Source organism: Lathamus discolor, chromosome 13 (genome assembly GCF_037157495.1).
Source record: "Lathamus discolor isolate bLatDis1 chromosome 13, bLatDis1.hap1, whole genome shotgun sequence".
NCBI lineage: Eukaryota > Metazoa > Chordata > Aves > Psittaciformes > Psittacidae > Lathamus > Lathamus discolor.
In genome coordinates, this window is record NC_088896.1 from 2,376,102 (window position 1) to 2,446,752 (window position 70,651).

The 70,651-nt window shown below is 43.6% G+C and overlaps 2 protein-coding genes and 1 pseudogene across 3 annotated transcripts; all 3 read left to right on the plus strand.

Annotated features, from left to right (window-relative positions):
* LOC136021500 (myosin-3-like) overlaps positions 1–3,102 on the plus strand; it is a 23,251-nt pseudogene extending 20,149 nt beyond the window's left edge.
* Positions 3,103–20,536: 17,434 nt separating this feature from the next.
* On the plus strand, positions 20,537–36,940 carry LOC136021491 (myosin heavy chain, skeletal muscle, adult-like). The gene is made up of 38 exons (XM_065693778.1): positions 20,537–20,743; positions 20,829–20,972; positions 21,066–21,222; positions 21,755–21,782; positions 21,881–21,992; positions 22,089–22,181; positions 22,308–22,371; positions 22,462–22,560; positions 22,647–22,750; positions 22,832–22,970; positions 23,953–24,071; positions 24,183–24,332; positions 24,881–25,051; positions 25,832–26,141; positions 26,242–26,312; positions 26,889–26,976; positions 27,071–27,188; positions 27,436–27,559; positions 28,005–28,141; positions 28,232–28,487; positions 29,885–30,127; positions 30,233–30,409; positions 30,496–30,641; positions 30,734–30,824; positions 30,912–31,301; positions 31,543–31,669; positions 32,087–32,205; positions 32,478–32,674; positions 33,088–33,271; positions 33,358–33,523; positions 33,693–33,817; positions 33,959–34,267; positions 34,368–34,571; positions 34,833–34,958; positions 35,054–35,224; positions 35,311–35,415; positions 35,551–35,646; positions 36,660–36,940. The coding sequence occupies exons 1-38, from the start codon at positions 20,537–20,539 to the stop codon at positions 36,810–36,812; spliced, it is 5,820 nt and encodes a 1,939-aa protein (XP_065549850.1). The 3' UTR covers positions 36,813–36,940.
* A 15,211-nt stretch (positions 36,941–52,151) lies between these two features.
* On the plus strand, positions 52,152–69,748 carry LOC136021494 (myosin heavy chain, skeletal muscle, adult-like). 2 transcript variants are annotated; one of them, XM_065693784.1, is made up of 38 exons: positions 52,152–52,358; positions 52,445–52,588; positions 52,682–52,838; positions 54,080–54,107; positions 54,199–54,310; positions 54,396–54,488; positions 54,614–54,677; positions 54,769–54,867; positions 54,963–55,066; positions 55,146–55,284; positions 56,142–56,260; positions 56,364–56,513; positions 56,898–57,068; positions 57,548–57,857; positions 57,953–58,026; positions 58,686–58,773; positions 58,865–58,982; positions 59,155–59,278; positions 59,364–59,500; positions 59,602–59,857; positions 62,066–62,308; positions 62,389–62,565; positions 62,648–62,793; positions 62,880–62,970; positions 63,631–64,020; positions 64,188–64,314; positions 64,487–64,605; positions 65,187–65,383; positions 65,679–65,862; positions 65,949–66,114; positions 66,284–66,408; positions 66,589–66,897; positions 66,996–67,199; positions 67,478–67,603; positions 67,700–67,870; positions 67,957–68,061; positions 68,166–68,261; positions 69,463–69,748. In XM_065693784.1, the coding sequence occupies exons 1-38, from the start codon at positions 52,152–52,154 to the stop codon at positions 69,619–69,621; spliced, it is 5,829 nt and encodes a 1,942-aa protein (XP_065549856.1). In that variant the 3' UTR covers positions 69,622–69,748. The 2 variants fall into 2 exon arrangements, with proteins under 2 accessions (XP_065549856.1, XP_065549857.1); XM_065693785.1 differs by having other exon boundaries at positions 57,548–57,853; positions 57,955–58,026.
* Positions 69,749–70,651: the final 903 nt, after the last annotated feature.

Below are 70,651 nucleotides of genomic sequence, written 5' to 3' on the forward strand. Positions count from 1 at the left end.
TCTCTTTCCTGGGCAGTGGCTATGTGCAAGGTTGACTGCCACAAACTAGGAGTTTGTGTAAGTCACTGAGTACCATCACAATGATGGTGTTCTCTGAACTGTTTATTTTGTGTTTGGTTTTCACCATTTAAAGGCAACTCTTGAGCATGAAGAGGTGAAAATTCTTGGCATCAACCAAGAACTGACTCAGATTAAATTAGAAATCAACAGAAAGATTGCCGAGAAAGATGAGGAGATCAGCCAGTTAAAAAAGAACAATCAAAGGACTGTGGAGACAATGCAGGGTGTTTTGGATGCTGAGATCAGGAGCAGAAGTGAATCCTTAAGGCTGAAGAAGAAGATGGAGGGAGACCTGAATGAAATGGAGATCCAGCTGAGCCATGCCAACCGCCAGGCTGCTGAGGCACAGAAACACCTACAAAGCATCCAAGGAGTTCTCAAGGTCCTGGTTTACCTTTCAGGTTGATTTATTTGGAAGCACAGTGTCCAAGAAATTCATTAGGACAAAACTGGCTCTTCATATTTAGGACACGCAGCGGCAGTTGGACGATGCTCTGAGGACACAGGAGGACCTGAAGGAGCAGGTGGCCATGGTGGAGCGCAGAGCAGACCTGTTGCAGGCTGAAGTTGAGGAGCTACGGGCAGCCCTGGAGCAGATGGAGCGGTCCAGGAAAGTGGCTGAGCAGGAACTGATGGATGCCACTGAACGTGTGCAGCTCCTCCATACCCAGGTGTTTACTTTGCTAAGGAAGACATATTTTGGGGGTCTAGAGATTCATAAAGTAATAGTAATTCATGGTCGCACTGTGTAAGAGAGCAAATACAAACACTTAAAGCCTCCCTTTTTGTCCCTTATAGAATACCAGCCTTCATAATACAAAGAAGAAGCTTGAAGCTGATATGGCACAAATCCAAACTGAGGTGGAAAATATTACTGATGAAGCAAAAAATGCTGAAGAAAGAGCAAAGAAGGCAATTACAGATGTGAGGATGTTACTGTGCTTTTCTCTTTGAATTTTTGGCATTGCTGCAGGGAGGTAATGTTAATGCTCTTGTCACAAGTTGGACAGAGAAAAACCAGTCTGTGGGCCCGGTTGAAGAGGCCCTCAGAGGAGGATTAGAACAACAGGGAACTTGTCCTGCTGACAGATGAGTTCTTGGGGCTGTTGTCATCATAATGAACTAAACCCACATTTAGTCAGTCTAAACCAGATTTGTCCGGTGCTGCAGGAGAATGTCAACCACAAAATAACCTTGCAGTATTGAAACCAGTCAAGTAGGTAATGAATTTAAAGATTTATCTTTTCCAAATCCTATTGAAGAACTTTTCAACTGAAAATTGTGAATTTCCATTCAAAACTGGTGCTATATGTTCCTTTGACAGGCCAGTGAATTCCAGCCAGGAAACAGAGCTGGTACACAACCTGCTGATGTCTTTTGATGCATAGGATCAAACCAAACTCTTAACACTTAAAAACATTTGGAGTTAAAATAGAAGGAAAACTTCTCCATTTGCTAATTAAAAAAAAATCATTTTTATTCTCTTCTAATTAAACAGAAATAGAACATTATAATGAATTAGACACATACATGTACATATCAAATTTAAATGCCATTATTTACTCTCACAGTTTTCAATTTAGACTTTTTAATGTATTTTGCTGCCAAAATTTGCTGAATTTTACATTATTTGTAAGCAACATTACTCAGTATTTCACTAAAACACTTCATTTGATCCTGTGGAATCAAATGTTTGAGAGCAAAATATGTCGTAGTTTTGTCTTAAATAACATAGCTGGTTTTAAACTGTTTTCTGCACTGTAACACTGTCATCCAGGCCATTGTGGCAATAACAGGGCATGCACTAAGGCACAACACAGAGACTCCATCACACTGCATGTGTGTTATGCAGAGAAGCCCTCAGCTGTGCCATGTACTGCTCCCAAGCTTTGCTGTGGCTGTTGCTCTACCACAGGGCACCTGTGTGTCAGTGAAGGTCACAGTAATGACCCTAGGCTGGGATGGAGCATTTACCCTGTCCTTGTTCCAAGGTCTGCTTGTGCAGTGAGGCAGATTTTTTCCTATCCTTTTTCCTGCTATTTCTGCCACTGTCATGTCACAAAGCAGGAAATGCGGTGGCAGGATCATTAGGAACTGGTAGCACATCCTCAGATAGTTCACAGCGTGCTTTGTTTCACATGCTTCCAGTTTCTGGTGTCATTTTCCTTTCCAGGCAGCCATGATGGCAGAACAGCTGAAGAAGGAGCAGGACACCAGCGCCCACCTGGAAAGGATGAAGAGGAACCTGGACCAGATGGTGAAGAACCTGCAGCACCGTCTGGATGAGGCTGAGCAGTTGGCACTGAAGGGAGGAAAGAAACAGCTCTTGAAGACGGAGGCCAGGGTGGGTACCAGTGCTGAACAGTGGTGTCAAAGATGCCTTTCTTCTCTAAGTCTTATGTGAGGGCTTAAGCCAACTGTTGGTTAATTCACCAGATCCGGGAGCTAGAAGCTGAGCTGGAAGAAGAACATAAACGATCTGCAGAGGCTGTGAAAAACATCCGCAAATACGAACGGCGTGTCAAAGAGCTGACTTTTCAGGTGGGTGTAAAGAGAAAGCAATTCTCCTGATCTTTTATGTCCCAAGTATGCATAACTGCACGTTCCCTTTCTACAGAGTGAAGAACACAGGAAGAACATGATGAGGTTACAAGATCTGGTAGACAAACTGCAGATGAAAATCAAATCCTACAAAAGTCAAGCTGAGGAAGCTGTGAGTTACTATACTGAAGCAAAAACTTATTCAGTGTTTTCTAGGACTGTCAGTTTAAAAGTTATCTCTGTGTGCCAGCATGTTGTCAGGGGGATTTTTAATTCCTTTTGTTTTGCCATTTCAGGATGAACAAGCCAATACCAATCTCTCCAAATTCAGAAAAGCACAGCACAAACTGGAAGAGGCTGAGGAAAGGGCAGATATTGCTGAAAGCCAAGTAAACAAGCTCAGAGCTAAAACCCAAGCAGTCCCTTCTGCAAAGGTAAGCCTTTATTGCAGGAGGCAGGTTGTGCAGTCTGTACTGTTTGCTCAAGCAAGTCAAGCAGTAGATTTGTGCCTTGCTGGTGGACATAGCCGTCACTCAGAAAGGGGTGTTCTGGAAGGAAGGGGCTTTGAAGAAAGGCTGAGAGAACTGAAGTTGTTCAGCCTGGTGAAGAGGAGGCTCTGAGAAGACCTTATTCTGGCCTTTCAGTATATAAAGGGGGCTTATACGAAAGACGAAGAAAGACTTTTTACCAGAGCCTCCAATGACAGGAGGCAATGGTTGTAAACTGAAAGAGAGGAGATTTAGTTTGGACATAAGAAAGAAACATTTTACAATGAGAGTGGTGGGACACTGAACAGGTTGCCCAGAGAAATTGTGGGTACTTCATCATTGGAAGCGTTCAAGCTCAGGTTGGATGGGGCTTTGGGCACCCCGATCTGTTGAAAGATGTCCCTGTCCATGGTAGGAGTTTTGAACTAGATGATGCTTGAAGGTCCCTTCCAACCCAAACGATTCTGAGCTACTATGATTCTGTGAGTAGCATTTCAGGTTCTGGTGCCTGAAGGCTTATGAGCCTTCTGGCTAGTTTCATTCCATTTGTTTCAGATTTAAGAAGCAGCCTCATAAAGTGACAGTAATGAGAGCCAACCTAACTCTGAGCATCCCTAAAACAACTTTCCTGTGGGCCTTAGGCAGAATTAATGTTCTGATTAAGTAATATGAAGCAGCACTGTGTCTTTAGCTGAACTTCCTGGGCAGTTGTCTATCTCCAGCCCAAGACTGGTTGGTACAAAATCCAGAGCCTGTTTTTCCTAGTGTGATCTGCACAGGTGTAACACCTTTTGACTGCACATATCTAGGAAATGGATAACCTTGGCTCCAGGCTGCCTTCTGCTTCCCCACAGCATCGTCTTAATCATACAGCATTTTAACTCTAGAGAGATGCTATGGAAGACATACTTTCTCCTGAAGGATCTGTCCTGACACACGATAGACAATGTTGGTTCTACCAGAGGATGGTGTGCACCTTTCAGTGAGTCCCTTAATGTGATGCTGCAGTAAAAGGCTTTGATGACTCAGTGCTTATAAGGTTATCTCACCAAGACCCCAGGGGAAGCACTTGGAAAGCTGAGTCCAGTCCTGAACAAAGTTTACAGACATGAGATTACCTTATAGAGGGAATGCTGAATCTCTAGTTGGATTGAAAGCCTGACAGGGGCAAGATTTCAGATATCTCCTGTTGGGTATCCCCAGGTAAAGGCAGGTTGAACCTAGTGAGTATGGGTGACTCTCTCTGCAATATGCTATAGTTTTATATCCTGCTTTGATACTGTGCAGTATACAGGGACCCTGGGCACTTGGCAAAAGTTTTGGATTCTGCTATGGGACGCCTAAAAATTAAGGATTGTAATGCCTAAATCTTTTAATAGATCCAGTGGATCAATACCTCCTTTTGCTGCCTTCTATCCTTTGCATTCACTTTTGGAAATGCTGGGATACATCTTGTCCCAGAGGATAGGGGTGCAGTGTTGGAGCACTGCAACAGTAAAGTCACACTTCAGAAAAGCCAATGTTTCTCCATTTCAACCCACTAGTCTGCCAGCATGACATCAGGTGATGTGTGGTCTTCAGGGTTACACCACTACATGGATCTGGGTGCTGGTTGCACATCCTAGCTGGATAGTGCATTGAGACAGATAATTTTGGAGACTAAAAGACTCATCTTAATGCGTGGACTAAACAAAGTTTCTCCTTTCCAGGTAGTGTTCAGAAGTGAAAAATGAGCTTCCTGTGGGAGAACCAGAACTTACACAAAGCATCTTCCCAGCTGTGGATTTGCAGTAGCTAGAACTACGCTGGTAGGAGGAAATCTTCCACTTGCTTATGTACACAAACATTTTCTGCCACTCTGCTGTTATACCAGTGTTAATAAAGTAGATACCTGCAACTTCAGATGCTCCAAATGTTGATGTTCAGATGAGAGTATTTTCTTTCGAAGCTAAGGGTTCAAGTCCCAGTGCTTCTCTAACCATGTTTGAGCAATTTTGTCCTGACCTTTAAATCTAAGTATTTGACAGGCTCCCTCCATACCTTCTGCTTGAGAGCAGATATCCCGACCTTGTCAAATGAAGCTGAGAATGAACAACTGTCAGAGCAGATGTGGTATGTCAAACGTGCAGTGTGAACAGTTACAGCATTCCTGCTTAGCTTCACTGCTGTATCTGTTCATGGGAGAACGACTGGTCCAGCCTGTGAACCAACAGCCATCTGTGTGCATTACAAATTAAGTATTTCTGCTCTCCTTGTAGTCAACCTGCATTTCAGAAAGCTGCCCTGCTTCTGAGCTATCCAGTGTTGCAGGTCTAAGCAGATGAGTGTCTCACGTATTTGTTCAGCTGTAAATAGTTATCAACTGGTCTATAACAATAGCAGCAAAATCTGAGTAGATGCTTGAAGTTTATCCCCCCAGTCTCTGAACTAGTTACACATGTAGGTTTTCACATTTCCTTTAGGAGCATTTGGTAATGATTGTTATGCAGTGGCCAAAGGTCTGCTGTCACTCTGCCTAAAAAGTAACCTCATGAAGTACTGAGTTGATGAGCTGCAAGATCTTCAGCTTGTTTGAGAAACCTGGAACTCTGATAAACCTTCTCAGTCAGTCTAGCCATTAGTTTCCCCAGAAGCTGTCTTCACAGCATGATCTTCTCAAGAGGGGCATCCATCCACTGTTACAGTCCTGTGATTTGTGGGAATTGGAATCGAATGTTAGTTTTTCACACCAACTGGGACAGATGTGGTTGTGTTGCTCTTTTGCTCTCCCAAGGGATGGCTCCTGTTCAGCTCCTCATTTGGAGTTGAGGAGCTGAGAGCACAAGTGCAGGAGGCTCAGGGCTTGCTGGTAGCAATGCAGCTCTGTGGAGAGCCTGTGGCCCACTTTGTGCACTGCCAATTTCATGCTGTAAGAATAAAACAGATTGAAAGAAATGCATGGCCGTGGTCACAAAGCTTCACGGCTTGGGTTGCAGCAAGGAAGCTCAGCCCATGCTGAGCCGTGGTGGTTCAGTACAACACAAACAGAAGCACTCTGCTGCTAGAGAGTCTCAGAGGTGCACACAGCCCTGTCTGCATGCCCATCACACAGCCTGCCATACCAGGGAAAGGGTTTTAAGATCCTGTTTGAGTCTCCACCTGGAAAGGCTTCTTTGTAGGAACCTGAGCCTGATCACATGGCACCACGATGGGGTAAAGCCTTTCTCTGTATCATCTGCCTGTCTTTATGTGAGCAGTTGTACTGTCCTATGGTAAACGCAGGGAGATGCCCAACTAGTGCAGAGGTTCCTGGCAAGGCCAGACTGCTGGGGGCTGTAGGAGTCAGTTTCACTTATTAGGGTGCTGGAATGAACAGTTGTGCCTCTGGTCTGCTGAACCAACCAAGTCTTCATCTGCAGGAGTGCTGCACATGACTGGGACTGGCTCAGAAGACTGGGTCTCTGCCAAGGGGCCTTGTTCCAAGAGCCAGCATGAGATCCATCCCCTAAGGGTGTGGGGCAGCATTTAGTGGCAGCACTTTGTAAGCTACCTGGTACATATTGAATTCCATGAGCACTTGTTCTTGCCTGCTAGTGCTGCTGCTGTGCATCTGCCCAGCTGAATGTGGGATCCCAAAGGAGATTGACTTGGCCAGCTGATCCAGCTGGAAAACTTCTGGGAGAATGTTTTTTACCCCTGCTGAGAGCTTAATGTGCAGATCCAGCTTTGACAAGGCAACAAAATGAAACAAAAAATGAGACAAAAATAAATTGGAATGAAAGAAATCCATACCACAAGAAAGGTGCTGTTAAATGGATTGAAATAAGTCGGGGAGAGAATTTTGATGGCTGGGAAGAGAAAAAGGAGCCTCTCAAACATCCATGGTACCAAAGATGACTCAAAAATAGTGAGCTTCAGGAAGTAATAGGTGGATACACTTCTGGCTGCAGAGGATTTCTTTCACTTGCATGCAGGTACACAGCCTCTGGTTTTGTGTAGCTTTCATGGATGCGGTTGAAAATGAAGCAGGCTGCTACATGCCCTAAGCTCAGGGACAGGTACACATCTTCAGGCAGGACTTGCCATAAGCAATGGGCAGTGCTGATGGGCTAAGGCTTGGCCTTGTATCCCCAGCAAATTCCCAGCTCCCTCCTCAACCCCTCCTCCTGAGCCGGGAAGACCAGCCTGTCATGTGTGTCCCTTCATCCTCAGTGTCAGGGGCTCAGAATAGCCCTGCTCTCGCAAGACTCCTGCACAGGGTCATGCCTGTTTGCAGAGATGATCCGTTTCCACTAATAGCGCTCGAAGACATTCCTTGGCGGGTAGGTTGCCTTCTATATCTCAGCACAACGTGCTGCCATGCAGGAGCTGGACAACTGTGTTGTGTCCTAAGATGGCAGATGCTATTCTTACCCCAGAGAGACTTGCTCTGGCACAGCTCCTTCCTCATCTGAAAGGTTAAAAACACGCTGTCCCATGGGGAACACGGCAGCTGCCCAGGTACTTCCAGCAGTCACCCAGGCCTCACCTCGGGGTAGATGGAGGCATCCCTTCTCTTGTAAAACAATGAATTAGATCAATCCCTGGAGATCCCAGGCCAGGCTGGATGTGGTTCTGGGCAACATGATTTAGTTGAAGATGTCCCTGCTCATTGCAGGAGGGTTGGAAAAGATGAGCTTTGAAGGTCACTTCCAACCCAAACTATTCTATGATTCAGTGACCTGAAAGCCCATTTTTTTGCTCATCAGCAAGAGACCCCAATCCATGAATCCTTTCCCCTGTGAGGAAGGCAAGTCTTGCTCCAACCTTGCTCCAGGACTGGCAGCATTGCAGAAAACCATGGAGCAGCAGCAGCCCATGAGCATGTTCAGATCCAGCATGGAGCTGGGGCCCCACTGCATTAAATATGATGCCAGCAGCTGAACTTGCCCTCATGCCACTCTCACTGCAGAAAAAGTTAATAAGCTTGTGGTTGAGAGATGGAGGAGGTCAGAGTGAGCACAGTGGTGAGGTAGGGTTGGTATTGGGTGGGGGAGTGCAGGGAGGGGTTTGGGAGGTGGGGAGTGAGATGGGTGTGTGTGAGGAAACCAGATAATTGATGATAGAGGATGTGGGAGTAGAAGGAATGACAACTCAGCATCAGGTCTGGGGAAAAAAGAATATGAGAACTGCTGGGAAACACTACATTGATAACCCACAAATGCCAGTCTAGCTTGTAGGCCACCTCAAGAGAGCTTTGTAAAGCTTAGCTTTAGCTTTGAAAAAGTAATTGACTGCATTGAATCTGTGAAGTAAAGCTGTGTGTTGTTTCACTGCTCCTGCTCATGGCTTGTCACTCGTGACTGCACACAGTGCTGTGGGGAGCTGGCTGCGTGCGGAGAAGGAAGCGTCCCTAAGCCAGGAGCACAAGCTGTACTGGGAGGAGGCAGTGAACAGCCGTGCCTTCATGGAGGGTTGAAGACTTCAGGGGTACTGGCAGACCCCAGCTGGAGTCTGGAAGCCCCAAACATGGCCAGATCTCGGCTCCCCAGGAAGGGAAGGCAGCCCGAGATGGGTCCACAGGAGCAACTGCTCTCTCTGGCAGGGGGTAAGTGGATGGGGATGGTGCAGAGTGGCCCAAGGTTTGAACTGCTGCTGTGGTCTGCCCCATGGGGACCCAGCTTGTCACTCTGTGTGAGCCCAGCCTGGGGCTACTGCCCGTGCATGTGTGTTTTGAAGAATCTTACAAGAAAATAAACAGCCTAGAAGTGGGAGAGGAGGTGGGAGCAGAAGCTGGGTGTCTGACTGGTGCCGGCTGGTCCTGCCCATCCTGGGAGGAGCGTGTAGCTAGATCATGGAAACATGGAATCATAGCATAGTTTGGATTGGAAAGAACCTTAAGATCATCCAGTTCCAACCCCCTGTCATGGGCAGGGAGACCTTCCACTAGACCATATAAAGGGGAGAGGAACAAATTAATGGTTCTGAGCCAGGGGAGGCTTCAGGAGGAGCAGAGGCTGGGAAAAAATCCCCACCAGCAGCCACTGCTATAAAACCTGCTGGATTATCAGGATCAAAGTGGAACACTAGTGTGAGGAAGATGAATGCTTTATGGAGAAGGAGAGTCATTTTGCACTGACACTGTATCTGTGGAGTGAGGCTGCCTGACACCTGATAGGGGCTTGATGCAAAGGTCTTGAGGAAAACATCAGTCCCTAGCAGCCATAAACGAGCATCTCTGAGAGAAAGTTTAAAATAGATGCAGCTGATGGGCTCGTATAGAGCTGCTGTCCCATATGGATGGCCAGGGATCTCCTGAGCTCAAATGCAGCATTATGGTAATAGTAGAGCAAATGGTTGAAAATACCCTACAGAAAGTCTTTGTCGGTAAATTCAAATTCAACTGTTCACACTGTGAGCTCCTGTCGGGAGCCCCAGGAGAGGAGGACTCATCTAAGCCTTGCTGTTAGCATCTCATGACTGGTCTTATAGGGCCTGCCTCCCCCTAGCCCTTGCCAGCAGCACAGACCTGGTGTCAGCACAGTACTGTTGAGAGAAACACAGCTCGGCACAGGAAGGCTTTGGGATCAGAGGTAAAGTCCAAGTTTAGCTATTGTAAGAGGCAGGCAGCAGTGTGGGGTCGGGGGATGAATTTGCTGTCAGACCCTATGAAGAACCCTGCAAGATACTGTCCCCCTGGAGGCACTTCTCAGGGAGCAGCAGGCACTTTGAGGGACCTGAGGGACTGGTTTGGAGGGAAAGCAACATAGGCCTGTGTTGCTCAGGAGAGCAGTGACGGAGTTGGCACTGCATCTTGAGCTGCAGCAGACTTAGCATATATCTTCACAGGCCATGGTTGTGATTGAGCTGTAAAACACCCTGGCTGCTGCTACCTGGTGGCATGTCATCATCATTGTCCCCACTGGAGCTGTTCTGCTTTACACAACTCATTTGCTCTTCAGGAGGAGCAGGGCTTATGTCCTTCCCTTGGCATCTCAGGGGGATGCAGAGAGAAATCAAGAAAACAGGCTGACACCAAGGAAATCCATTTGCCAACATGAAATAAGGAGGCTGTTAAAAAATTTCCTGAGGATGAAAAAGGAACTTTTCTGCATCATAAAAAAGTTAGTTCAGGACATGTCACTGGAAAACTCTGCTACGTACACTGTTGATAACTTCACTGCAGTGACTCAAAATCCTATGGTAATCTAGTGGGCTGTCTTAACCTTGAAAAGTCTAATGCTTAAAGTGAACAGGTTTATACAAATTCCATACCAGGATAATTCACAGCACTGAAATCTGCCCAGAAGTGGGATTTGTGCATCTGTCACAGATGAGTGTCAGCCTAGGAAGATATCACTTCATTGCTCTCTTTTTTAGGATACAGTTGTTGCTAGTGCTAATATTATGCACCTAATCCTGACTTTCCTTCCCTCCCCCTTTTGCCATTTGCTCTCTTTTTTCTTTGTCTTACCCTGAGGCATCTTAGCCTGCCCACCCCACTCCCCTGCTCTGTAACAGGAGCTTCTCAGCTGCTTTGGTGGGTGATAGAAAGGCCATCCTGAATGTCACCTCCTCGGACAGTTCTTCCGTTGATGCTTGTTGTGAACACGAGTGGTGTGAGTAAATGGCACAACTCTGATACTCAGTGAAGAGCTGCTCACGTCCACATAACTTTGCTGCTTTACCTGTGTTTCCACTGCTCTTTTGGCTGGGCTGTGCTACTTTTGAGTTTAGCTATCATTTAGCTGAGAGCCACTAAGAAAGATGTTGTCCTGTTAAGGCAGACTGGATAATCATCAGTCATAAAAACCCCTTATGCAGATGAAAGAGAACATCAGCTTCTGTCTGTATGATGACTCTGAGCCATGTATAGACCAAAACCTATAGAAATTCAGTCTCTGCAAGGATAACAAGGATTAAGAGATAGGAGGGCCTCTAGAATAGTGAATAATTACATTCGGACATTAAATCAGTGCTTACAGGTGACCACAAAAGGCAGAGTATCAGGAATTATTGAGATCAACTGAAAACAAAACAGAAATAATTGTGTCAGGCCCACAAACCACCTGCTCTCTGCAGTTTTGGCTTGTGCAATTTGGAAGGACACAGAGAAAGATGACAGGATTGATGGGAGCACTGAAGACACAGCTGTGTGGACGATGATCTTTCACTTTGGGAAAGGAACAACCAGGTGGGAAGATGATATGCTTATACAATATTACAAATAGTATGGAAAAAGTGAAATTGGATTTTCAACAAGCATCCAGCATACTCATGCACAAAATACCAGCTGGACCTTCATTCTGTCTGCTGATTCTCAAATCTATGAGACTGTTTCTGCTTGATGCTTTTTTTCTGTTCCCTCTTGCTGACAGCTGAGCAAGCCTTACAGATCCTCCCTGTTTTCAGCTGGGAGATGGATGCACAGCTGCTGTTTCATATTCACTCAAATGGCCTGAGGTTAAGTTTCATATAGCAGCTGGAAAAGCAAATTATTTGGGAGTAAAATTCTCTAAAAACCTGGAGAAAGGGAAAAAAGGGAGTAAACCAAAACCATGGTGCTTAAGAAAAGCCTGCTGTAATCAGTAGTGTTGGGAAGCAGGGAATAATAATCACACAGAGATCACAGCAAAAGCTTTGCCTATGCCAGAGCTCTGCAAAGCCGGATCACACTGTGGGAAGGCACATGGAGAGAGGGTAGTGTTAAAATAGCCACTCCCAGAAAATACAGCCTCTGCTTTTCCCATCTATCCCAGCAGCTGCAAGCCTGGAAACTCAGGCTTTGTAAACTACATTTATCTGTTCAAGCTCAGCCACTTCCACCTCCCTTTGCAGGAGCAAGCCAGTCCCAGTTCTTCTTTGCTAACCCCCCCTTTCCTCAAGTGCTGTTTATCAGATAACTGGTAGGAACACAAGGGAGAAGATAGCTTGAAACAGCATCAAACTAATTAGGAAGCATTCTAGTGCTATAGTACCTCAGGGAGTTTTGGCAAACAAAAGAAAGCAAAACTGGTGCTTGTTCCTAATGGGTTTGCTGTTCAATCTCTCTCTTTAGCACTAATGACTGGGCAGGATGTGCTTCCTCTGGGAATTTTGAGGGAATATATGCTAATTCCTCTGAAAGTAAGTAAGGCATGCACAGGATGGACAAACATCTCTGAATTTCTCAACACCAGGTCATATTTGGTTTTTATAAAAGAGAGGAACCTAACTTCAGAAGCACATCCAAGCAAAGCTGCTTGTCACCAAGTCTGTCAGCTCTGCAACACAGTGCTTAGAGACAGTTGGTAAAACAGCAGATGTTGATGTGTATATAAACACTGAACAGAGGTATTATACAAAATCTATGTTATGGAGTATTTACAGCGTTTTATCAGGGACCTCAGGATGAGCAGCTGAAGTGACCTGTACCCAGGCACAGGAGACGCTGCTGTCTGCGTAGGCATCTCAGGCCGGAATGCCCTACAGGCCATCAGCCCACAGGAGGTGTCCTACTCGAGCAGAAGCTGGGCAGCTCTGAGTTCTCTCCAGCCTTCTGGGATCACTAGCAGGGTGTGCAAGGGGATCCCTGTTGAAGGGGATGTCTGCTGTACCCCATGAGCATTACAGATTCCATATGGGGGACAAGTAGGTCACTCGAGAAGGCCAAAGGCTCCTTCTTAGGCTTCATATAGAGATACAGAACATGCTTGTGCTTCTGTCTTGTGTTATTGGCAGTGACAGAGAAAATTCATGGCTGTTTTCAGTAAAGTGTGTGCATTATCTGGTTTTGCTCCGTTCACATGGCATTTTTCACCAGCTTGAGGTGGTTTATGCCCTAGAAGGCTTCACCATATGTGTAGGACATTGTGTGGAGGGTGGGTATCTGTAGAGATTGGAATGATAAGAAATGTCCCAGGTATGAGAGTCTACATGTTCCTTTGATCTTACCCAGTACAGCCATTCACAGAATGACAGAATGGTTTGGGTTGGAAGGGGCCTTTAAAGTTCATCTAGTCCAAACCCCCATGCCATTGGCAGGGACATCATGTAATCTTACTCCCATCAATGTTATGATCAGAAATAACACCCAGTGGTGATATCAGCCACACTTCACTATATCATACACACATTTTCTGACAAATGGCACCAGGGAAATACTCACCAGCATGCAATTAGCACTGTGAATGTGTCCAGCCTGTGATAACAAGAGGACCCTCCTGTACTCTAGCTGCCATGTTGCTCCTCACCTGGTAAAACTTTATGATGTGATGTGATGTACTTCGCTGCCCCAGAGAGCTCTACAGTTCTCTGCCTCTGTGTCACACTGTTCTTCAAGGACTGAAAACTGCCAAAGCCTACTGCTGCTCTGGAATTGGTGTTCTGGGGACAAATGCTTTGACAAGTTGCATGGGATTAACTTGTGAAGGAACATCTCATGATCTGTAGTTCATTCTACCCCTTCAGCAGATCTGTTGCTGATGCTGATCAGATTAGCCATGGCTTTGATTAGCCAAGCTATTTGGACACATGCCCCACAGCTTCTCCGGGAGCCTGTGCCATTCTGCATCACCCAATAGTCAAGTATTTTCCTAATGTCTAACTAGATACTTCCAAGCAACATTTGCTGTGATTGTCTATTGTTACATTGTTTGCTACACAGGAAAAAAAAAAAAAGCTTGACTCATTGTCTTTGTAGCTGCTCTCATCTATATTAGCCCTTTTTTCCTCAGACTTAACGTGCCCTCAAACTCTTTTCATAACAGAGGTATTCTAGACCCTTGCCCATGTTGCTAGCCTTCTTTTGGACCCTGTCCCATTAGTTCACATCCCATTTGAACTGGGAGCCTAACACGGGGCAAGCTGTTTCAGATGAGGGCTCACCAGTGTCAAGCAAAAGGGGTAATAGCTTCCTATAATCAACTAACCACACCTCTAACAGATCATCTTTAAAGTCCATTCCAAACCTAACCACTCTATAATTCTATTCCTTTTCCTAATACAAAACCTCCTGTTTCTCATATTTCCAGTTCAGGAGCTTGATGACCCTGAACATGCATTAGAGGGAGGCTCTTGCTAGCCAACTCCAGCAATCTGTAGCCACATCCAGTTCCCTTCTCTAGCCTTGCCATGCTGTCCAGCTAAAAAATGCCTTCTCACTCCTTCTCTGATAGCTAACCACAGGGATCAGTAGAAGAAAGTATACATCTTAAAGGCTGGCAGAAGGGCGGCAGCTGCCTGATCTCTGTCTCAAGAAGGGTCTATTTACAGCACAACTGAATCCTTTCTCCTCCCTGAGGAATTTGTGCACTGCTGACAATGCGTTGCTGTGCAGGACAGGCTGTATCCAGAGATGGTTTTCAGTCCACCTCTTAACTGTGCTATAGTTTGCTTCTGGTCCCAGTGAAGTCCAGCCCTGGAGAGATGGAAATAAGATTGACAAAAAATGAGTGACTGGCAGGAAATGTTGTATTTCTTTTGCATTGAGGCACTTGCACTTCTTTCAACAGATCCCTTCCTGAACAGATTTCTCCTTAGCTGCACCAGGACATGGGAAACAGGGCAGAGTTTTCCCTCATATAACTTACTGTGATCAATGGAGTTAAACTACAGTGAAATCTGTATCATCTCCTTCAGATTAGACACTGCTTCTTTGTAAGAAGCTTTCTAATAAACCACTGTGCCAATGTCAATAACTGATACCTGGGTGGGACAGATGAGCTTCATAAATTAACATGAAAGCAGAAGCTCAGTAGCTTAGAATGCTTTCTATGGATGCTTATGCCAGCTGAGCAAACACTTATCTTTTGTGATCTTGATGTCATACATCAAACCACTGAATGCTGGGTTATTCTTCCAAACTTTTTTGCACTTTCGTATGCCTCCTCTTTCAGCCTCCACAAACTTAGTACAATTATCAGATGTCTTTCCCCTGTGGGCATTCACTGGGAGTTCGCGTACTACCTGTGTTCACAGCATATGCTATTACAACTGACATCATTGCTTTGCTAATAATTTCCTTCAAAAAGGTATTTTAAAAACATCTCCTGAAAACACTGAATGAGAAGTTCTTGTTTCCCATGTTTTATTTAGTTAATGCAAAAGGAGGAAAGAAAAGGAAGTGGATCTGAAGTTAGAGTTTTCAAGTGAAAGCAGTCAATGCTTTAACATTATATCTTCTTGTTGACTGTCTAACAGAGTTTTTTAATGCTAGTTCTTCCAGAGGAGTTTCTAGAATAGCCTTGATACTCAGTTTGAATGGCACTGGACTGTTTAATGCTGAATTCAGTCAGGCCCTTTCACTCCTGCTAGTCTAACCCACCAGGATTACTTCTGTATTGCAATGCAGCTGACAGAAAAGGAAGCAGACACACTTTGTGTCATCTATAAGTGCTGCTTCATGGTGGAGGTTGTATTATTTAATATAAAGTACATAAGTTTTAGCTGAACCCAGTATGCAAATTGTTCTTGGCATGAGGGCTGCATCTCCATATACAACGTTCTGCGGAACTTTGCTGTATTTCAGTAATCCTTCAGACTCTTTTATACCAAAGACCTTTCAGGGATTTCACTCCAAGATACCAAGCAAAGTGCATATGCCTGTAGTCACATTATTGTGTTTATAAATTTGGGGTTTATAATGATACTGAGGCACTAATGCAGAGCTATTACTGTAGACATAGGTCAGTACTTCTGATGGGCACAGAAATACGAATTAGGGATTCACAGTAACAATAATTTCTTCTCTGAACTGAAGCCAGCATACATATTGCATTTGCATTTGTCCACAGAAACCTTCAGCCATAGTAAGACATCCTCCAACACTTGATGAGTTGTTGAGTGGGGCAGTATGTCCTGCAGCCCCTCCACACACCAGGCAGTAAGGCAGCACTCCCAGTCTTCCTTACAGGATGTGACTGTCTGCAGTTATCTGAGTTCTCTTGTGTAAATCCTGTGTCATTTCTCTGTATGCAAGGTAGCTTTCTCTCCTGATGACCAGAGACATAGTATACCTGGGCTTTCAGAGGCCAAGGTCTGTAGTCTCAGACCAAGAAGAACAGATTGGCAGAAATTATCTTCTCTGGTGACAGGGAGCCTGCTCCTTCTTGTTTCAGTGAATAGCTCTATAGCTGCCATTTCTTTGTGTCAATGGTGATTCTTTCTGGTGACAGGAAAGCTGCCAGATTCACACCTTCAGGACAATGATGCTAGTTCTACTGAACAGGATCACAAGCTCTTACCCTTCAACCTTCAGGATGTCTATTATTTCCACTTGGCTGTTAAGGCCCTATACTGAAAACAGCTTAAATCTGAGTGGGCCAGAACCACTATTAGAACCAGATCCTGCTGGCTGGTAGTCCTGCCATTCAGACTCTCCTCCAAGGATCAAAGAGAGACTAACTTTAGTGAACTGGATAGTCCAATGCTTGAGATAGTGAGAGCCAAGTCTCTGAAGTAAATGAAAAATTGTTTGGTCTCTAAGCCAGCATATGCATTCTTACCTCCATGGACATTATATTGAATCTACAGGTATCTCACCCTCTTTGTATGCAAAGCATGGTGTTTACTGTCGAAATGTAGAAGTGCTTGTGCACTTTGGTTGCTTTGCTTTAATGTCAAAAAAGGGCTTTAGCTGGAAGTCCACACGTGGTTTAGTTCACTCAATTAACAATAGTGGTAAACATGGTGATAAGACTTGACGTCTTTGTGATTCTGCAACTGTTAGAGCCCATTTAACATAAAGTGTTTTCTGTGTTAAGGATGGTGTGCCACAGGGTACTGGTTAGGCAAAACCCAGAAGTCAATACTTCTGGGTTTAGTAGTGCAAAGGAAGGCTAAAGCCCTGCACCTGGGCAGGAGCAACTCCATGCACCAGTATGTGCTGAGTGCTTGACAGGCTGGAAAGCAGCTTTGCAAAGGAGGACCTGGGGGTCCTGGTGGACACCAAGTTGAATATTAGCCAGCAATGTGCACTTGCTACAAAGAAGGTGAACCTTGTCCTGGGCTGCATTAGGAGGAAGGTTTCCAGCAGACTGAAGGAGATGATCCTTTAACCTCTGCTTAGCACTGGTTGTCCAGTTCCAGGCTGCCAGGTATAAGAGATACAGAGCTACTGGGGAGACTCTAGCAAAGGACCACTAAGATGACTGAGGGACTGGAGCATCGTTCTATGAGGAAAGGCTGAGAGAGCTGGGACTGCACATCTTGGGGAAGGAAAGGATCAGCGGGATCTCTTCAATGTGTATAAACACCTGAGGAGAGGGTGCAGAGATGGCTAAGCCAGGTCTCACTGGAGGTAGATATCCCTACCAGCACCCCTTGATGCCTGCTCCCCAGAGAGGCAGACATGATGTGCACTCCTGCACTCACCATTTCCCACTGGCTGGCTCTGAGCTCCTCCTGGGCAAAGTGTGGGGCTTTTTGATAAGCCTCCCCATGCCCTCAGCATGGAGCTCTGGGTTTGGGCTCCAAAAACATGGGCACTGCAGTACTGCAGCTCTGCTTGGAATGGCCTTTACAAGCATTTGATATTGCCCAATTCTGGATATCGCATCAGATCCATGCACCATTTTTTCTAACTTTGCCCTTGAGTTATCCACTGAGCTCTTCTAATAATCAAAATGCCAATGACCATGGGAGGAATGTGTTTAAATCTGACAGGACTTAAAGCAGCTCACATGACAGTGCCCTTCTGCTAAAACTAAATGAATCTCTCTACAGGATTACCAGCAAATCCCCCTTCTCCTCCAGTCTATCAGCATTGTACAGGCACGTCTGCACCCACAATGCTCTCATAAAGGTATCACTGTGGTTTTTTGTAAGTGTGAAAGATTTGTGATGAAATGGACATGATAGACTGAGGATGTATTGTCTGGAGAGCATCTGGGCCTGCACACTGAGATGATGTGTTTGTGCACATGTCCAATTCTTTGTATAGTTATGGCTGACTGGAGGATTTTTCTACCACTTGTACAGAGGAAAAAAAAAAAAATGGGGGAAGGGGCCATTCCTGGATCAGAGTTATCTTTCCTAGGGTTATAAGCATGGGAACAGCTGGATAAGCTAAGAAATTGCTTGCTAAAGAAGGGAGCATCTCTTGCTCACTGGCACTGACCTGCAGATCAGAAGTCTCAGCAGCCAGAATCCCTCCCTTACAACAACGTGGGACAGAGGTTCCCAGCAATATTCCTTGGAGAATCCCCACTTGTTTGCAATTTGAAGTATGTAGAGAGATACACACATGCACACGCCTCTCTCTGTGCTTGTGTGCACGCACACTCTTCCTGAAGTGCCTGAAGATGCCTCACATCTCTGCTTGAGACACCAGCTTTAAAGTCAGGTAGAACCCAGCCTCTCATTGCCGTAGTGTTTGGCTGACCATCTTGTTGTGTCTTGTAACCCTCATGAACTGTTATACATCTGCACTTCTACATTCAGGATTTTACCGTCACAACCACCAAAAGCTTTTAATAATGCTAATTTATCCTTTAACATCCTGATTTATCTATTGTACAGCTGGGATAGCTGCAGCATAGACATACCAAGCAATCCACCCTGGGTCATACAGTGAGTCGGTGGGAAAGCCAGCAATAGAATCCGTAAGTCCTGCATCCAAGTTCTCTAAGTGCCTTGACTAGTCCAGATTCCCTCCTTAACACCCTTGTCAGATTGTTTATAGGAGATGTATTCATATAGTCAGTAAGACAGCAAAAATTTCTAATTATATCTAGTCATGTCAAATGACAATTATGCCCTTAGTTCAGTTTGCCAGACAATGCTTTACCAAAGAAGGTTTGCCAAAAATTTTTTGACCGAAGAAAGAGTAGGCATCTGTAGCATCTGCAGACTAGATCATATAAAACATCCCTGCGACAAGTCTGCCCTGTCTCCAGGGACTGCTTCAAGGTAAGTGTATGGTGTCCACAGGCTTGCAGGAAGGTGATGGTGCCCTTATGCGCCTGCCACAACATTCTTGCTGCCTCCAGTGCTCATTTCCAGGACAGCACACATTTTTGCAGCTCAAGTTTTAAATCTGCTTTCAAGCCACCTGCCTATTTTCACTCTGGATTTCTGTGCAGCTGCAAGTAAGGATTTGCCTTTTCTGTTTTACAGTACTGACCAGCTGCCAGCCTGCAAGCCACCCATCTGGTATTGAGAGAGGTAAGAGCCTGATTTATTAATTCTTAGAGGGCAGAGAAAGATCCTTTGGGTGGGATTACTGGAAGGGTCCCTCCTTCACCCTCTATTCAAACCCAGTGTGATGAGAGTAGAAGGTGGTGAGGTGGCCAAGGTTTTAAAGTGGATGCGTTTGAAGTTTCTGACCACTGATGACACAGCAGAAAATCCCCATGGGGAAATTCTTCACTTCTTCTTAACTGGGATCAAGGCATGCTGGCTTCCCGTCTTTGTTATAGCAGCAATAGAACTGGACCAAGATGAGCACAGCAGGAAAACATGAAAACTCTGCATTCTACCTGAGAATGCATGAATTAAGAACTCATCTGAGCATACAAACCTTCTACCCACCTTTGTAAAATGCCAGAGTTCTCCTAGATATCCATTTTCTTACTCCAGACAAAATAAATAATAAATAAATATTTGTTACCTAATGAATAAAGAGGGAATAAATGTTACTGATGTAGGCAGAGAATTTTCAAATACTGTTGGCTAAATTTAACTACTTGCATGTTTAATAAAGCATTAGAAGAACTGCTGTAATTATTTTAAAGCTTTGAGAACTTACCTCTTCCTAGATTTTTTCAGTATTTAGTCTGGATCTTCACACAGGCTTGGCAATTCCACTTTCAATTCATGGATTTTATTTCACCTAAGTCAGAACATTGGGGGATGAAATTACTCAGATATTGTACCTAAGAACGACAAATGCACGTAAGAAATTCAATTATGATGGAATATTAAAAGGTCACATTCCTAACACTGATGTCGTACTGAAACTTGCTCTGCAAATCCGCTCTTATCTCACAGACACAGTATTCTTAAAGCACCAAACCCACAGTTCTGAAAGGTTATTAAAAGTTGCTCTCCTAAATGTTTGAAGACCTAGATTCATCAATGAAAACCTCTTATTTTCTAATTTGACCTAAAAATGAAGTCTCTAGATAGCTCATGATAGATGTTCCAAATACTCAGAGTATAAAGAGAAACCAAGGCACAGGATATGATTTTTTTCCCAGTCGTACAGAGCAGACCTTAATAATCAGTGCCATAGCCATAGAATCACAGAATAGTTTAGGTTGGAAGGGACCTTCAAAGCTCATCTTGTCCAACCTCTCTTCAATGAGCATGGACATCTTCAACTAGATCAGGTTGTTCAGAACCACATCCAGCCTGGCCTTAAATGTCTCCAGGGATGGCACACCCACCATTTCTCTGGGCAACCTGTGCAAGTGTTTTTCCATCCTCATTGTAAATAAGTTTTAACTCGCTTCCATATTGTCCCTCCCCATTACAGTCCTCTGCTGTCCTGCCTTCACTAAAGTGCAGACATGGCTTCCGGAGATGCTGAGATGGCTGTCTTCGGGGAGGCAGCTCCTTATCTCCGAAAGTCAGAGAAGGAGAGAATTGCTGCTCAGAACAAGCCTTTCGATGCCAAATCATCGGTCTTTGTGGCCCACCCTAAAGAATCCTTTGTGAAAGGGACAGTCCAGAGCAAAGAAGGAGGGAAGGTCACTGTCAAGACTGAAGGTGGAGAGGTAAGAAGCAAGGCTGAAGGACACCATTTAATTCCCACTCTCAGTTCTTATCTGACACACATGCATCTCCTTCTTCCTCTGATAGACCCTGACTGTGAAGGATGATCAGATCTTTCCCATGAACCCTCCCAAGTATGATAAAATCGAGGACATGGCCATGATGACCCACCTCCATGAACCCGCTGTGCTGTACAACCTCAAAGAGCGTTACGCAGCCTGGATGATCTACGTAAGTACCAGCTGCAGTCTTCCTCTGGGTAGCTGGGAGGAACTGCTCTGCCAGCCTAAGTGGAAGCCAACGTGCTGTCTCCCTTCCCTACAGACCTACTCAGGTCTCTTCTGTGTCACCGTCAACCCCTACAAGTGGCTGCCGGTGTACAACCCGGAGGTGGTGTTGGCCTACCGAGGCAAGAAGCGCCAGGAGGCCCCTCCACACATCTTCTCCATCTCTGACAATGCCTATCAGTTCATGCTGACTGGTGAGTGCTTGATTCCCTCACAGCAGTGTAGACCAACCCCCCCACTGACCTCACTAAAACCACCTCTGAGCTGTGTGACTGAGAGCCTGAGCGAGTTATGCAGGAATTAATTTCAAGTGAAACCGTCCCAGAAGCAAGCCTGGACTCAGCACTGTGTATTATTTATACTTTATTGTATGAAATTCTTCACTCTGCTACTGAGGAAATAGTACTTGACTCAGCTTACTATATTTTTTTTCACTGGTAGGAAAGAAAAAGCTGTTGTTCTATGTATCCCACTATTTCTAACACAAGCATTTTAATTCCTGATGAGAACTGAGGGCGAGTGGATCCACAGCTTGTTTTGGGTCTACGTGCCTATGACAGCCCTGTGCATCAGTTTTGGCTTGTAGTACTGCTAGAACCTGCAAGGGAACTGAGTACCTTTTGACTTTCGGATGAAGCCCCAACTTATGTGTTTACTCCTTTACTTCTCTTTTAGCTCAGTGTTACCCAGGCCAACTGCTAATCTTTCTTTCTGCCTCTTTCACAGATCGCGAGAACCAGTCGATCCTGATCACGTATGTACACTCCCTGCTTTGGCCCCTGCGGGGCTGCCCGGTGCCAAGGGACCTCCTGCCTTACCATACGCTCTCTGCTTCTCTCTTTGGTTGCACAGCGGAGAATCCGGAGCAGGTAAGACTGTGAACACGAAGCGTGTCATCCAGTACTTTGCAACAATTGCAGCGAGTGGGGAGAAGAAGAAGGAAGAGCAGTCAGGCAAAATGCAGGTAAATTAATAGACACTGTGTTGAATTAATGCTTTCCTCTGTTTCTGATACGGTTTGTTTTTGGAAAGATAACCAGCAATAATTATCATTCTGCAGGGAACGCTTGAGGATCAAATCATCAGCGCCAACCCACTGCTGGAGGCCTTTGGAAATGCCAAGACTGTGAGGAACGACAACTCCTCACGCTTCGTAAGTTGTTGCTTTAGACAAAATCCCTCCTCATTATAACAGTAAGGATGGGCTGGTGGTATTCTCACATAAGGAGATGACAATGAAATGCATTTTGGCTGAAATGCTGCTGCTTCTTCTTAACAGGGCAAATTCATCAGAATCCATTTTGGTGCCACAGGCAAACTGGCTTCTGCTGACATTGAAACTTGTAAGACACTCTCCTGGCCTGATCCTTTTCCTTACTAAATTTCCACCTCTAAGTGCAGTCTTCTGCTAACTCTGTCCTACCATCTGCCAGATCTGCTGGAGAAGTCCAGAGTCACTTTCCAGCTCAAGGCAGAAAGAAGCTATCACATATTCTATCAGGTCACCTCTAACAAGAAGCCGGAGCTAATAGGTAGGAGGCTTTGGAAGAAGATCATTGAGCAACATTGAACTACATGAAAAAAATGAAATTTAACCCATGAACCCATTTGTTTTCAGAAATGCTTCTCATTACCACCAACCCATATGACTTCCCTTTTGTGAGTCAAGGTGAGATCACTGTTCCCAGCATTGATGACAAGGAGGAGCTGATGGCTACAGATGTAAGTTACTTACAAAGCAGTTCAACGGATACAGGTCATATATCACATAATATGTAAATACTTTGCTGATTGTATTACCAGAGTGCCATTGACATCCTGGGCTTCAGTGCTGATGAAAAGACAGCCATCTACAAGCTGACAGGGGCTGTCATGCACTATGGAAACTTGAAGTTCAAGCAGAAACCAAGGGAGGAGCAGGCAGAGCCTGATGGCACTGAAGGTATTATCAAGCTCAATAATTATCCCTTCTGTAAGGTACTATACAACAGCAAAAGTTGTTCTTTGTTGGGCTTTAGGATCCTAAGGAAAACAGTAAGTCAGAAAAAACACTTGTCTCTTGTCCTCTTAACACATCAAGCTCCCTGATCTCAGGCTTTTTGTGTCATATGCTATGAACAATTAGTACTTTAAAGTGTCCTTTATACACTTCCAGGAAGTCAGGAGCAATGGGTGCCCTTCCTGTATCATTATTAGTCATATCTTTGTTAGAATATGGCTTGCAATTGTGAAACAGCCAAGTAGTTCAGCTTTAAGAGGATGGGGGACCATGTTCCCATTCACACTCACCTGGCAGACACTCAGGGGACTCTGGTGTGAGAGGTGCATTTGATTCCTTTCCTTTGTTGGTGCAGGACCTACGACCCTTGTCTCCAGCTTTTTGAGTAATGGCTCCTGTTGTTATAGGACAAGGCAGAAAGTGGGAAGTCCTGTAGGTAAAAGGATGAAACCCAGTGAGTTTTACCAAACAGCAGAAACCAAAGCTCAGAAAGGATGGTAGACTCTGTATCAGACAGTGAACAGATACTGTACCTGTGTTCCACCCTAAATACTGAGTTGTTTGATCACCTGAATGTTGATCAGTACCTGACTGATGGCACTGCAGCTCAGGAGATGCATGTGTACTACAGATATGCAGACTGGCAAGCCACAGGTTTCAGTTTTGTGCCAGGAGGTTTTTGAAAACATCATTACTTTCTACATGCTTCAGTGAAGATTTTTGAATGTGAATTCTTTCAGAAAACCTCAATAAGCATTTTTAAGCTTTATATGCAGTATGATGGCTTTGCTGTTACCAAGATTCCCTCCTCTATTGGAGTCTACTGAAAGATTTCAAACAGAACTCTGAACCTGGCAGCCTTTAGGGAAGAGTCCAGGATTCGAAGTCTATGTGACATTAAATTTTTCCTTTTTCCTCTTTTTAGTTGCTGATAAGGCTGCCTACCTTATGGGTCTGAATTCAGCAGACATGCTTAAGGCACTCTGCTACCCCCGAGTCAAGGTGGGGAATGAATATGTGACCAAGGGTCAAACTGCGCAGCAGGTAGGGAATGTGGTAACCTGGAACCATGTTTAGAATGAAGATCCTTTTGATTATCCTCTGCTCTGTAGGCATTTATTCTCCTCTAACTCCAGGTATTTGTTTTTCTTATAGGTGCACAATGCTGTAGGTGCTCTGGCAAAGGCTGTCTATGAGAGGATGTTCTTGTGGATGGTTGTTCGTATCAACCAACAGCTGGATACAAAGCAGCCCAGACAGTACTTTATTGGTGTCCTGGACATTGCTGGCTTTGAGATCTTTGATGTAAGTAACAAAGATTAGGTAAGAGCTATTTGGAAGTGAACACTGGGTATTACGATCACTCTGAGACACATTTTTAAAGAATATATAATATCATCACATAACTATTTGCAGCTATTTGCCTTTTTTCTCATGAAATAAAAAATTATCTTTCAAAAGGCTTGTCGTATTTCAGGTTGTACAAACTCGAAAGTACAGAATGGTCCAATAAGAAAAATATCTTGGTTAAAATGATGAAGCACAAGAGAATATAAGAACATATATATCATGATAGGCCTAAGCTTGATTTTTTCCTCCCTGTAATTTGGTCACAAATTATACAGGAAATATATTTTATCCTCACACATTTAGCAATGGAAAAAAAAAATCCTTGTGGCCAATTATTTCGATGCATTCCTCCTTATGTTTCATTACATGGACATAAAGCAGACTGAAGAAATTCACAGACTTGACAATGAAGCCAATATAACTGCATTCCTTATTATTAAAGGATGAGGTTTTGCAATTATTGCTGCTTCATGAATATATGGATGTTTCTTACTTATTTCCAGTTCAACAGCTTTGAGCAGCTGTGCATCAACTTCACCAATGAGAAACTGCAACAGTTCTTCAACCACCACATGTTCGTGCTGGAGCAGGAGGAATACAAGAAGGAAGGAATTGAATGGACATTCATTGACTTTGGGATGGACCTAGCTGCCTGCATTGAGCTAATTGAGAAGGTATCCTTCCTTTGAAATGCACTACATGGGTAAATTCTATAATTAGTTAGTGTCATATTTTCCAAGGGATCTTCTATGTTCATGTCCAACTATTCAGCTTTTGTTACTTAAAATACATTGCCCTGTAGTTTATTCTTTTTCTTTGAAGCGAGACATGAAGGACATTTCACACAGCTTTGTGGCATCAAGTCTGTACTGATTTCCTTTCAAGTGCCAAAAGGTTCTTAAACTCCCAGTAAGACTGGGAGTTTAACTTCTTCTTCCAAACAAGAACAAGTTTAATTTGTTCTTCCAAAACAGTTAGTAGTCCTTTCTCTCTACTGTGTCCACATTTCTTTTGCCGAGAACTGGGCACAGCACTCCAGGTGGTTCTCATGAGAGCTGATTAACGGTTGATCAGCGCCCTTGGCAACACTCTTAATGCAGCTCAGGATGAGTTGGCTGTCTTTGCCACAAGGGTGCGCTGTTGCCCCATGTTCAATTTGTCTAAGACATCTGGGTGTGCTCTGACTCCCTCTGGGTAAGAAGGTAGTGCTCTGATTCTTTAAAGCACATTTTCAGCACAAACTAAGTCACTTTCCATTAGTCTTTATGATTCATTTGGGGTTACAGCATTTAAGTATCAATATACTTAATCTCCCTTTCTAGCAGAAAAAGTAATTGAATTATAATCCTTTCCAATGTGTATCTTAGTCTATGTTCTGCTACTCTGCCTAGTTGAAGGTCATTATTGCCCTGAAACCTAAGTTACAATCTGTCTCCTTTGTGCATTTCTTCCAGCCCATGGGCATCTTCTCCATCCTGGAAGAGGAGTGCATGTTCCCCAAGGCAACTGACACCTCTTTCAAGAACAAGCTCTATGACCAGCACCTGGGAAAGTCTAGCAATTTCCAGAAGCCTAAGCCTACTAAAGGAAAAGTTGAGGCTCACTTCTCCCTGGTGCACTATGCTGGCACGGTGGACTACAACATCACTGGCTGGCTTGAGAAGAACAAAGACCCTCTGAATGAAACTGTCATTGGGTTGTACCAGAAATCATCACTGAAAACATTGGCCTTACTCTTTGCCAACTATGGTGGAGCAGATACAGGTTGGTTCTATATTTTCATGCATGTGCACTTTGAAAAAAGGAATTATGAAAGGCAAAAGCAAAAATCTAAACCCTGTTTTATTTATTTTCAATTTTGCAGAGGCTAGTGCTGGCAAGAAAGGTGCCAAGAAGAAGGGTTCTTCCTTCCAGACTGTCTCAGCTCTTTTCCGAGTACGGAATGCTTTTCCTAAGATGAGGGATAAACCCACTATTTAAAATTACTATTATTTATTCCACTATCCCTCTTGTTTAGACATGGTGGTGTATAGACCTCATAATGTTTTGTCTGCTTAATTTATATACTCTGTGATGGTCTCTGGAGGCACCTGCTTCACTCCATTAACTTCAGACAATAATTATTTATAAATAAGTATACAGATACTAATTACAGACCAAGACTGGGGTTCATCTCACCTTATTCTCATCTTCCTTACAAGATAAAAATATAAAAGCATGTAATTTTTGTTCCTTTTGCCTTCAGTTTGCCTTTCGGGAAACAGGAAGGTTCTGTGTAGTGTTCCATATGACCCATCTTGAATGCCTATTTGTTGTATGCCTGATTATTCAGAAGAACTTTATACATTAAATTAATAGCAGCAGAGATCTGTGTAAAGTCAGAGAAACTGGTGCAGGGGGCTTCAGGGTTCCGCAAGCTGATTTTTGTCTCATGATCTCATTTCAGAGGGCTTGATGCTTATAATGGAACTTACATTTGCTAATACAAACTTTTGTTAATGACTTTCCCAGGAGAATTTAAACAAGCTGATGACCAATCTGAGAAGCACCCACCCCCACTTTGTACGCTGCATCATCCCAAATGAAACAAAAACACCTGGTGAGATATTCACATGTAGAAGTTTTTCAGTATGGTGCAGCTCTTCCCCTCTGTATTACAGAACATAGCATATATTTCTGCTCTGAATTGCTAGGTGCCATGGAACATGAACTGGTGCTTCACCAGCTGCGGTGTAACGGTGTGCTGGAAGGCATCAGGATTTGCAGGAAGGGATTTCCCAACAGAGTCCTGTATGCAGATTTTAAGCAAAGGTCAGACTTCTCTTACTGGATCACTTTGTCTGTTTTGAGTAACTTGTGAAATTAAAATTTCACCTCTGGTGACTGAAGCCTTATCTAAAGTTTATGTTCACAACAGTTCTTAAACTCTTGGAGTGTACCAGCCAATTGGGCTCAACAGTGGACCTCAGTGGAGTATTCATAGTATCATAGAATCATTTAGGTTGGAAAAGACCCTTAAGATCAAGTCCAATGCAAGTCCTTCTATTTTCTCCCCCAGATATAAAGTATTAAATGCAAGTGCTATCCCAGAGGGACAGTTCATTGACAGCAAGAAGGCTTGTGAGAAACTTCTTGGATCAATTGACATAGACCACACTCAATACAAATTTGGTCACACCAAGGTACAAGAACTGTTTGTTTCCATTTTTGGTTTGTGTGACTTGAGAACAATACTCAGATTTTCCAGACAGCATGTGAAATGATCCAATAGTGTATTTAAAAGAAATCATCTAAGTACTTATTTACTCAACACTTGAATAATACTGAAATTCATTACCATAGGATTATTTAATTAAGGGATAATTAAGACTCCTAATTTAAGACAAAGTTGTAGAGTAAAAGAATCGAGAGTTAATAAAAACAAAGGCAAAATGTCTGGCTATTATAATTCCTCAACTGCAGGCAACTGGATACTTGGAGATACAAGAGAGTCTGTCACTACATAGCTTTTTTGTGCTTTTGCTTTTTCTCTTCACTTCCCGTATTATCTGCCACGGAGAATAGGGTCCTGGGCTACAATGAATAACAAACACATACACTGCACCTATTTTCTTGTTCTTACCAAAGGTCTTCTTCAAAGCTGGGCTTGTAGGCCTCTTGGAAGAGATGAGGGATGAGAAGCTGGCACAGCTCATCACCCGCACACAAGCGAGGTGCAGGGGCTACCTGAGTAGAGTGGCATACCAGAAAATGGTGGAGAGAAGGTAGACATTTCTTCAAATTCAGTTCACTGTATATGGCTTATTAAGTCATCATGGTCTAAATACTTCATATTAATTTGACTTACCTTCCAGAGAGTCCATCTTCTGCATCCAGTACAATATTCGTGCATTCATGAATGTGAAGCACTGGCCTTGGATGAAGCTGTTCTTCAAGATCAAGCCCTTGCTGAAGAGTGCAGAATCTGAGAAGGAGATGGCCAACATGAAACAAGAGTTTGAGAAAACCAAGGAAGAGCTTGCAAAGTCTGAGGCAAAGAGGAAGGAACTGGAGGAGAAAATGGTGAAACTGGTGCAGGAGAAAAATGACCTGCAGCTCCAAGTGCAGGCTGTGAGTACTACCAGTGTGCCTCATCCTAAGTTTGTTGTGACTATCAGACTGTTATGTAGAGCTACATTTTCAAAAGATGCATAGAAATTACAACTTAATTAAATTAAATTCAATTGTATTTCATTAAGGGGTGCTCTTAAACATATAACTAGCTTCAGTAAGGACTCAGAAGGCTGCAGTAAATATAATACATGGGTGAGATTTTTCTGAGGCCTCTATAACTTACATTCAGTTAAACTGCGTTAGAACAAACAGGAAACATCTACATTTATTACATAATGTTCTCCTAAGATTTTTTTTCCTACATCTCCAAAATTGAGTATAACTATCCCTATGGAAACCTGATTAGGAATTCTTAGGACAGCTTAAAAGGACATCTATTTCACATGTTTATCCTCCAAGATAACTTGTTTCTTACCAGTGTAGGTGGTGACGGATGTTACAAACATTACTATGTTGTAATACTGAACTGAGAGGAAATGGAATTTAATATTCTCACTTGCTCTCATAAATCATTCAGTATCATTACATAAATTATGTACTACGTCTGCAGTGTTGTCATATTGTGCCTTCTAAATGAAATCATTCACAGAATAGAAAAATCTGTATCTTCAAAGTAACACTATACACCATAAGTGGCATATAGGAATATTTACATGGCTCACTTTTTAAAGTATCTTGAACTGTAAAAAGATGAAAAAATCCACTTGCTGCTAAGAATGCCTTTCTTTCTTTCATATTATTTCTGCTAGACTGAGTATCGAGACAAAGTATAACAAATAACCCAGGACATCTGTTGCAAAAAAAAAAAAAAAAAAGCCTAGAGACAAATTTCCCAGCAACTCTTTTTCTTCTTAGGTGTCGAGAGTCTTGCATAGAAAAGTCAACTCTGTTAGATGAGTATTTCTGGGCCATGGTGATGAAAATCTAAATCAGAAATTGTTGTTCCAGAAAAACAGTAGAGTACAAAAATACAGGGAGAAATACAGTAATCATGCAAGCATAATTGTGACTTTGGTATTTATATGCAGCTTGGAGTATGGTTATGACTTGGCACTCTATAAATACGGGAGATATTCCTATGATTAAACCCAAATTTATGTACTTTGTTCTAATGTTTGATATTATGGGATAATGTTGGATCCAATACCTTGCAGAAATATGTAAATACATGGGTCCTCATGTAGATTGAAAAGAATTTTATTCAATTTCAGCTTTCAAAATTGGTTGCTTCAAAGCTAACAATATGCAATCAATTCTGTATTATATTTCATTCTCTTGGAACATAACCCAGACTTTCAATGAAAAATTTGCTATACAGAATGCTGAACTATGAAGGTAAACACCTCAATATTGCCTCAAAAAATGTATCCCTAAAAATGCTGTTTTCCTACCAGGAAGCTGATGCTTTGGCTGATGCTGAGGAAAGATGCGACCAACTCATCAAAACCAAAATCCAGTTGGAAGCGAAAGTTAAAGAGGTGACTGAAAGGGCTGAGGATGAGGAGGAAATAAATGCTGAGCTGACAGCCAAGAAGCGGAAACTGGAGGATGAATGCTCAGAGTTGAAGAAAGATATTGATGACCTTGAGTTAACACTGGCCAAGGTTGAAAAGGAAAAACATGCCACTGAAAACAAGGTATAAGGCAGAAGATGTCACTGTCACTCCAGAAAAGATGGTTTTTATAAGCAATAAAGTTTTAAACAACATTTTTGATCTACACTTGTTCCCTTCTTCTCAAAGGTGAAAAACCTCACAGAAGAGATGGCAGCCCTGGACGAGACTATTGTCAAGCTGACAAAAGAGAAGAAAGCTCTCCAAGAGGCCCATCAGCAGACACTGGATGACCTGCAGGCAGAAGAGGACAAAGTCAATACACTGACCAAAGCTAAAATCAAGCTGGAGCAACAAGTGGATGATGTAAGAACACAAGAATATAACGAGAACAGGCAGGACAGGTATGGGGTTAGACCTGCCTGGTAGATTGGTGGTCTTGTTTGTTTTAGCTGGAAGGGTCCCTGGAGCAAGAGAAGAAACTGCGCATGGACCTTGAGAGAGCCAAGAGGAAACTTGAAGGAGACCTGAAGCTGGCCCATGACAGCATCATGGATTTGGAAAATGATAAGCAGCAGCTGGATGAGAAACTGAAGAAGTAAGCGTGGTGTGGAGCATGTGAGTGCTGGGCTGGTGTGCTTGTCTTTTTTTTTTTTCTTTCAGCTCTAACACAGTTTTCTTTTCCCAAAGGAAAGACTTTGAAATCAGCCAGATCCAGAGCAGAATCGAGGATGAGCAGCTTCTGGGCATCCAGTTGCAGAAGAAAATCAAGGAGCTGCAGGCAAGTCTCTGATCTTTGCCCCTCTCACAAAACCTTAGGTAAGGTAAGAGGAGGGCGCGGGTGTGAATGGTCCCTGATGTTCTCCAGGCTCGTATTGAGGAACTGGAGGAGGAAATTGAGGCAGAGCGAACCTCTCGGGCAAAAGCAGAGAAGCATCGGTCTGACCTCTCAAGGGAGCTGGAGGAGATCAGCGAGCGCCTGGAAGAAGCAGGAGGGGCTACAGCAGCTCAGATCGAGATGAACAAGAAGCGTGAGGCCGAGTTCCAGAAGATGCGTCGTGACCTCGAAGAGGCCACGCTGCAGCACGAAGCCACGGCTGCTGCCCTGCGCAAGAAGCACGCGGACAGCACCGCTGAGCTTGGGGAGCAGATCGACAACCTGCAGCGAGTGAAGCAGAAGCTGGAGAAAGAGAAGAGTGAGCTGAAGATGGAGATCGATGACCTGGCCAGTAACATGGAGTCTGTCTCCAAAGCCAAGGTACACAAATACTTTGTCTCAGTTATTAATAATTTGAAAACAATGTAATATTTGTGTTTAATTTTATTTAGCTATTATCAAGTTTGATATAACTGTTTTCTTCAAATCTAATGCATAGAACTGTGTGCAATGTGCAGATATATGAACTGCATCTCTGGACACAGTTCGCTCTGCCTCAGTGTTGTAGCAAAGTCAGAATCGAGGTATTAACTCTGTTTTCTTATGTGTGATTGGCACCTAGGCAAATCTTGAGAAGATGTGCCGCACTCTGGAAGACCAACTAAGTGAATATAAAACAAAGGAGGAGCAGAATCAGCGCATGATTAGTGATCTCAGTGCTCAAAGAGCTCGTTTGCAGACAGAATCTGGTATGGCATTTCCTCCTCTGGTCTGGAAATGGGATAGAAACTTGGGGGAGTTAGGCAGAAGTGGCAAATCACTGCCTGGGAAGAGCTGGGTATGGCTCAGCAGGTGGGGAGCAATTATATTGGGCATCACCTGGGATTATTGTTGGGCTTTATTTTTTAATTGTATTTTTCTTTTTGTTATCCCATTATTAGTAGTATTATTACTTCCTTAATGTTAACTATTAAACTGTTCTTATCTCAACCCATGGGTTTTACCTTTTTTCCAGTTCTCTTCCCCATCCCACTGGGAAGAGTGAGTAAGAAGATGCAGGTTGTGTGGTACTTAGTTGCCAACTGAGGTTAAACTGTGATATGGGACAACCCTGTAACTGACTCTTTTGGCTGTTAAAATAGATTCTTAATCACAAACTTTTCCAGGTGAATATTCACGCCAGGTGGAGGAAAAAGATGCTTTAATTTCTCAGCTGTCTAGAGGGAAACAGGCTTTTACCCAGCAGATTGAAGAATTGAAGCGACAACTAGAGGAAGAGATAAAGGTGAAGATTATTTCATGGTAGATGTGAAATAAATACTTTGCATCACACAGTTGTTGTTCATTGTTCATGAGTTAAGAAATGGATCCCATCAGGTCATGTAATCGAGATCCTGTCAGTGCAGGATTCCCAGCTTTTTTGCAGTATGTCAGACCTTGGCTTATAAAAGCAGTGAGTTAATCACAGCTTCTTTGGCATATATTAGAGTCTAAGTACCACTAAGAGAAAAATTCCCAGGATACATTTATTCCTTACGGCAATGATTTTATCTCCAGGCCAAGAACGCGCTGGCCCACGCCTTGCAGTCTGCTCGTCACGACTGTGACTTGCTCCGGGAACAATATGAGGAGGAGCAGGAAGCCAAGGCGGAGCTGCAGCGCGCCCTGTCTAAGGCCAACAGCGAAGTGGCCCAGTGGAGAACCAAATACGAGACGGACGCCATTCAGCGCACGGAGGAGCTGGAGGAGGCCAAGTACGTGGGAAAGTTGGGCAAGGATGGAAGAGACTGAGAATTTCAGGAGACCACTGTGATATTGTTAGGAGGAAGTCAATGCTCCGCTTTGGGATGGGGTGTCAGGAAGTGAGAGAATATAACTGAGAGCAGGTATGCATGGGGGAAGAGCAGAAGCAGCAAAGCTCTTCAGATGTAGAATAGCAGAGACTTGCTGGTGTGAGTATCAGAGTGAATAGCACGGCATGAATTCCTTCAGCCCTGGATTCAGACATAGAAATACAATGGCTGGCTGGGAGACATCATACATCTCTGTGTAAATGGGAATCACACACAACCAAGTAGCATAGGGTGCTCCTCTGAAAAACATACTGGCTGTACAACAGAGGCTCCTGTTTGCTTCCTCACCTGGACCTGTACTTACCACCTTCCAGGAAGAAGCTGGCACAGCGCCTGCAGGATGCAGAGGAACATGTTGAAGCTGTCAATGCCAAATGTGCCTCCCTGGAAAAAACAAAGCAGAGGCTGCAGAATGAAGTGGAGGACCTGATGATTGATGTGGAGAGATCCAATGCTGCCTGTGCAGCTCTGGATAAGAAGCAGAAGAACTTTGACAAGGTCTTTTAGGCACCAGACTGGGGGCTCCTGGACAGAGCATCCCATCCTTATTGTCTCAGCTGTACTGACACCCTGTTTCTCTTCAGATCCTGGCAGAATGGAAGCAGAAGTATGAGGAAACCCAGGCTGAGCTGGAAGCCTCCCAGAAGGAGGCCCGCTCTCTCAGCACAGAGCTGTTTAAGATGAAGAATGCCTACGAGGAGTCCTTGGACCACTTGGAAACGCTCAAGCGCGAGAACAAGAACTTGCAGCGTAAGTGCCTGGCCCTCTGCTGCTGGCAGGGCTTTCTGAGCACCCACCAGTACCCACTGCTTCCCATGGGTCTGTGCCTGCAGGTGGGCAAAGATGCCTGTCACGGTGTGTGAGGGCCCTTCCCATTCTGCTCTGTGGCCAACCATGCCATTGGTCCTTGTTCCCACAGAGGAGATCTCTGACCTCACGGAGCAGATTGCCGAGGGAGGAAAAGCGATTCATGAGCTGGAGAAAATCAAGAAGCAGATTGAGCAGGAGAAATCTGAAATCCAGGCTGCCTTGGAGGAAGCTGAGGTAAGTGCCAATAATCACTGGTTTCTGCACTAAAAATATGAGCAATGGGCAAATATGGCTAAAAACTGCCTGGTGATAAATATTCTGTAATTACCTAGAAAGCTGTATCAATATCCCAAATGTTTGCATCCACTTTTCCAGGCCTCTCTAGAACATGAAGAGGGGAAGATCCTGCGCCTCCAACTTGAGCTCAACCAGGTCAAAGCTGAGATTGACAGGAAGGTAGCAGAGAAAGATGAAGAGATCGACCAGATGAAAAGAAACCACCTCAGAATTGTGGAGTCCTTGCAGAGTACCCTGGATGCTGAGATCAGGAGCAGGAATGAAGCCCTGCGTCTGAAGAAGAAGATGGAGGGAGACCTGAATGAAATGGAGATCCAGCTCAGCCATGCCAACCGAGTGGCTGCTGAGGCACAGAAGAACCTGAGAAACACACAGGGAGTGCTCAAGGTTCGTTCAGCAAAGCTACAAAAAGAGATACGACATCCCTGACATTTTTAACACCCAATCTCAAACTGCCAACTTGTAATTTCTGTTGCTGCTTTTACAGGATACTCAGATACACTTGGATGATGCTCTGAGGACACAGGAGGACCTGAAGGAGCAGGTGGCCATGGTGGAGCGCAGAGCAAACCTGTTGCAGGCTGAAATTGAGGAGCTGCGGGCATCTCTGGAGCAGACAGAACGGTCCAGGAAATTGGCTGAGCAGGAGCTTCTGGATGCCACTGAACGTGTGCAGCTCCTCCATACCCAGGTCAGGGCATGGTGCAAAACCAGTTATGTTGACACTTACCAAGCAGTGCTGCTATATACCAGTGGATAGGGGATACTGGCATGGGCTATCTACTGCTGTTCACAGCCATCAGTTGAGGCCACCACTGGCATTTTGTAAACAACCATTTTACAAAGATTCCAAGTTTTGAACTGCAGACATGAAGAGCAAAGACTTGGCTGCTGCTGTAGGTCTCATATCGCAGGCTTTATAATCAAAATCTTGCCATTTCTCTTTGCACAGAACACCAGTTTGATCAACACCAAGAAGAAGCTGGAAGCAGACATTGCCCAAATTCAGGGTGAGATGGAGGATACCATCCAGGAAGCCCGCAATGCTGAAGAGAAGGCCAAGAAGGCCATCACAGATGTGAGTCAGGGGCTCTTTCATTGATGATGCTGGATGTATTCTCCCCCAAAAAGTCTCCAGACCCAAAACGGCTTTGACCCTTTGCTCCCCTTCAGGCAGCCATGATGGCAGAAGAGCTGAAGAAGGAGCAGGACACCAGCGCCCACCTGGAGAGGATGAAGAAGAACCTGGACCAGACAGTGAAGGACCTGCAGCTCCGTCTGGATGAGGCTGAGCAGTTGGCACTGAAGGGAGGCAAGAAGCAAATCCAGAAGCTGGAGGCCAGAGTGCGTAGGGCTGGTGTTTGTGCAAGAGTGAGCATGTCCCTTGGAGAGATAGCAGGGAAGCTCCAAAAATGGGCTTGTGATTGCAGGTGCGGGAGCTGGAAGGGGAGGTTGATGCTGAGCAGAAGCGCAGCGCTGAAGCTGTGAAGGGTATGCGCAAATATGAGAGGAGAGTGAAGGAGCTGACCTACCAGGTAAGACAGGAGGTGTCCTTGGGCTCACACACACTCTTGCAGGAAGTAAAAATTTTTGCACCTGATTGCCAAGGGGAATTGCTAACTCAGGTGGTAGGGAAACCAATTCACTCTTCTGTTTTCTGAACCTGTTAGTCTGAGGAAGATCGGAAGAATATTCTGAGGCTCCAAGATCTGGTGGACAAGCTTCAAATGAAGGTGAAATCCTACAAGAGACAATCTGAAGAGGCTGTAAGTATCACTCTCAGTGCATGGGAAGAAATACTTTCTAATTGGGTAGAATGGTCATTGAGGACATGAATGTAGGAAACTTGGAAAGTGTCAGTAATGGAGTTCTTCAGGTTCTGTGAAATGCCTATACAGTAGGCTAGCCTTTGAGAATGAAATCAATGAGCAAATAAGAAGGCTAATTGTTTTTTTTGCATGAGAACTAAAGCAGATTTGAAATTCATATAAGTAACTTTACAAAAGATGCCTGCGACCCTGGAGTTTGGAGAAGCTTGCTCGTTACTACAAAGCAAAGGACTTGCCAAAACTCCAGAGTTCTGTGCCTAGGACTACTGTGCCTAGGAACTTTGCATAAGAAATCCTGTCATTCTCTGTATGCTCATCTACCACAGGGGATGCCACATTTTATATATGGCCAGAGCAATTTCAGCAGGTAGAGAAGCTGTCTGAAATATGCCCACAAACCATATTGAGCACTGCATTTAGAATTGTGCAAGGAGCCTTTGCCCTTTTCTCAGCATGCAGTCATCAGGGATGGCCTGAGGGAAGCCCTGAGGCCCCAGAATTTATGAATGTCTCAGCATTGCTTCTTTGCTGTTGCAAACAGTCCACTACAGATAAAGGTTTCTGGACTCATAGGGGCACTGAGGCAATTTAGGAGATACTGAGGAGATATCAGGGGCTCAATGTCACTTACACATTCCTATCCCTGTCTGAGGGTCCACAGAGGTAGTTGAACATTTAATTCCAGAGCTAACAAAATCTGGTTTCCAGCTGCCTAGTTTATTTCGTTCTCACACTGCAGAATTCTATTTAAAACCTGTTGTGCACAGTCTACAATGTATCTGCTAAAAAGGGGAGGATAAAGAAGTGTGAGGCTTATGTGTGAGCAGTGTGGATGGGGAATGGAGATTTGTGCCTTCCCTCAGCAAAGACCTGCAGTACTGCAAGGCTGAGGTGTAGGAGTGAAAGCCCTGCCCTGGGCTCCTCACCACCAACTTCCTCTCCCCACACAGGAGGAGCTGTCCAATGTCAACCTCTCCAAGTTCCGCAAGATCCAGCACGAGCTGGAGGAAGCAGAGGAGCGGGCTGACATTGCAGAGTCCCAGGTCAACAAGCTCCGAGCCAAGAGTCGGGATTTCCACAGGAGGATAGAAGAGGAAGAGTGAGGCTGTCACGAGGGAGCAAAGTGACCTGGGGGCCGCACAAAATGTGAACCTCTCGGTCGCTTTCTTCTGCAATGAGTCTTTGTACCCACCCTAATGTCTAGAGAATAAAGACCGTAGATTCCTCTGCATGCACACTATAATTGGTGCTCCCTTTGTTTTCATTTCTTTATTTCTGATCAAGCTTGGGATACTGCATTGCAGAACAAGTTATCCCACTTTTCCTGGCTTGGGGAAGGGAGAAGCTAATGCAAACTCTGCGTTAAGAACGCACAAACTCAGAGGCTGTCCATTCCTGTGGAGGCTACTAATAATCCAGCCCATTCCATCTCCTCCAGCTCCTTCCCCTGCTCCTGCCCTCACGTACCCATAATGCTTCTCCCAGTTATCCTTTCATCACAGCTTACTTCCCATGCGAGAGGCAAGGGAGGCTGGTCCCTTTCCTTTTTCCTTTCCCTGCTATTGTCTGTGATCCTGGCAGTCAGAAACCCTAAACATCAGTTATCAGGAGTTCCAGTGCAGTGCACCATGAACAACCAACATTTCCTGGGCAGACAGGATTTTTGGCACACAGAGCACTGTCAGGAAACACTGATAGTGCCCCTAAATTGTGTCACTCTCTTACACGAAGATCCTCTCTGCTGCTTCCACCCCTGCTCCTAGTGGAAAGACTGTCCCTTCAGGCACTGCATGGCACCAGGATCCTTCTCAACACTTCACGGCTATTTCCTTCTTACATACCGTACCTTGCTTCTGGCCTACCTACTGGCTAAAGAGACAATACATTCTGGAGAAGAAAGGAAGGGGGGAATTGTTACGCACTTTTTTCTTCATTTAGACCATGGTCTGAACAGCAGAGGCACAGTGGGCATGTGTGACTGTGGTGTCTCATGTGCTCTATCAGCCATGTCAACCAGATTATTCTGATGCATTAAGCCTCGCCTCTAGTTTGGGTGAAGGACACATGCACAATGTCAAGTTATGTTGTAGACAAGCCCACCAAATGTCTGCCTAAGATGATGTGTTCATAGAAGGCACAGCTCTTTGCTTCTAAATAACTTCTGTCCCTTCTTTTCAGGGAGACCACAGTGCCTTGGAGGATTTTCTCAGGAGCGTCAGAGCCTTCAGGGCTGTGTCTACAGAGCATCAACCACAGGTTACCAGTAACTGAGGGCTGTTTAGTGAATTTGGAAATCCTTTTGGCCATATCAACTTACAGATTTGCATCCACTTCTGCAGCTCTGCCTTTCTGAAGCATTCACTGCCAGGCACCCCAGGTGACTCCAGGCTACAGGAGCTCTTGATGCAGACCAGTGTGGAGGGAATGAGAAGCACTTTAACAGCAACTGAGGAGTGAAGCGCAGCTGGCACTGAAAGGAAAGAAGCAGCAGACTCAGGAGAGAGGTCAAGGTATGTATTGATGTTGAAAACTTGTGACAGTCCACAGCTTGGCACCCGTATCTGCTGAACACTGGTACAAAGTGCTAGTGTTCAGAAGCAGATGCCCGACTTTGTTCATTCCTCCTCATCCCCTGCAGCCTTGCTTTTGCCTGATAGTATGCATTTGTCTACCACCACAGGCAGGTCTCTCGTGAGAGCCTGCTTTCCCAAACCACCTATGAGCTAACTGCTCCTCTAGATGGCACGAAGAATCTCTAGCCCCACCTGCAGGCATCTCCAAGAGCTTCAGGTGGGGCTGGGTAGGGTCCAGATGACACCTAGGAGTCAGTAAGTACCCCTGTTATCTGTAATGGCTTCTACAAGTATAAACTTCTGAGGCCCTCTGAAATCCTGCTTTACAGACCTTGCACTATCCTTTGCCCCACAGTTCCACCATCATGGAAACTTGAGGATGTGTGATCAGAATGAAGGAATGCAGCCAGCAAGGCAAGCCAGGCATATGGAAGAGAAAAGGTGTCAGGCGTGAAGAGGACTGAGCAAGCTGATGTTTTCTGGCCACACTGGTAAATGGAAAGACTGGATAGTTTTTCTGTTGACCTCTGTAAAACCACTGTCATAAAGGGCATTGGGAAAGGACAGGCAAATCACTGAAGAAGCAGTTCTTGCATGACAGGTATGACTCTGTCTCTTCTGACCTACCATATCCTTTCTCAGACTCTGTTTTGAAAAGTCAACTGTTTCTTCCGATAGCTTCCTGTGTTTCACTTGCATGCAATTACACAGCCTCTGGGTTTGTGTAGCTTTCATGGATGCGGTTGAAAATGAAGCAGGCAGCCACGTGCTCTAAGCTCAGGGACAGATGCACATCTTTGAGAAGGACTTGCCATAAACGTGGCTGGGCAGTGCTGACGGGCTAAGGCTTGGCCTGCTATCCCCAGCAAATTCCCAGCTCCCTCCTGGACCCCTCCTCCACCCATCAGCCTTCCCAAGAGTCATTCCCAGGGGAGGAGACAGGGCCACAGAGAGCTCTGGAGGTGTCCCATGCCAGGAGGACCAGCCCGCCATGTGTGTCCCTCCATCCTCAGTGTCAGGAGCTCAGAATAGCCCTGCTCTCGCAAGACTCCTGCACAGGGTCATGCCTGTTTGCAGAGATGATCCGTTTCCACTAATAGCGCTCGAAGACATTCCTTGGCGGGTAGGTTGCCTTCTATATCTCAGCACAACGTGCTGCCATGCAGGAGCTGGACAACTGTGCTGTGTCCTAAGATGGCAGATGCTATTCTTACCCCAGAGAGACTTGCCCCAGCACAGCTCCTTCCTCATCTGAAAGGTTAAAAACACGCTGTCCCATGGGGAACACGGCAGCTGCCCAGGTACTTCCAGCAGTCAGCTCCCTTTGGGGTGGATGGGGGCATCCTTCTCTTGCAAACAAAAAATTAAATAGGTGGGCTGAGCTGTAGCTCTGAACGTGCAGAATTTTACAGCTGCCCCCTTTGAATCCCTGTCTGGGTGAGGATGAAGACGTCTGTGCTGCACACCAGAGATCCCTCAAGGGCCACTGGAGCATCAGTGCTGCAGAGGAAGCCTTGGCCAGAGCGGTGGCTGTCACAGGGTGGTTATGGAGCCCCGGCTCTGCCTTCAGCCTGGCTCCACAAGCCCTTGGGAGAGCTCGGTAGAGCCGGAGTCACTGTCTAGTGCGGTCACGGCAAGCCATCAGGCTGAGGCAATGGAGGCCCAGAGACATCAGCTGGGCCGGAGGCTGCGCCCTTCGCCTCAGCACTTGGACTGTGGTCCAGAGGACACGGGCCCCTCCAGCTTTATTCTCAGCTTGGTCTTGTCACCTGACACCGAAGGGACAGACAAGTTCTTGTAGGGATCCTTGGCAGAAACACGGCAGCTTCATTCCCGGAGGGCACCGGTGGCAGGACTGCAGCGGCTCCTGTCAGTCCCATGGAGCCCGAGGCCCCATTGCCAGGGGGTGGCACCGTGGAGCCGCCGAGGTGGAGCCTCCTCTGCGGGTGCCCGGTCGCTGCAGGCCAGCAGGCACAGCAGCGGGGTTAAAACCCGGCCTGCTGGGTCAGTCAGGCTCATGTGTTCTCCACTGGGACAGGACAAAGGTGGAATGGGCCAAACAAGGCCTGGAACTGCTAGGGACATAGTTCTGAACGAAAAGACCCTGAGCTGACAGAAGCAGCCTCTGGTAGTGTGTCCTTTGGGAAAGGTGGTATCTAAGAACATTGCAGGGCATAGTGAGACGAGACTTAAAAGTAGCTCTGGAAAATTGGAGTAAGTATCCTCTTATTTTCAGAAGGAAATTTAATGAAGGTAAACAAAGTACTTTTGGAGGATGAAATCAGACAGGGAAATGCATGGGCTTTGTCATCTGAGATGGAGAAAAGGAGTCAAGGGCACCATTTTATCCAACACAACAATGTCAAACAGTTGCAAAAATGGTTCACCTTATTACTGCACATATTGGTATAAGTATCCTTCCTATACTGCTGGATGTGAATGTTTGCTTTCCCCAGAAATGGCTAATCTCAGTGGTAGTCTACAGTATCCCTAATAGAGCTTAATTTGTAGGCATCTTCTGAAAAATAAACATAATTTTAAGAGTAAGGAGGAAAGAAGCCAGAATGAAAAATATGAAAATTGTGATGTAGAAAAAAGTTATGGATAGAGCTTCATATTTGAAGTTACGAGACAATAAAGGTAAACACTGGGTATAGGAATATGAGAATATTTTTTTCAAATGAAAAAGATTTTCAGTAAGGAACGTAGAAGGTTATATTGCCAGGACTGTAACTGTTTCGTTTGAAGTGAAAAGGACTTGGAGTAAATATTAAGGAAATATTTGAATGAGAAAAAGTGTATGGTAGAACAGAAGATGTATAATATTTCATCATCTCCTTTACTCTATGCTTTTAAGTCTCTGTTTTAGACATGCATCTCTGAAAGGCTGTCTAGATACGGATGGTATCATGTGCACTTTTATAGAAAAATAGCAAGCGTATCAAGAGCTTTCATGCAACTGAAACTGTGATGCTCATCATGTCTATTTTTATGTTTAATTTCATAGTCAGCTACTGATCTTGCCTAAGAAAGGTGCTAAGGTGCTAGAATTTCTGAGAAGGTGTATATACCCCACTTTGCCTCATACCTAGCAAACTTCTGTAGATGTGTTAATACCTGAAATTTTATTTTTATCTATTAGAAGCTCCTTTTCCCAGTTGGAAAGAGTTCCCATTTTAAGTTTCTGTTTATTTGCTTCCCTGAACAACAAGTTTTGTTTGGGGAATACACTCTAAGGTGTGTATTTGATTTATAAATTTATATGTAATTAAACTTTAAAAATGGATTAATTAAAATTATTTCTTAATTCATTAGTATATCAATTTAATGATGTAATTTAATTGAATTTAAATGATTAAATTTAAATTTATATTTAATACATACTTTAGGTTATATATATAGGGTAAATAATTTGCCTTTAATTTAAGACACATTGTAATCACCCTTTAAAAATGAGAACTCTTGTTATGACACTGTTTTTAAGAATTCTTAAACTTGTAAAAAAATACCTCCCTAGTGATGCAATATGAATTTTAGCAATGTGGTAACCTAAACAGGATACATCACATATAGCTGGAACATAAATGAAAAGAAGTTGTATTGCCAGGTTTTCTTTCATGCTGAATTAACAGCACTCCTCTCTTGAGGAGGCCATAAATTATGGTGAATTACCAGGATGCAAATAGCATACCAGGGGGGGTGGGGGGGTGGAACCAAGGATTCCTTCCTCTTGGTTATTTATTGCCATAACGTACTGCTCCAAAGTGGCTGTAAAGGACAGTACTGAAGAGAAAGTTTAAAACACAAACACTGCATATGTTCAACAGAACTGCTGCCCCATGGCAGAGGATCTCAGATCCTCTGTGAACTCCTACACTAGAGGGACATCGTTATCTCCTCAGCTAGCTATTCCAGGCTATCTGGTGGCATGTCACCATCATTGTCTCCTGCTGGAGATGTTCTGCGTTACACAACTGATTTGCCCTTCAGGAGGAGCAGGGACTTGTATCATCCCTTGCCATCCCTTGTATCCCTTGTATCATCCCTTGCCATCCCTTGTATCCCTTGTATCATCCCTTGCCATCTCAGAAGGATGCAGAGAAAAATTAAGGAAACAGGCTGACACCAAGGAAATCTGTCTGCTAATTTTACATAGGAGGCTGTGGTAGAGTCTCTGAAGTGACAGGAGCCATAGTGTTTGGAAAAAAAAATGTCCCTTGAAATGCTACAAGAAGAAAATCCTCTGCTAGTATAAATATGTACTGCAGATTAACTGTAGCATAGTCTAATTTAGCATCTGCAACGTTCTCTCTGCAGTTAAATCACTATTTTTACTTCCTCAAATATGTGACGATATGAAAATTTGGATAAAGTGCAAAGAAGATATATTATTTCTAACAGTCTAAGATAATAATAAAGTGAATTCAATTGCATATGGGAACGTTTGCTTTCTATGAGTTAGCCTTTGTAGAGTATGACAGTAAACTGCTGTATGTCCAGGGAACAGTTTGTGGGTTCAAAAAATTTTTGGAGAAATTAATCAGCTAAAAATCCATCATGTGCTTTTAAATACTCAGATACGATGTCCTGCCCAGGGATTCCATAAATACAAATTACTGAGTATTTAGAGAAGTGCTGCTCTACGTTGCCTTAGGCAAGAAGACACTCCTTCCTGGGCATCACTTTCAAAGACATGGACCTTTGATCTCATAAGTGCAGCTTATTTTAGGTTATGTTACAGTTGCCTGTAGGGATTAATGCCATGCTTCCTCCTTCCTTTCTTTTACTTCCTTTCCCCTTCCTTCCTCCTCTTCCAGCTGCTTGCTCTTTCAATTACCTTTTTCTACCCAAGTGGTCACACAGCTTGCCCACCCCACTCACCTGCTGTGTAACAGGAGACCCTCAGCTGCTTTGATGGGTGATAGAAAGGGTATCCTGAATGTCATCTCCTTGGCCAGAATTTACTCCCCAGATCTTTTCCACTGATGTTAGCTGTGGAGACAGAAGGAGTGTGAGCTATGGGGCACCTGTGGTGGGTGCACATTTGAAAGCTGCCCATCCTCTAATCCCAGGCTGTGGGTTTTATTTGACTCTCATATTCAGTTAACTCATGCTGAGAACTTCCAAGAATACACTGTGCAAAACTACTTAGAAACAAATTAGTCATCAAAGTTCCCCCTAGGACGGATGCACTCACTTTCCTTGACATGCGGTGAAGGTAAATCCCAACTGTGTTCAGATCTGCAGATTTAGTTTCTGAATAGAGCAGAAGGGACAGTGGATAGCAAGGCTATTATAGCCCTGTTCTGGCTAGCCAGTGACATCAGCTTGTCTTCCCAAGTGCTCACATGTAGACCCTGCGTTTTTGCTTACATTTGCCATGGGTGGTGCACACTATTTTAAAACCAGCAGGTTTCAAGTCTCAGTAGCTGTGACCCTCAGTAGTTCTTCCTGGGACATCACTTACAGCTTCCAGCAATTCTCTCAGCCTATTCTTTCAGCCACATTTATCAGAAATGTTAGTTTAATGGCACATTTCGTAAGCAGTGACACATCAAAAATATGGACTGAGCACATTCTGCACACAATGTTGAAAGCATGCACCTTCGCAAATCTACATTGTATTGATAAAGAAACTTTTAATATGGAAAATGTGCTCTTACCATCTCTAGAGTTCAGTGTCCAACCACATTCTAGCAGAAGTGTAGGGATGAACAGTTTTGCTACAGAGCGTGTTCTGACATTTCTGTTTGTCTTGTGCTGACATTCCTGTGAGCTCTCATTTTACACAGAGGCCAGCAGAGGCTGGGCATTCTTTGTCAGACTGTCCATGACAGCCTTAGAGAGAACTGATCTGTCTAGATGGGTCCTACCATAATGACAGCATGGCCAACAACAGCAGTTGAAAGCTAAAAATCCTGCAACGAGCAAAATCATGAGGAAGTCAGGGAAATTCAGACTCCATCCTTTATCTTTGTTCTTTCTAGAAGAATCATAAGTGTAACTCTCTTCCACAGCATTTTTATATCTCTCAGGTCTGTCACTATCTCAGCCTCTGCTGTTACAGAGTGTTGGTGGTTTGGTTTTTGTAATTTTTTCACCTGGAAAGTGCTATATGTTAATGTACTTATTCCAAAATAGAAATGATGCCATATATTTTGGGGTTGATGCTATTCTACTCTGTATGAGTTATAGAATCTGGAAAGAAGCAGCATAACACCAGAAAGTGATCTTTTAGTAGCTAGGTGTCACATTGCCATACTTGGTTTTCTTTCTGTCTGCGATACTTTACAAGTATCTGCATCATGCTCTAGTCTCCAGCCTGGGTTCCACTTTGCACTATTTCCTCAGCATCTGGTTTATGCAGATTTATGAATGTGGATGGAATTAGACGTTTTCCTCCTGAGCAACAGCCCACCTAAACACTTCAAGCACTGGTAAATGCATCCAGTTAGTCACTGGTAACCTCTGCAGCAGAGATACTTTGTTCATGGAACTCAGATTGTACAGTGCTCCCTGTGGCTTCTGTAGAACACAGATAATCTGATCTATCTCTTCACCTGGGAATCTTGCCCTGTCTGATAAGTGGGAGTTGAGTGTTTACTCACCATAGGCTACAACATAGAAAAAGTCATAAATTTGGAATATTGAGCTTCTCAGCTAAAATTCTCAGGATGATGAAAGGAATCTTAAATATGCTGCTGGAGGTGTGATTTAACAGAAAAGGCTGTTAAAGCTGATCAAAGATCTCATTGCCTACTAGAGAACTATAAATTACCTAACTCAAACTTAACAGAGCAACCTACCAAAAAAAGCACATACTTTCATATATGTATGTTTATGTGAATAAACTCTCTCCACTTTTGCAGGGGATGAGAATTTAATACCGTTGGTGACAATCTTAAGGAAAAGCAGTATGGAAGAGATGGGCAAGCTCAGTGCAAAGGAGGGAACTACTTATTTTTTGGAAAGCACCATCTATTTGGTGGGGAGATTCTATGGATCGGAATATTCTGTTTTGATATCCACCAACTAGATGCACACCTAACAAAATGTCTATGAAATCCGTGCTGTAGCTGGTCTAGAATGGATGAATTGTTAAAGGACCTAATGAGAGTAACAAAGGTACTGAATGCTATTGTGACCTTGATGTGCTCCTTCAAAGACTCAGCTCAGCTACCTTCCTGTACTGGAATTCACTGCTGCCAAGGTTATAATTTATACCACACATACTGAGACCCAAGAAGGTGCCTTCTAGAACTTTGCTGGTTGATTCCCAGATGGTCCAGCTGGGTTTGCTTCTCTCTGGGCAGAAGACCAATGGGCCTGAAAATGGAGGCTGGAGGCTTGCAATCACACTTCTTTTCCTGACATTACAACTGGCCAGGAGGTCCAGGTTACTTTGGTCAATGGTTGAAGGAGTGGAGGCCTGAAGGTGATTCCATGACAGTGACATGGAGATACTACTCCTGGAATATCTTTCTAACTAGGTAGGTTATAAGGCTGCTGCTCCTGCTGCTCTAAGAAGCAGAGCAGAGAGTGAGGTTTCCATTGGGCCACAAACTCAAGTGCGTTTGATGGCGCTCGACTTTCACCACCTTCTTTCTCCCCAGCTCATGCTCACTGAACAAAAGGGAATGGAAATCACATTGTGGGGACTTACAGAAAGTGGGATGGGATCACTTTTCAGCAGTCTTGGATGGCATCACTCCAGCACTTTGCCCACACCATGTGTCTGTGCAGGACCATCTGTATCCAGGGATATCTCTCATTCTCTTTTAACTGTGCTGTGGTTCGCTTCTAGTCCAAGTGGGTTCCAGACCCTATAGGGATGGAAACAGAAGTGGCAGGAAGTCAATGGCTGGATCCATTTCCCTCTTTGTTTTGCATCAGGGCATAGCTGCCTTTTTCAGCAGATACCTGTTCCCAAGGACATGTAGTGTCTCGGTTGCCCCATGTTCGGACAGAGGAAATTGGCCAGTTTTCTGTGGTCTAACTCACTGAGAACTGTGGAGCTAAATCTGTTTGGAGTCTCGACCTGGTAAGTCAAATTACAGAGTACTCTTTGCAAGAAGCTGGAATGCTTAATAGGCCATGTAACACAAATTTATCACTTGTGTGGGAATGATAATCCCTATGAACTAAAACAGATCCAAAGCAGTTTTTCCCAGTGTTTATCCCAGAGCTTATTCCAAGATACCTATTTGAGTGTCCATATGACCAGGATTTTTAAATCTATGGAAGAAAAATCTTCAAGTTAGTTTGCCTGCAAATATGAATTAATATAATCTTTATCTTCCATAAAGAACATGTAGGGGAAAGGGTAAAAGTTTAGATCTTGTTTTCTTCTCTCCCTCCTTTTTTCTCTCTTCTCTCTATTGTTTTCTTCTCTTGATTTCTTCTTTTTCTAGTCCCTCCAGATCTATTCCGTAGGGTAAGGTTGGTTTCCTTTTGAAAACTGCTGACAGTTAATGCTCCATTTTTGTGAGCAGTGTGCATGAACCCAGTGCTGCAGTTTACAGTTTTCCCTCTCTACCACCCTTTAATGTTACCTATTAAAATCTTCAGGGAGAAGCTTCAGCTTGATACTTAATTTAGTTGGTGCGAAAGAGAAAGTAGGCATGTGCTAAATGGCTGAGACCCAAGCCAAGGGTTATGCAGCACGGATGCAACCAGACAATTCTGGTGATCACAAGCGCTGAAGGTTGGCTGCAAGGCATCCTGTACCATTTTGCCTGATACTAGAGACTGCACTCAGGAGCAGATTTATTTAGCATTACAGATGCAGTCTTTGTAGTTAAATATACATGCCTTCAAAGAAGCAAGCAGGTTTATAAAGTAAGACTTCCCTTTACAAATACCTATGAAAGACTGTTGATTTTTCCTGAATCTTTTAATTTTTTTCTGTATTATAATTTCTACTGATTTGTCCAGTATCACCATACTGTATATCCCTTGATTTCCCTGTAAGCCCCTTTAATACCATGGGATTACATTGGTCACCTGCCAGTCCTGTGATATCAAAATGGATTTTTAAGTAGGAGCTTACACACCGTGTTTGGAAGCTTAGCAACTTCATCTTTGAGTTCCTCTAGCATTTTGGACATCTGTATTTGAGAAATAAGAAAGAAAGAAAGGGCTCTTTGCAATGAGACTACTAACCTGGTGACAAGGGTGTAAAATCAGCTTCATCATGGGAACAAGACTTAAGCCCAGATGTTGCAGAGGAATAGCTGCAAATGTAGGAATTTTGCAAGGGAGAAGGGGAACATGGTCAGAATCATGGGGATTTGGTGGGATAGTATGCACTACTAGAACATGGTGATAGGAGGATATGGACTGTTTAGGAACAATAGGGAAGATGAGGAGCATTTATGCTTCTTCCTTGAGCAAAGCTCCAGACTGAATCTGTCAGAGATGGGAGGAAAATGAGGGATATTGTGATGTGGTCTGTTATAGACCACCCAACCAAGACAACGTAGTGAAGGAATATTTCTACAACTTTAGAAAGGCAGAAGTCCCCTCAGCCTTTGGGAGGATTTCAGCCATCTGGACATCTGCTAGGAGGGCAACAGCACTGGGAAACTAATGCCCGAAGTTCTTAGACTGTGCTAATGACAATATCCTAGTGTAAATACTGGATAGGCAATGCTGAGTATTGGAAGCAGGGTTAGATATGATCCCAGATGACAGCTCAGGCTGCAGCAACCACATGATGACTGAGTGAAGGATCTAGTGGAAAGCTGAGGAGGTAAGCAACAGAATTAACACTCTACAGTTCATAAGACTGGAATTTGTTGTATTCAGGGAACTGCTAGTTAGAACACACTTGTCAGCAGCTGTGAAAGAGAACACCTCTCAGGAGAGATCGTTATGGTTTTAAGGAAAATTATGGACACCTCAGGAACGAACTGGCTTGTTCTGCAGGAAGACTGGGATTTTGATCTTAGCTAAGCAGCAAACTTCTTGAACTAAAACACAGAAGTGTATAAGAGGTTCAGGCAAGGACTGGTAACAAAAATAGGAATATAAAACAATGCTTGGGCACTTAGAGACATTAAGCATAAGGGTTCTGCATGAATGATGCAGAAGGGAGTTCAAAGAAAATATCTATCTATTGCTGAATGTGGAAGACCACCTACTAAGAGATGATACAGAAAGCACTTAAGTATGTAGCACATTTTCTGCATCAGTCTTTATAGACAAACTTGTCCCCAGGCGTCTGCATCTTCCAGTGGAGCTTGAGAAGGAAAGGGGTAGCCAACAGTTGGGTAAGTCCTAACCTGTTACCTAGTGAAGCTGGAATTACTTAAAGAAGCTTGAAGTATTCATACCTATGGGGTGGGTTTGTCTCATTAAAGGATGTTAAAGGAGTTCACCCATGTAACTGCAAGGCCTATGATTATCATTAATGAAAAACGATGACACACAGGGAAGGTCCCGTATGACTAGAAAAAGGCTAACGTTATGCCCATTAAAAAAAAAAAAAAACAGTGAAACTGTAAGCTGCTCAGTTTCACTTTAGTTATTTGAAAGATCACAAATATGTCGTTGGCATTTATTGCTAAGGATGTGAAGGACTAGATGATAACTGAGAGCAGCCAACATGTATCTAACAGGGAAAGTAATCATACTTGATTAACCTGACTGGTTTCTGTGGTGAAGTGACTGTTTTCTTTAATCAGTTCTTTTCTGGCAATCTTTGACCTGGACCTCTACTATGGTATCATTAACTGTTCCTCAGTCTATTAAAACTTAACCACTTCCCTTTGATACCTTATTTGTATGTGCTTTAAAAGACAATCATTTGGGGGCTATTGTAACTCCTCCGAGGATGTTATATTACATATATTGCCACAGATCAATCCTTTAACAGTTTTATTTTTAACTATGTCCAAATCTGTATTTAAACCACATAAGCCAACACTGCTTTTCCTTTATACTCTAAGTAGTGGTGTCATGAAGCATTTGTTGACAGTGTCTGCAAATACAGTTTTGGTACTACAATGTAAAATAACACTTGCCCATTTATGTGGAGTAGTAGTGGGGTCACATTCATTGCTCTAGCAGTCTGCTAGTCCTCTCAATTGCAGTTGGTGTTACTGTCCTGAGAGGATAGCTGTTAAGAAATGAGGAGAGGCCCTTCTGAAAGGGCCTGAAGCAGGAAACTTGAGGGACCTGAATTCTCTGAACAGCATGAGCATGAAAAAACATTAACACGGGACTTCAGTGCTGGACATGTGAAGAGCTAAAAGGAATTCAGCTTGACAAGTTCCACTTCTCTTGAGTGTCGTCTGTTTGGTATAAATTTGCTGTTCAACCAAAAAGGAAGACAAGGCAGTACATGTTCCCAACACCTTTCTCCAAGAATCTGTGCGTGGCAGCTGGACATAGAGAGAAACTTCGCAGGCCTCTGTTCCTCTGTAACGGATCATTTTGTGAAGGTTGTGTGACTGAATAAGATATCAAATGCCCTGTACACTGCTGTTTTGCACTGGACAAGAATTTAAAATTACTATGCTAGTCCTCTGGTAATGGGCAGCTCTTCCTAATCTATGTGAAAATATTAGCCTTCTGAGAGATTCAACTATCTCTGTACCTTGTGTAGGAAGCTCTGGGTTTGAATTCAAGTCTGGGGCCAAAATGTGGGTGCTGTAGTGCCAGAGCACCCTTAGAAGGGGCTCCTACAGCACAGGGCATCATCTGATGCTGTATATTACACTGGACACCAGACATTGTTTTTCTAACTCTTCCCTGTATCATTTGCTAACCTATTTTAGTGACTGAAATGTAAATGACCAGGAGAAGAATGTGTTTAGACATGTGTTTAGATATGGAGAATCTGAAGAGGTTTAAGTCGTTACAACCCTTCCTAAAACTAGATCAGCTTGGACTACCAGCAAATCTCCTTTTTCCAATCCATGAGCATTATGTAGGAATGGCTGCTACCTCTAATGCTTTGGTACAAAGCTTTCTGGGACTGTGAATGTGTAAATATGTATATTTTGATGGCAAGGCAGTGCTAGATCGAGGATTTCTCAGAATGCATAGTATCTAGAACTATCTGCTGAGGTGATATGTGTGATTGTACGTACGAACATGGCAGGGTGAGTGTCCTGGGTTCACATTGTTTTGGGGAGTTATAGGTAAGGAAGGGTTATTGGTGCCTCTGGAACTTCAGATCTGACAGAGGGAACTAGTTATTTATGCAGACAATATAGGAGCAAACATAGGTCAAATGCAAATAATAACAGTGTGAACTGTGAGAAAGCAGTTTCCGGGAAATCACATTTTACATGAAATATGCACAAAACTATCTATTATCTATGCACGCGCAAGTATATATTTTAATTTGATACCTCAGAAGTCAGCCCAGGATCCTATTCAAGAGCTGTGTTTCGAAGCAGAGTCTCCCATTACTTTGGTTCAGGCTTCCAACTTGCTGTATTTCAAACTCTTTCAGCTACTGAGAGTGTCCCACACAGGAACCTCAGCTGTACTACATTTTGACTTATACTTTTTAGAAAATACCACTGAAAAGTGTCTCAAGAGCAATTATTTGCTGGTCTTTGACATACTTTTCCTGTTTTTCTCAATGCATGTGTTTTCAAATCGTCACAAACATTATCATCAACATTGCATGACTGAAAAGTTGTGATATAAGCATACCCAGGAAACTCCCATGGGCCAATCAGCAAATCACTGAGAAAGCCAGCAATAGGAATCATAAGTCCCTGCATCCAAGTTCTCTAAGTGCCTTGAGTAGTCTAGATTCTCTTCTTAACACTCTTGGCAAATTATTTATAGATGTATTCACACAGTAAGATATAAAAATGTTCTAATTATATCATTCAAATCAAATGAAAATTATGCCCTTAGTTTGCCAGACAATGCTTTGCCAAAGAAGGTTTGCCAGAAATGTTTTGACCGAAGAAAGAGGGAGCATCTGCAGCATCTGCAGATGAGACACTATAAAATCTCCCAGAGACAAGTCTGACCTGTTTCCAAGGAAGGCTCCAAGGTAAGTGCATGGATTTTGTGAGCTTAAAGGAAGAGGACAAAGCCCTTGCAATTCCCCGTTCCATTTCTTCTGCCTCTTGCAGCCATTCCCATGAGGGAGTGCCCATGCAAACAAAGCTTTTTAATATCATTTTAATGCATGTCTGATCTTCAGCCCATGATTTGTCTCTGGAATTCCATGCAGCAATAAGAAAGACTTGCCATTCCTATTTTACAGAGTTGGCCAGTTTCCAGGATACAAGCCTTCTCCAAATGTAATATCTTGAATAATGCATTTCTAGACTGCAGGAATATTATACAGAAAGTTATAAAGCTGCATGAGTTATTTTCATAAATCTGCTTATTTCTGCTGACTTTAGTATAGGCAAGACTGTTGAAAATAGGGAAGATCTGAAAAGTGAAGTAATTTTGAATTTTGAGCACATAAGGTAATACTTTCACAAGAAAGTACTCTTGAAGATGCAGCACTCATAGTTAAGGAACAGAACAAACATGGATTTCCTCTGGCTGTAGATTCCTCTATGTGAAGACTTCAAATCTGGGCAGAATTCACAAAATTACAAAAATGCAGTAAATATTCAAAAGAATTTCTGTTTATCGTTCCAAGGCCTATGTGGTTTAGACGACTAAGACTTACTCATTGATGGGACTAGGATAATTTTAAGTTCAAATCAAAGTGATTTCAGTGGTTGCTTCTAAGAGAGTTTCTGGGAGAGTAGATAGCACTTCACTAGCCTAAGAGCAGGGAGTTTTCTCACTTACATGGATTATATTATTTTTGACATTGATCCATAACCTTGTTTTCCCCGCAAGACACATCTGTTGTTGCGCCTTCACTAAAGTGCAGACATGGCCTCTGGAGATGCTGAGATGGCTGTCTTTGGGGAGGCAGCTCCTTATCTCCGAAAGTCAGAGAAGGAGAGAATTGCTGCCCAGAACAAGCCTTTCGATGCCAAAACATCGGTCTTTGTGGCCCATCCTAAAGAATCCTTTGTGAAAGGGACAATCCAGAGCAAAGAATCAGGGAAGGTCACTGTCAAGTCTGAAGGTGGAGAAGTGAGTAAGACAAGGCTGAAAGACACCATTTGATTCTGACTCTCAGCTCTTAGCTGACATACATAGATCTTTTGCTTCCTTTGTAGACCCTGACTGTGAAGGAAGACCAAGTCTTTCCCATGAACCCTCCCAAGTATGATAAAATCGAGGACATGGCCATGATGACCCACCTCCATGAACCCGCTGTGCTGTACAACCTCAAAGAGCGTTATGCAGCCTGGATGATCTATGTAAGTACCAGCAGCAGTCTTCCTCTGGGTAGCTGGGAGGAACTGCTCTGCCAGTCTAAGTGGAAACCAACGTGCTGTCTCCCGTCCCCACAGACCTACTCGGGTCTCTTCTGTGTCACCGTCAACCCCTACAAGTGGCTGCCGGTGTACAACCCGGAGGTGGTGTTGGCCTACCGAGGCAAGAAGCGCCAGGAGGCCCCTCCACACATCTTCTCCATCTCTGACAATGCCTATCAGTTCATGCTGACTGGTGAGTGCTCGATTTCTTTTGATTATCTCTTGCAATGATCTATCTGTAGAGGGAAATTCTCTGGAAATATAATACAACACTTAAAATACAATGTGTGTGATAATGAAAGATTAATGCACTTAACTGTAATGGTCTGTTTGAACTGAGTGTCTATGTTCCCATTAGAATCAATAAAGACTTGGGCCTAAAGAAAGCAGTCTAGAAGGAAGAAATTCATTGGAAAGATGTTACCTATTTTATGGTCTAGAATTTACTGACTTTAAGGGGATCATACATTTATGCATAAGTTTATGTATGGTAATCACTAAACTAACGTCAGCACTAGACTACAAAGTACAATAACATCACACCTATCCTAAAAATGATGTGTATACATTCAATTCAAATTTACAAGTATCAGTGCTAACAAGTAAAACAGTATCTCTTCATTGAACAGGTTACATAAGCTTAATAAGATTAGTATGCAAATGGAATTCATGATGGAAAAAATGACCGGGTGGTCTAAAGTACATGCAGCTCTTAATGATGTATGTAACTCCTGCACTGATCTATGCAACTGTAAATCAGTTGTACCTTATAGTTGAAAGTAAACTTCAGAAAAAATGTCAAGGAAAAAATAAAGCTTTTATGATTTAAACTGAACGGCTTAAAAAAAACCCAACTCCTTTCTTTTATTCCTTCTACCTCTCATTTTCTCTTTCTTATGTGTGTAATGAAATCAAAGTTGTGCAGGATTTTAGACCTTCTATTCTTGATCTTTTGTTATAAAATAGGAAATAGATCCAGAATATAAAAAGGAAAAATTAATCTTCTCTATGTGTGATCTTGGGAATACAGAATTTCTGTATATATAGGGGTAAAAAAAATAAATCCATAAAATCCGTAAGATCACTCAGGAAAGTTTTAGTTTCAGAAGAATTCACATGCTGTTAGAGCCCAACCTCAGTATTTTTGTTACATTTACTTACAGTATAAGAGTGAAATAGGTAGCCTGATAAGTCAATATCTTGAAAGGCAGAAAGTTACAAAAGCTGTTCTGAAGTGATGTCCTAATTCATCCAGTTGATAACATCTGAAGTAGGTGGGAGTATCAAAAGTGCCCATTAGAATTACCAGGGCTTTTCACTGTCTTTTGTTCCTGCATTCTCTGGAAGTTTTACTTTGTATTTTTCTCCTAGTTTCTGAGCTATTTGTTGTTCATGACCACTAGGAAGAGTTTTCTTATCTCTGTCTTTTCACAGATCGCGAGAACCAGTCAATCCTGATCACGTATGTACGCTTCTCTGATACCTGTTGGGCTGCCCGGTGCCAGGGACCTCCTACCTAACCACACGCTTTCTGCTTCTCTTTGGTTGCACAGTGGAGAATCCGGAGCAGGGAAGACTGTGAACACAAAGCGTGTCATCCAGTACTTTGCAACAATTGCAGCAGGTGGTGACAGGAAGAAGGATGCTCACTCAGGCAAAATGCAGGTGAGTCAAGAACAATAGATTGAACATTTGGCATGTAACTGTTGTGTCAACTAAATACTATAACAGAATATTTATCCTTCTGCAGGGAACGCTTGAAGATCAAATCATCAGCGCCAACCCACTGCTGGAGGCCTTTGGAAATGCCAAGACTGTGAGGAATGATAACTCCTCACGCTTCGTAAGTTGTTGCTTTGGACAAAATCCCTCCTCATTATAACAGTAGGGATGGGCTAGTGGTATTCTTACATAAAGAGATTAGATGAAATGTATTTTGGCTGAAATGCTGCTGCTTCTTCTTAACAGGGCAAATTCATCAGAATCCATTTTGGTGCCACAGGCAAACTGGCTTCTGCTGACATTGAAACTTGTAAGACATTCTCCTGGCCTGATCTCTTTCCTTCCTAAATTCCCACCTCTGCATGCTTTCCTATGCCTGAATCTTTCTCCCTTCCTTGCAGATCTGCTGGAGAAGTCCAGAGTCACTTTCCAGCTCAAGGCAGAAAGAAGCTATCACATATTCTATCAGGTCACCTCTAACAAGAAGCCAGAGCTAATTGGTAGGAAGATCAGTAACATTTTGAAGGAATTTCAATGAATAACAGTCATCTGGAAAGCTAAAGTAAGCCCAATTTTCCTCTTTTATTGCTTTCAGACATGCTCCTCATTACCACCAACCCTTATGATTTCCACTTCGTGAGTCAAGGTGAAATCACTGTTCCCAGCATTAATGACCAGGAGGAGCTTATGGCTACAGATGTAAGCAACTTACCAAACAGGTCATGTAGTGGATATGAGTCCTGGTACTCATACATTTACTTACTGTTTCTGTTGCCAGAGTGCCATTGACATACTCGGCTTCACTGCTGATGAGAAGACAGCCATCTACAAGCTGACAGGGGCTGTCATGCACTATGGCAATCTGAAGTTCAAGCAAAGGCAGCGTGAGGAGCAGGCAGAGCCAGATGGCACAGAAGGTATCAGCAGGTTCAGCAAACTCTCCAAAAGAGATTCTTTGTCATCAAATGAAGGACTTTAGGCAGATTTCAGGCTTTAAGTATGCAAATCTGTAAACCAAAAAAAATATATATTTGTTTAGTGGCTAGATAGCTGTTAAGACATGTATCTCATCCAGTGATACCTGTAATTTTATTCTGTTACTACTTAATAATGAAGAGATCTGGTGTACCCTGCCAGGAGGCGAGGAAGCATGGATGTCAATTTCTGTAATATTATTATAGTCATAAGTATTTTTATTCAGATTAAAATTTTATTATTAACATTATTACTAACAATATTAACACAGTAATATTATTAGTCACAGTTTATTTGGAATACACCTTGTAATCTGCTGTATAGTGGAATAACTGCTATAAAGAATCTGCTGTACAGTGGAATATAGTGCTGTAGTGTCTCAGTCCTTATAGAGTAGGAGACTATGCTCCTATGCACCCACACCTAATAGGGGGAACTTCGATTTGAGATGTGTATCTGATTAGTCTGCCACAGCAGTAGGTACAAGCCATGCCTCCAGCTCTGAGCGATGATCCTCTTGGTATAAGACTAAAAAGAAAGTGTGAAGTCCCATAGTCATGCCTGAAAATGAATGAAAGCAGTGAGTTCTCTTGGAGGACATCTGTGCAAAACAAAGCTCAGGAGGTGTTTCAGACTCTGTATCCTGAAGCCACAGAGAAATTAGCTTTGTTGCCTTCACTCAAGATATTTTTGTGCAGCTCTGTAACAGTGAACGTTTCCTGTTGCTTTTGAGACAGTCCCTCGAGTACAAAATTCTAGGAATTGCCAATATTTATTTCTGTCTTTTTTCTGGATTTAGTGGCTGACAAGGCTGCCTACTTGATGGGTCTGAACTCAGCTGACCTGCTGAAGGCCCTTTGCTACCCCCGAGTCAAAGTTGGGAATGAATATGTGACCAAGGGTCAAACTGTGCAGCAGGTAAGAAAAATGTGGTAACCTGGAACATGCTTTGATGGTTCCTGTTGATTCTCCTCTATTGTATATAGTTATATACAACTCCAAACCTTTCTCCTTGCTTTAGGTGAACAATGCAGTTGGTGCCCTGGCAAAAGCTGTCTATGAGAGGATGTTCTTGTGGATGGTTGTTCGCATCAACCAACAGCTGGATACAAAGCAACCCAGACAGTACTTCATTGGTGTCCTGGACATTGCTGGCTTTGAGATCTTTGATGTAAGGAAAATAATTGTCCTAGCATTTTCATTGATGTTACAATTGAGAATAAAGGAAATCTTGAGATACATTTTTAGTAGCAATTAGTATCTTCCTGCACTCTATTTGCAGGGCTTTCAGAATCTCATTTTTACCCCCCCCCCCCAAAAAAAAAAAATAATCATTATAGAAACCTAGTCTCCTAACCTTCTCTCTTTTCTAAATGCAAAGACTATCCTAGAGAGAGAACCTAGGAAAATTACAAAGGAAGAAGCCTTGTATTTAAAGTATGACCCGTGGTGAATTAGGATTATACAAGAAAACACCTGGCTACTATCATTAGCACTTAAAAACTCTGCTTTTTTCTTTTTTTTTTCTTTTTTTTTTTTTTTTTATGTCTGGCAGTTCAACAGCTTTGAGCAGCTGTGCATCAACTTCACCAATGAGAAACTGCAACAGTTCTTCAACCACCACATGTTCGTGCTGGAGCAGGAGGAGTACAAGAAGGAAGGAATTGAATGGACATTCATCGACTTTGGGATGGACCTGGCTGCCTGCATTGAGCTTATTGAAAAGGTATCCTTTCTGTTCAAGTCTATTATATGTTGGATCTTCCACACTTTCCGAGAGACATATTGAAGAAGCATGTGAGAATATTCTAGCTTTTTCAAATCTGTACTGTGTGAAAATGGCAACAGGGTGGAAGTGTTTTTGGAGATGATACTCAGATATCAAGATTTTGGTGAGAGCATTAATTTCCAGATTACAAATTGAAGTTATATAAAAGACTGCCATCTTCTCCAAGTACCTGTCAGTACAGAGGTTTTATGGAGAGGACTGTATTTCACAATGATGTATTTGCAATTTTTTCATTAGTAAAGGCATTTACATAAGTTTGAATGAAACTGCAACACTGAAAAAAGTAGAGCCTTAGTTAACTTTCTTCAACTTAGTGTTGTAAAACAAATGAGAACAGCTTTCTCTTCTGACTTCAGCAACTTTCCAATCTTTCTCCTTTCTAATCTCTTTCTCCTTCTTCTTGTAATGTCTTCCAGCCCATGGGCATCTTCTCCATCCTGGAAGAGGAGTGCATGTTCCCCAAGGCAACTGACACCTCTTTCAAGAACAAGCTCTATGACCAGCACCTGGGCAAGTCCAGCAACTTCCAGAAGCCAAAGCCTGCCAAAGGCAAGGCTGAGGCTCACTTCTCCCTGGTGCACTATGCTGGCACAGTGGACTACAACATCACTGGCTGGCTTGAGAAGAACAAAGACCCTCTGAATGAAACTGTCATTGGGTTGTACCAGAAGTCATCCCTGAAGACACTGTCCTTACTTTTTGCCAATTATGGTGGAGCAGATGCAGGTCAGCTTTGTGAAAATTCTACTATCAGTGTAGGACAATGTTGAAACAGAATTAAAACAGTGAATGCTGAACTGCTTTTTTTCTTCCATTTGCAGAGGCTGGTGGTGGTGGCAAGAAGGGTGGCAAGAAGAAGGGTTCTTCTTTCCAGACTGTCTCAGCACTTTTCAGGGTACAGTAATGCATTTTTTCTCTCTTTGTGATATGAAGGAAGGAGGGGATGTAATATTAAATTTTATAGAGAATAAGGTAACATTTTGTATTGCTGTAACAGTGATAAAATTCCACATCAGGTTTTCCAGGATCAATTTTATATTGCTAACGTATCATGTTCAAAAACAAGCATTCAGTCTTCAAAGATTATAAAAATGAAATAATTTCTTTTGTTTGGTTTTTGTTTGGAGAGGATACTATTCAGATCTTTATATTTGGGTTAGACTAGAACTATAATTTTAGCATTCCTGCATTTTGGGGAATTGGAAATCCCCTTACAAACATTCTCCAAGGAGGTACCTTCTTACCTGAAAAAAAAGCAACCTACATTTTAAAACTCAAGAGGATCAACTTTACATGGCAGAACTTTAAACCCCTAAAAGTTAATTACACTGTGGGAATATGTGAAATTGTATATCTTCCTACTGGATCAGTAGTAGTATTTCAGTCTTTAAAAATGGTGTTCAGTATCTTCAAATAATAGAAATATTTGGTTTCTGGGGCTTTATCTGTGTTCTGAAACCCAGCTAATACTGAGATGTCTTAAAGTCATCAGCATGGGTTTGATGCATCACATGCTGGACATAGGCCACTCACATTACTAATTGGTCCCTCTAGGAGAACTTAAACAAACTGATGACCAACCTACGGAGCACTCACCCTCATTTTGTGCGTTGCATCATCCCAAATGAAACAAAAACACCTGGTAAGATGCTCAAGCAAAAGAGAACTTGCTCTGATACAGCCATTCCCCTCTGCACTGGAAATTGGTGTTCATTTATGGTCTGTATTGCTAGGTGCCATGGAGCATGAACTGGTACTTCACCAGCTGCGCTGTAATGGTGTGCTGGAAGGCATCAGGATTTGCAGGAAAGGTTTCCCCAGCAGAGTGCTGTATGCTGACTTCAAACAGAGGTAAGAGCGCTGCACTTCTCAGCACCATTAAAAGTAACTCTGGTTCATTCATATGGCTTCATTTAGGCTGCACGCTGTTGTCAAAAATAATAGATATATATGGGTTGCTGGGGTTCAGTAACTAGTGTGTGTTGGGTAAGAAAGAATACCCTTCTCTTTTCTCTTTTGACAGATACAAGGTGCTTAATGCCAGTGCGATCCCAGAGGGACAGTTCATTGACAGCAAGAAGGCTTCTGAGAAGCTTCTTGCATCAATTGATGTGGACCATACCCAGTACAAATTTGGTCACACCAAGGTACAATCCTTTCTTGAGTCATTCATTACATCTCTGTGCTCTGCTCTACTTGCCAGTGATGTGCAGCAACATTCCCTTTCTCAAGGTGTTCTTCAAAGCTGGGCTGCTGGGACTCCTGGAGGAGATGAGGGATGAGAAGCTGGCACAGCTCATCACCCGCACACAAGCTGTATGCAGGGGCTACCTGAGTAGAGTGGCGTACCAGAGAATGGTGGAGAGAAGGTAGACATTCTTCATCTTCAGTTAAGCTCACGGTAGTTGGAGGAAGGTGTTAATATTCTTTCTACTGAAAATATTCAACATACATTTTTATTATTCTTCAGGGAGTCCATCTATTCTATCCAGTACAATATTCGTGCATTCATGAATGTGAAGCACTGGTCTTGGATGAAGCTGTTCTTCAAGATCAAGCCCTTGCTGAAGAGTGCGGAATCTGAGAAGGAGATGGCCAACATGAAGGAAGAATTTCAGAAAACCAAGGAAGAGCTTGCAAAGTCTGAGACAAAGAGAAAGGAGCTGGAGGAGAAAATGGTCAAACTGACCCAGGAAAAAAATGATCTGCAGCTCCAAGTGCAGGCTGTGAGTTTGTCACCATTAATTTATCACTCAGAAAAAGGGTTATGCATTCAGACTGTTAGGTACAAAGCAGAAGGTCAGACTATAGAAGACCAAAAGTCAAATATTTGAAGAATTATCTATCATGTGTGCGTGAAGTTGAGGAAACAAGTGTCTGGCAGTGGCATTATGAGCACTCTGACAGCCAGTAAAAAGAAGCAGGGAGCTCAAAGGGGGAGTCAGTGGTCTTGCCTTCAGAGGAAGGAGGCAGATTCAGCTATCCAACATGAAATACTCAGAACAGAGTTTTGCCTGAACCCCCGACTCTGTCTGAGCTGGTGATTCCTTCAGGGGATATCTCCATCTCACCAGGATGTAGAAAAATGAATTAATTTAGGAGTGTAAATGTGAGCCAGAGTTGAAGTGGTACTTGTAAATTCAGGTGCCAAAAAAGCCATCCACCCTGTGCCTAATAACTAACAGTTAGTCATTCATTCAGTGATTAGGAAAGAAAGCTTCAAATTTCTCGTAAATTCAGATGCCAAAAAAGCCATCCACCCTGTGCCTAATAACTAAGTTAATCATTCATTCAGTGATTGGGAAAGAAAGCTTCAAATTTCTCTTTAGTCTATGTATATACAGACACAGAGTTTCTGTTTCTGAGAAACACAACGTGCAAGGGTTTTTTTTTCTTAGTTGTTATATACACAAGAGCTCTGTATGCTTTAAACTTAACTGGTATGAATCAAGGTCATAAATGGAGTTTATACTGAAATAGGAGTTTTAGTTTTTCTTCAGCGTTGTAGTTTTTTTCATTTCTAATCTGGATTTTCTATGGTAGTTCCAATATAAGCAGCATCCTGTGGTGTTAAAATATTAATATTTAATATTGAATGGCTGGCTAAAAATATATTTTTATTAAAGAACATTCCTTGCCTCTAAAAGCCACCTTTCCATGATGTACTTGTGTTGGGGTCCCCAGTCTGGGTGGCACAATTTAGAAGAGGTTAGACTGAAGTTTTTGTAGCTATAAATACAGTGAGAGTGCCTTAGGACAGTATCTCCTCCTGTGCTCTCCTGTTCTCTGCCAACTGATTGCAGAGACACAGCCTATATATTGTAACACAAAAAAAGAAAGGAGTTAAGAAAATCAACTAGCTCAGTGTTAACAAAGCCAGGTATCCATCCTTGGGGGGGATATTCTACTGAAGTAGCTTGTTAACTGCAACAGTTCTAAGGAATCAAACAGTAAACAACATGTCAATATGGAGAGACTGGCTCTTGGTGAAGTGGCATAGCCAGTATTATTTTAGCTCAAAAGTGGGGAGTTGAAAACAATCATGGATTGCTTTTAGTTGAAAGGAATATTCTTTTAGTAAAGACACTTCATAGCCAGACCCCTCAATTTTAAATATTAATAATTTTACCACTACAGTCCTACGAGCCTTGTAGGCGCACAGCACTTCACAAATAAACTATTGCTTTAAATATGCACAAAAGTATTTGATATTCAAATGTCACTTTACAAATTCATCTTAAAGTACACATTAAATTTCTTAAATTACCAACTAAGAACACTATACTTAATTACCTGTTTATTTGAAAATTGCTTCAGAAAAGGGAAAATTTGTGTTACTTGTTTGCCTTAGTATATCCCATTTGACTTTCTTATAAGATTTGTGTTTCACATTCATTTGGGACAAAACAAATTCACTATACCAAAAGCCCACCAGAGAATGAGATGATATGGTGATCAGCTGAAAGCCACGTATGCTACTCCAGACACAGTATGAAAGGATGACACACAGCAGACTGACAAGAGTAAGAGCCACTTGCACAAGCAGAAATCATAATACATGTAGAGACTGCAAACTTTTTTTCATTGAATTACTATTGATACTACCGGAGCCTTTACTCCCAGCATAATAAAGGGTTCAGAAGGATTCAGTTACAAAAACACATTTAATACTATGCTTGTGAAGAGAAATGTCTTCAAACACTTTCCCTTTTATGTAAATGAAAAATTCTCACACCTACCACGTTAGTGAGTCATTTTCAGGAGAGAGAAAAAAAGTTTCTGAAACAAAATTGTTTCCAACTGAGAAGCATTCCAGAAGTAAGCAAAAAGCAAGTTTAAAGTTGAGGAGAGGTCAACTTCAGATCACATTTTAACACACACTTACATTAAAAAGTTCAGAAAACAAACCAAGAACACATGTGTCTCCCCACCAGGAAGCAGATAGTTTGGCTGATGCTGAGGAAAGATGTGACCAACTCATCAAAACCAAAATCCAGTTGGAAGCAAAAGTTAAAGAGGTGACTGAAAGGGCTGAGGAAGAGGAAGAAATAAATGCTGAGCTGACAGCCAAGAAGCGGAAACTGGAGGATGAATGCTCAGAGTTGAAGAAAGATATTGATGACCTTGAGTTAACACTGGCCAAGGTTGAAAAGGAAAAACATGCCACTGAAAACAAGGTATAAGGCAGAAGATGTCACTGTCACTCCAGAAAAGACATTTTGTTATACACGATTAAATTGTTCCCTTCTTCTCAAAGGTGAAAAACCTCACAGAAGAAATGGCAGGCCTGGACGAGACCATCGCCAAGCTAACAAAAGAGAAGAAGGCCTTCCAAGAGGCCCATCAGCAGACGCTGGATGACCTGCAGGCAGAAGAGGACAAAGTCAATACACTGACCAAAGCTAAAATCAAGCTGGAGCAGCAAGTGGATGATGTAAGCACACAAGCATACAGCAAGAACAGAACAGGTATGGAGTTAGAACTGTCTGGTAGATTGGCAGTCTTGTTCATTTTAGCTGGAAGGGTCCCTGGAGCAAGAGAAAAAACTGCGCATGGACCTTGAGAGAGCCAAGAGGAAACTTGAAGGAGACCTGAAGCTGGCCCAAGACAGCATCATGGATTTGGAAAATGATAAGCAGCAGCTGGATGAGAAACTGAAGAAGTAAGTGTAGTGTGGAGCATGTGAGTGCTGGGCTGCTGTGCTTGTCTTTTTTCTTTCAGCTGTAACATGGTTTTCTTTGCTCAAAGGAAAGACTTTGAAATCAGCCAGATCCAGAGTAGAATCGAGGACGAGCAAACCCTGGCCATGCAATTACAGAAGAAGATCAAGGAGCTGCAGGCTAGTCTCTGTTCTTTCTCTTCTGTCATGGTTTAAGCCCAGCCAGTAACCCAGAACTATGCAGCTGCTCACTGCCCCCCTTTTTCTCCTCCCTATTCCTGGAGGGATAGGGGGGGGAGAATTGAAAGAATGTAAATCCCATGGGTTGAGATAGGAACAGTCCAGTAACTAAGGTATAACACAAAACTACTACTGCTACCACCAATAATAAGAATGATAAGAAAAATAACAAGGGGAGAGAATACAATTGCTCAGCACCCACCAATCAATACCCAGCCTGACCCAAGTAGCAATCTAGGCCTTCCAGATAACTCCCCCAGTTTATATACTGGGTATCACGTGCCATGGTAGGGAATACCCATTTGGCTAGTTGGGGCAGGTGTCCTGTCTCTGCTTTCTCCCAGCTTTCCGTGCCCCTCCTCACTGGCAGAGCATGAGACTGAAAAAGTCCTTGATCGGAGTAAACATTACTGACCAACAACTAAAAACATTGGTGTCATCAGCATTGTTCTCAGGCTAAAGCTGAAAACGCAGCACTGCACCAGATACTAAGGAGGAGAAAAATAACTGTTACAGCTAAACCCAGGACACCCTCCCACACCCATCCTCTGGTCAGGTAGGAGGAGGCCATGCGTGTGAATGGTCCCTGATGTTCTTCAGGCTCGTACTGAGGAACTGGAGGAGGAAATTGAGGCAGAGCGAACCTCTCGGGCAAAAGCAGAGAAGCATCGGTCTGACCTCTCAAGGGAGCTGGAGGAGATCAGCGAGCGCCTGGAAGAAGCAGGAGGGGCTACCGCATCTCAAATTGATATAAACAAGAAGCGTGAGGCCGAGTTCCAGAAGATGCGTCGTGATCTCGAAGAGGCCACGCTGCAGCATGAAGCCACGGCTGCTGCCCTGCGCAAGAAGCACGCGGACAGCACCGCTGAGCTTGGGGAGCAGATCGACAACCTTCAGCGAGTGAAACAGAAGCTGGAGAAAGAGAAGAGTGAGCTGAAGATGGAGATTGACGACTTGTCCAGTAACATGCAGTCTGTCTCCAAGGCCAAGGTACAGAGCATCTGTCAGGTTACTGCCCTATGGTACATGACCTGATAGATGATTTTGAAACTTATGACTACATTTTTCTTTCACACACAGTTGTGTTGTTTTCATCATGAGAACAGATTCGGGAACTTGTTGATAGTTGTTTTTCATTAAATGTATTTGACTTATAGGCAAACCTGGAGAAGACATGTCGCACTCTGGAAGACCAGCTAAGTGAGATTAAGTCAAAAGAAGAAGAGCATCAGCGCATGATCAATGACCTCAATAGTCAAAGAGCTCGCCTTCAGACAGAAGCAGGTAACACCCTTCCCTCTCCCTGGAATGGGAGAACCTGTAATTGATGATGACAAGAAAAAGAGTGGTATTTTACTCAAATTGGTGTATACTTTGTAAGCTGGTATATGTGATTTGAAGACACATAGGTTTAGAATTGCTTTTTAAGTTACAGTCTCTCTGTAAAATTTGTCAGGTGAATATTCACGCAAGATAGAAGAAAAAGATGGTTTGATATCTCAGCTATCCCGAAGCAAACAGGCATTTACTCAACAGATCGAGGAACTAAAGAGACATTTAGATGAAGAAGTAAAGGTAGGAAATATGTTTATATTTCCTGTAGGGGGATTGACTTTGGATTCAGATTCCATTTTCTTTCTGGATATTTCCTACACTTACATAAAATCATAATATCTTAGTCATGTGGTTTTAATACAGGAACTTTCAAACTAGACTAACAATATTGCCACTCGGAAGTGAGAAGAAAATTTGAAGGTAGCATCATGTCTAACCTGGTTACTGAGACAGGAAAGGACAACATTAGGTCTTTAATCATATTGCAAATGCATATAAAAAAGGTTGAGATATGTCTAAAAAACTTTGTTTCTTATTCTGCTTTTGTAATGGAAGCTGAAACTTTAGGACATATCTAAAAGGATTCAGCAATTCCCAGCCTTAAAATTGTAATTTACATTTTGCCCATAGTCTCTCCTGAGGTAGCATTCTAGATTCTGATGAATGAACAATAAGAAGCTTCTTAGAACATGGAATAGTGTACCTGTCTTCCTCAGACTTTAAGTGTCAGATCCAAAAAATTTTCAACAGTGTTTCCTAAGTTGCTGTGTTATTATCTCACAAGCAATTAGTTCTCCTAATCCCACTGTCTCTCTACTCAGGCCAAGAATGCACTGGCCCATGCCTTGCAGTCTGCTCGCCATGACTGTGACTTGCTCCGGGAACAATATGAGGAGGAGCAGGAAGCCAAGGCGGAGCTGCAGCGGGCCCTGTCTAAGGCCAACAGTGAAGTAGCCCAGTGGAGAACCAAATACGAGACGGATGCCATTCAGCGCACAGAGGAGCTGGAGGAGGCAAAGTATGTTGTGGTAGAATGTGAGGAAGCCATTGGGGGGCTGAAAATACAAAGAAAACATTGGAAAGAGACACACCAAGATATTCCGAGGAATAAGTCACAGATTTGCTTTAGGGAAGGGTAACATAGAGCGGGAATCTTTATCCTGTAGAAGGCCTAGTGTTTCAGTAAAGGCAAAGGGTAAGAACAGCATATATGAAGCCCTTCCTTCTGTTTGATGGCAGATTGCAAAATAATTAAGCAAGCTCTTGTGAAAAGCACACTGGTTTTTCTGTGCTAAGTAAGGAACTTTTCTCAGGAAGAAGCTGGCACAGCGCCTGCAGGATGCAGAGGAACATGTTGAAGTTGTCAATGCCAAATGTGCCTCCCTGGAAAAGACAAAGCAGAGGCTGCAGAATGAAGTGGAGGACCTGATGATTGATGTGGAGAGATCCAATGCTGCCTGTGCAGCTCTGGATAAGAAGCAGAAGAACTTTGACAAGGTCTTTTGGGCTCCAGACTGGGGGCTCCTAGATAGAGCATCCCCTCCTGGTTGTCACAACCATACTGACACCCTGTTTCTCTTCAGATCTTGGCAGAATGGAAGCAGAAGTATGAGGAAACCCAGGCTGAGCTGGAAGCCTCCCAGAAGGAGGCCCGCTCTCTCAGCACAGAGCTGTTTAAGATGAAGAATGCCTACGAGGAGTCCTTGGACCACTTGGAAACGCTCAAGCGCGAGAACAAGAACTTGCAGCGTAAGTGCCTGGCCCTCTGCTGCTGGCAGGGCTTTCTGAGCACCCACCAGTACCCACTGCTTCCCATGGGTCTGTGCCTGCAGGTGGGCAAAGATGCCTGTCACGGTGTGTGAGGGCCCTTCCCATTCTGCTCTGTGGCCGACCATGCCATTGGTCCTTGTTCCCACAGAGGAGATCTCCGACCTCACGGAGCAGATTGCCGAGGGAGGAAAAGCGATTCATGAGCTGGAGAAAGTCAAGAAGCAGATCGAGCAGGAGAAATCTGAGCTCCAGTCCTCACTGGAGGAAGCTGAGGTACACACAGAGCTAATAATCATGTCCAGATTAAGCATACGATAACAGTTCTCTGCAGAGATGGCAGGAAAGCAAGCCTGCAAGTGAGGCTTGCTCACTTCACTTTTTAAAGTGCTGCATAAAAAGATTACTTAGAAAAGAGGCAGTAGTTTAAGTCACTGTTCCTGCTGACTTGTCCAGGCCTCCCTAGAACATGAAGAGGGGAAGATCCTGCGCCTCCAACTTGAGCTCAACCAGGTCAAAGCTGAGATTGACAGGAAGATAGCAGAGAAAGATGAGGAAATTGACCAGATGAAGAGAAACCACCTCAGAATTGTGGAGTCCTTGCAGAGCAGCCTGGATGCTGAGATCAGGAGCAGGAATGAAGCCCTGCGTCTGAAGAAGAAGATGGAGGGAGACCTGAATGAAATGGAGATCCAGCTCAGCCATGCCAATCGTGTGGCTGCTGAGGCACAAAAGCACCTGAGAAACACACAGGCAGCACTGAAGGTCTGTTCATCAAAGCTACAGGAGAAACTATGACATCTGACATTCTTGACACCCAAGCTTTCACTGCCACCTTATAATTTCTATTGCCTCTTTTACAGGATACCCAGATTCAATTGGATGATGCTCTGAGGACACAGGAGGACCTGAAGGAGCAGGTGGCCATGGTGGAGCGCAGATCAAACCTGTTACAGGCTGAAATTGAGGAGCTACGGGCAGCTCTGGAGCAGACAGAACGGTCCAGGAAAATAGCTGAGCAGGAGCTTCTGGATGCCACTGAACGTGTGCAGCTCCTCCATACCCAGGTCAGGGCATGGTGCAAAACCAGTTGTATTGACATTTACCACACACCAGGTTCTGCTATATACCAGAGGACAGGGAGAACTAGAATGAGCTGTCTACTGCTGTCCACAAGGAGAGGCATGTTCAATGCCCACCATTTAAGGCCACCACTGGCATTTTGTAAACAACCGTTTTTATAAAGGTTCTGAATTGAAGGCTTGAGGAGCAAAGACTTGGCCACTGCTGTGGGTTTGGCATTGCAAACCTCAGATTACAAGTCTTGTTGTATCTCTTTGCACAGAACACCAGTTTGATCAACACCAAGAAGAAGCTGGAAACAGACATTGCCCAAATTCAGGGTGAGATGGAGGATACCATCCAGGAAGCCCGCAATGCTGAAGAGAAAGCCAAGAAGGCCATCACAGATGTGAGTCAGGGGCTCCTTTTATTGCTCAAAAGTAAGCGCTATCTCCCCAAGAATGTCTCCAGACCCCAAATGGCTTTGGCCCATTGCTCTCCTCAGGCAGCCATGATGGCAGAAGAGCTGAAGAAGGAGCAGGACACCAGTGCCCACCTGGAGAGGATGAAGAAGAACCTGGACCAGACGGTGAAGGACCTGCAGCACCGTCTGGATGAGGCTGAGCAGTTGGCACTGAAGGGAGGCAAGAAGCAAATCCAGAAGCTGGAGGCCAGAGTGCGTAGGGCTGGTGTTTGTGCAAGAGTGAGCATGTCCCCTGGAGAGATAGCAGGGAAGCTCCAAAGATGGGCTTGTGATTGCAGGTGCGGGAGCTGGAAGGGGAGGTTGATGCTGAGCAGAAGCGCAGCGCTGAAGCTGTGAAGGGTATGCGCAAGTATGAGAGAAGGGTGAAGGAGCTGACCTACCAGGTAAGGCAGCTGGTGTCCTTGGGCTCACACACTCTCTCTGACAAGGGTAATTGCTAACACGTGTGGGGAAACCAATTCACTCTCCTGTTTTTCAACTCTTTTAGTCTGAAGAAGATCGGAAGAATATTCTGAGGCTGCAAGATCTGGTGGACAAGCTTCAAACAAAGGTGAAATCCTACAAGAGGCAAGCTGAAGAGGCTGTAAGTATTGTCTGTGGTGGTAACCGACACCTCTTTCTGGGGAGAAACACAAATATAAGAAATGAATATGTGTTTTTTTGCAAAGCATAGAATCTGGTGAACAATGATGAACTGCATGTGCAAGGAAAGAAATGTCTGTCATCACAGAATAGTTTAGTGTATGCCTACAAGAAATTCCTCCTTGTAAAACTTGTAAGGAGTGGTTACCCATGAGAAATTTAATGACTCTAGGAACAGAATCATGAGTATGGTTGGCACTGCTTTCTTTTCATCACTCTCCTGTCAGGGATGAACTAAAGGGATGTCCTGCAATCTTTTGTACAAGACAACAGATTGGGAGATGCGGCTCACAACCAGTCTCTCAACTGATAAATTTTTGCAGGCTCTTTCCTGCATTGCCCAATATAGACAGGTTTTGCTGTTTTATGATAAGTGAATGATTTCTGAGAGGGACATGACTGGGTTCTGACTCATCTCCTCTAAGTTCTTTACCTTATTTCAGAGAGTGCAGACTTAGAACACTGAGCCACAACAGGAGACAGATGTTTAGCTCGTCTGATGAACTAGAAATAAGTTTTTATTTCTTCTGCAAAGTAACTATCTTCATAAGACAAAGCAAGGATATCTGTGACTGGAGACAATGCCTAGGAGAGGAGGGTTGATTGTACATGGTATTGTATCTGTTTGGAAGAAGAAAGAGGCAGTTACCTGACAGTGCTGTCATAGCAGGCATGGAGAAAGAATGAGAAGCCACACTTATCTAGTGGCGAGTAGCAGGAGGGAGCAGGTACTTTCTCTCAGAGGACATGGTATAAACTCCCCTCTGCGGAGTATACATGTTGTTTCATGGTGCTGCTGCTCTTTCTTAATCCTAACGTTTGAGTGCGGAGAGTAACAAACTGCAGCCCAAATAGATTTTCTTGGCAGCTAAAATCAGAAACTGCTGTGCTGTCCACCCTACTTTGCGCGTTCCAGAAGACAGACCTGAGACAATTCAAAAGCTGTTTTGGTTGGTTTGAATGGAATAATGTAAGCAAGGGAGGATGAGGAAGTCTGTGTGAGGCTTATGTGTAAGCAGTGTCGGTGGGGAATGGACATTTGTGCCTTCCCTCAGCAAAGACCTGCAGTACTGCAAGGCTGAGGTGCTGGAGTTAAATCCCTGCCCTGGGCACCTCACCACCAACTTCCTCTCCCCACACAGGAGGAGCTGTCCAATGTCAACCTCTCCAAGTTCCGCAAGATCCAGCATGAGCTGGAGGAAGCCGAGGAGCGGGCTGACATTGCAGAGTCCCAGGTCAACAAGCTCCGAGTGAAGACCCGGGAGGTGTTTCACGTCAAGAAGATAGGAGAGGAAGAGTGAGGCTTTCACGAGGGAGCAAAGTGACCTGGGGGCCGCACAAAATGTGAACCTCTCGGTCGCTTTCTTCTGCAATGAGTCTTTGTACCCACCCTAATGTCTAGAGAATAAAGACCGTAGATTCCTCTGCATGCACACTATAATTGGTGCTCCCTTTGTTTTCATTTCTTTTTTTCTGATCAAGCTTGGGATACTGCATTGCAGAACAAGTTATCCCACTTTTCCTGGCTTGGGGAAGGGAGAAGCTAATGCAAACTCTGCGTTAAGAACACACAAACTCAGAGGCTGTCCATTCCTGTGGAGGCTACTAATAATCCAGCCCATTCCATCTCCTCCAGCTCCTTCCCCTGCTCCTGCCCTCACGTACCCATAATGCTTCTCCCAATTATCCTTGCATCACAGCTTACTTCCCATGCGAGAGGCAAGGGAGGCTGGTCCCTTTCCTTTTTCCTTTCCCTGCTATTGTCTGTGATCCTGGCAGTCAGAAACCCTAAACATCAGTTATCAGGAGTTCCAGTGCAGTGCACCATGAACAACCAACATTTCCTGGGCAGACAGGATTTTTGGCACACAGAGCACTGTCAGGAAACACTGATAGTGCCCCTACATTGTGTCACTCTCTTACACGAAGATCCTCTCTGCTGCTTCCACCCCTGCTCCTGGTGGAAAGACTGTCCCTTCAGGCACTGCATGGCAACAGGATCCTTCTCAACACTTCACGGCTATTTCTTTCTTACATACCATACCTTGCTTCTGGCCTACCTACTGGCTAAAGAGACAACATATTCTGGAGAAGAAAGGAAGGGGGGAATTGTTACGCACTTTTTCCTTCATTTAGACCATGGTCTGAACAGCAGAGGCACAGTGGGCATGTGTGACTGTGGTGTCTCATGTGCTCTATCAGCCATGTCAACCAGATTATTCTGATGCATTAAGCCTCGCCTCTAGTTTGGGTGAAGGACACATGCACAATGTCAAGTTATGTTGTAGACAAGCCCACCAAATGTCTGCCTAAGATGATGTGTTCACAGAA

What these genes read in the sequence shown, in the direction of transcription:
- LOC136021491 (XM_065693778.1), top strand. Translation starts at nt 20,537, where the DNA reads ATGGCTTCCGGAGATGCTGAGATGGCTGTCTTCGGGGAGGCAGCTCCT. An exon ending in TGGAGCAACAAGTGGATGAT is followed by an intron (nt 30,410 to 30,495) that starts GTAAGAACACAA and finishes TGTTTGTTTTAG; the next exon opens with CTGGAAGGGTCCCTGGAGCA. An exon ending in CCAAGAAGGCCATCACAGAT is followed by an intron (nt 34,959 to 35,053) that starts GTGAGTCAGGGG and finishes GCTCCCCTTCAG; the next exon opens with GCAGCCATGATGGCAGAAGA.
- LOC136021494 (XM_065693784.1), top strand. Translation starts at nt 52,152, where the DNA reads ATGGCCTCTGGAGATGCTGAGATGGCTGTCTTTGGGGAGGCAGCTCCT. An exon ending in CCTCACTGGAGGAAGCTGAG is followed by an intron (nt 66,409 to 66,588) that starts GTACACACAGAG and finishes TGACTTGTCCAG; the next exon opens with GCCTCCCTAGAACATGAAGA. An exon ending in TGAAGGAGCTGACCTACCAG is followed by an intron (nt 68,062 to 68,165) that starts GTAAGGCAGCTG and finishes CAACTCTTTTAG; the next exon opens with TCTGAAGAAGATCGGAAGAA.